The following is a 62672-nucleotide window of genomic DNA, read 5'->3' as shown; positions in this document are numbered from 1 at the left end:
TGGGTAATCATGTAAAATGACATTCTGGAACACCAATCAGGCTAACGTTATTTGACCTCCATTCACATAAATAAAAGCCTAGAAACACCAATCCTCTGACACGCCCTCGAGAAAGTCTGTCATCATATGAAACGCACTGGAGAAACGCCTACCACCACGTAGCGAAATAGGAAGACGACGCATACTTTACACTGTGGATCACTTCTCTCTGTTATTTCAGACTACATCCTGTATACCAGAGTATTACTGGGTACCCAGTTCAGATTAAGAACATTGCTGTGCCCAAACAGCAAGTATTACTGCTCATAGGCTGTGTTAACAGAATCTTGATAACTGATAATTGTTAAGTGCGGAATGTTCATACCCACATAGGAATACTCATTGGAAGGTACGTCTATACGTGAACTGACCACTGTGTGGTTACAACCAAAAAGTTGTGTTCCAGTCGGTTTTGAGTACTCAAATTCAAACTGCTCAAATAGCGTTTTATATACCGTATATCGCCTCTGTTTAATCAGACATTTGCTGCTCATTATATCAGAACTTTTGCTACTATCCATTATAAGACCCCTTGGAATTGTTGGTCATTGTGATTTTATGTCACATACTACTGCCAGATTACTGCATTCAATATTATTTGAATTCATGTGATTTTTAATGTATTGAAGATTTTAGGTTGTAATTGTATCAAGCTGAGAGTTTTCCGGCGGGTTTGAAAAGTGTAGATGTTGCCTATAGCAACCAATCAGATTCTAGCTGTCATTTTGTAGAATGTACTAAATAAATGACAGCTAGAACCTGATTGGTTTTTCAAACCCGCCGAAAAACTCTCAGCTTGATACATTTACCCCCAGGTGGCATATGTAATTAGTTTTAAGTTATTGGTGTGGTTTTACATGAAATGAAGTTTTTAGGTGCTCTGTTATTTAGATTTTGAATAATTTATTATATGTTACTGTGGTGCGATTGCATAATAAAATGTTTATTACTAGTGTTAATACATTGCAATACTGGAACCATTATTGTTATTACAATATGTCACCCATACCTGTGAGGATAACATACTCATGATCCAGTCTAGAATCATTAATCCACTAATAAATTAAACAATTAGGAATAAAACCAAATGGTAACACCCGAATACACTGTAGCTACAGAACAGTTTTCAGTTACATATATCCTGAGTCAATCAGCACATAACTCTCGGTTGTGGTTATAAAACTTTTAAAAAGGGAGGGATACTCTTAGTGAATGCTGCTCTTGCGCCACAGGAAGGCGCGCAACCCCTAACTTCGTTTATTTGATAAAAATGTAACCTCCTGGGAAATGGCCCAAACATTTCGAGATATTTAATAGAATAGTTAGAATATGGACAAAAATTGCAATATAAAAGAATAACAGACAAGTTTTGAAAAAATAAATAAATAATGAAAAGCAAAATATAAGAAGATGGCAAATAATGCTTAAATATTTGTTAAGAACCATGATAACTTCTTTGCGCCTTGGCCGACTTATTACTTACCTCATTGTATGAGTTATCTTGCTGAATCTCTCTTGCGTATATAAGATATGACATGTATTTTAATTTCATATGCACCCCGTCGATATATAAAACTATTTTTATAATATAACGTGAGGGGATAATTAACAACTACATAATATGAATTATAGAAATGAAAGATGGAGAAGTCCGCGCTTCCCTCTAGAATGATTATGTATAGTGCTGCCTATGGGATGAGAGTGGGTAGAAGTGAGCCCCTACCCTCAAGGGTAAATGCAAAAAGGTATTCTCCCTGGCGCAGTAAATATAGTGGTTGCAGAGGTAAGTACAAGGTGTAATCATAAATATGCTAAAAACAATGTTTATTCACAATATAAGATAAAATATTGACAACCTCAATAACAGGTCTGGACCAATTACATCAAAAACAATGGACATATACAATGTAACCTGCTGGATTACAGCTAGGATGTGTCAAGAGCAACAATTGTTGCAAGTAAAAACCATTAGGTATCAGATGACCGCATAATATCTCAAAATAATGTACCAATAAACAAACTGCAGTCTCTCAATTCTGTCACATAGTCCTTTTATGCAAATAATGCAAACGCTGCTTGTGTAAATCACAATGAAAGTTCAAGCAGTGAACAACCAGACAACTATGCATCAGGTTCAGGCATTCAAAGTGTCCTTGTAGAGAAGTGGATGGTGGTATTAGAGCAGAATAGATGAATATGCAAGAGGGGAATCAATACTAAATGGGTATTGTACTCGTGCTGTAAACAGAGTCCAAATAGGATGAGTCTGGCTTTATTCTTTTACAACTACATGTACTTTCTCCATCTATTCAGCATTTCATTTCTGGAATGTCCTATTTGTACTCTCAGTTTACAGCACAAGTGCAAATATAAATTTGCTTATTACATGTAATTGATGTATACCTATAAAGCCATTAGATTACAGGTAGGAACTCTCATCTATAAAGGATATTATTCTCAGTATGGAAACTAATGAAGATATTTAATGGAGGACCCTTATTTTAAATTTGTGGTAGGAGCACAGCGATTAGTGGTTCCTATAATAAATCATAGTGCGATACATGACTTCACTTTGAGAGGCTAGATGAGAATATAGCAGCTTTGAAACTCTCAGTGGAAACATCTATAGGTTAATCTACTATCTGCAAATTTAATCCTACTAATGATATTTTGCTATCTATATATGACACCATGGATAACATGGATGTATACGAGATCATCAATACCTCATATTTAACTATCTAACTAGTGAAAGAGAACAATAAATCTAATAGGACTACTATACTCACTATCTATGACAATAGAATGTAAATCATTTGTATAAACATGGATCTCCCATTTTGACAGACATTGAAGATATGTGATGTCCCTCATTATATTAATGAATGAGTGTGTTCATAAATAAGTGCTCAGTGGAGATCCGATGAGTCACTTATGCTGAATTACTGACAAATCATTGATGTCAGAATTGTTTGTTTTGTGAACACTCATTTTTTCTGTTGCTGTAATGTATATGATAGTGCTTCTGGCTTCACATTAATATAGTGAATAAGTAAACAGAGGCGGTTGAAAAAAGACAAGGAAGTGATACAGGACGATATGCGATGGGATCACAAATATATATGAATTAATTATTTGAGAATTATACCTGTTTTTCCTCCCTTGAGATAGATCTGTCACGTTTCAATGCAGAAAAATCACAGCTAAGAAACCCGCAATATGGTGAAATACACAATATTTAATACAGTTATGTTTCCAGAAAATGTAGTAAGGTACAAACCGGATGGTGTAGATATAGCACAGGGAATGCACAGAGATGCAGAAGGCAGATAACAGGAACACGGCTAATGCAGATGAACAGGTAGTTTGTAGAAATCCCTGAGAGCAGGTGCACCAGGAGCACAACAAGGAACAGCACAGCAACAACAATGACCAGCCTGGTAAATGGGAAGGAACAGACATAAATAATGAGACACAGGTGTACCATCAACGAGGATCAGAGATTAACTCCTACTAGTGAGTGAAAATGTCCATAGTGGAAGAGCAGCACCTCTGGCGGCATGGAGGTACTACGTCCAGAAACACAACCACGGCAAGACTAACAGTTCTAAACAAACAGGAGCTGCATAAGGCAAGCAGCATCCTATAGGGAGATGCTGCAAAGCAGACAAAGGCAGATCGTGTCAATATCGGCTCTTACAATGTTATTTCTTGTAAGACACTTTATTATTTCATTTTCTGTGATTTCTCACTTTATTATTTTTACTACAATCATATTTTTTATATTTCACCATGAATCTGCCTGGTATGGTAATTTTAGAATGAGCAAGTGTAAAATTAATTTCTTCCTCTTCCTATCTTTCTATCATAGCCAGCATTAACTTTTTTAGCAATTTGTGCTACAGTGGCTCTTCTGTGGGATTGGACCAGACTGGCTAGCCTTTGCTCCTCTCGTGCAGCAGTGGTACTTGGGCACCCAAGACCCTGTTGCCGATTGTCTATCCTTGGACTACTTTTAGTAGGTACTAACCACTGCATACTGGGAACACAACACAAGAGCAGCCATTTTGGAGATGCTCTGACCCAGCCATCTAGCCATCACAATTTAGCCATTGACAAAGCCCCCACCCCAATAGTTTCTCGCAGTTTGGGGGTTCTGCTTAATTAATAGAGGAGGCAGTTTTACACACTCTACCATTTGGTATTTCTGCATAGAAGAATTATACATTATTATCCTTCCCATTTTCTATTACACTTCTTTACACCACAAATAATTGGGGATGCCTTATTTACATTTCATTGATTACATATAGCTGAAACAAAGTTTGTTTTATTTTCGGGTGATCATAGCTGCCTTTATAAATCTGTGAATTTCTGAATGAAGCCTAGTTGTTTCTAATTGGTTATACCTCCAGTTTCCAATTGTTTTTTTAGAATCCCATTCATATGGTGGGTTTAGGTCTCGTCTTGCAATTGACGTTTTAGATTTAAAATATTAAAATTAACAACCATGTTGCGGACATAAATACAAAGTATATCTGTGGTTTATTTATATTTGTAACTGTTACAATTGGATATATTCTAAACTTAGATTACAAGCGGGATTGTGACTGTTCGGGATTCAAGTGAACTCCGTATAATAAGATGTTAGGGATTGTATCAATAAGATCATTTTGCATTAAGTTAGTGGAGATAGCATTAGACTATATTGTAAGGACGTTGAACTTTGTTTCATATTATCATGTGATTACTTAGAAAGCTGATTTATTATGTGATAATGATTTCAACCTATATCTATACAGTGTTATGAAATAAATTGAGTTTAGGAAAAAACCTTATGAGTGAAGTATTTTGATTAATTTTAGGTCCCCTCCAACTTTTAGGGCCTAAAAAAATATATTTATATGTATTTAAAAAGTTGTGTTTTTTGGGTTAGAAACATATTATCGACATAAGAATATTTTATTTTTATATATTCTTTTAAAACCTTGTGCAGTAATAATGGGTAATTATTATGGATGATGGCTATTGACATAAGATTCCAGAACAAATGACAGAGGTCCTAAACTATAGCAGCCAACTTTCACATTGAGCTTGTTGCGCTCACAGGTACTTGGATGCCCCCAGGTCTTATCTCTTAGCGCAATGAAAGCTTATATTCAATACCACAGCAGGTAGATAACAGACGGTAGCCAAAACAGAGTGGATGGTCAGGAGCAGTCTGGGGGCAGGGGTCCATAGCAAACAGGCAGCAAGCAGGGATATCCAAATACAAAGCCAAAGGTCAGAGTACAAGCAGGGTCTAGAAGCAAGCCAGGGGTCACAACAGGAATCAATCAGCAAACGGACAGAGTATTCACAGAATAAAGAGCAGGTCAGCAACTGAGAGTCTTAACGCTATAACCGACAGAGAGGCTAAGGACCAATCAGGGACCAGGGCAACAGGACTGCAATTAGCCACAGGAGGCTAATAATTAATTCTTATTGTGCCCGACTGTCCCCTAATGCTGGGATGCGGCATCAATTCAGAGAGCGTCCCAGCCACGATGCCAGCTGGGATGCGGCCGGCAAGTAAACAACGAGCCGTCGCGGCTCAAGACATCACCACGGCTCAGAACAGTAATAGGAGCACTTTTGCTTTACGTACCCACGTTGCTTAAATCCTGCTATGATTTGTCATATGCAGGGTTAAAAGGATATTTATTTCATACCAATATGTAATTATCCTATGGATGTGCTTTTATAGATGTGAAATGGTTACTGTGTAAAAAAAGGCATTGACTATATTTCTAAACTCTGAGTGATGCAAATATAGGATTATATGTGATGTTAAATACTTTTGTGTCAATAAAAACAAAAGTATTATAGGAGTGATACCCTTATTGGCTAACCAAAAAAAAAATATTATATTTGCTAGCTGTCAGAGCACAGAGGCACCTTCATCAGGCAAGTTTACAAATGAGTGACTGAGAAAAAGGGACAAAATTTAATAGCTGTTACATCAATAAATTTGTACAGGGGGGTGGGGAATACATCATTAAGATAAGCTAAAGTAATAAAAAGGTTTTCATTATGGATGGAAGAGTAAAAGTCCTACGAGATCAGAGATCTGCACTCTACTGTGGGGTGTGAAGTGTGTCCATGTAGTGGGTCATAAATCCAGGTGTTAGATTGAGTCCTTTAGTCAATGAATGGAATGTTGTCAGCTTGAATCAGTAGCGGATCCAGGGGGGGGGGGGCGATCGCCCCCCCCCTAGCAGGGGCTTGCTGCTGACAGCTGCACACTGTGCAGGTCCGTTCAGCAGTGACAGTATGCTGCCCGGCTGCTCTGATTGTGTTTTAAACACAATCAGAGCAGCGGGACAGCACACTTCCACTGCTGAACGGACCTGCACATACTGTGCAGCCGCCGGCAGCCTTAGAACACAGAAAGGGGGCGGGGCCTAAATCACCCCGGGTAGGGCAAATTTCTGGTTCCGCCCCTGGCTTGAATTCCCATATTTTTCTCTCCCTGCCATTCTTAAAAAGACCTTTCAGTATTAGGACTTTTAAACCTGTCATACTGTGTCCTGGTCCAGAGAAGTGTTTACCCACTGGGGTGTCCAGAGTCTTCTTTATTGTGTGTCTGTGTAAATTCATCCTGGATTGTAGTTTCTGCTTGGTCTCTCTAATGTAAATTCCCTCTGGGCACCTTGTACACCACATTGGAGGCAGGGCCGGTGCTAGGGTCCTTGGTGCCCTAGGCACACTTTTAAAATCCGCACCCCCGCCCACGTCTTTCCTTACCTTAACGTGCCTCCATAAAGCTGCTTCTCTATGCTCCGTCTCCTCCCCTCCACTCACTGACACTGTCGGGCCGTGATGATGATGTCACGCCCGACAGTGAGTGGAGGGGAGGAGACGGAGCGCCCCATCAGCTGTTGGAGGGGAGGGCGGCGGTGGTGATCCATAGTCCCTCCCCGTGGATTTATCTGAAGCTGTGCGGCGGCCATGGAGGGTATGGTCAGCGGTCGCCGCACAGTATTAAAGTAATTTTAATTCTGTGGCGCCCACCAGAGCCCGGCGCCCTAGGCAACTGCCTAACCTTGCCTAATGGGAGCACCGGGCCTGATTGGAGGATGTACATGACAATGTGTCAGTGATTTTATAGTCCCGTTGTGTGTTGGGTATGTGGACTGTGTTTGTTGGTAGGACATGGGTGCAGGTTTTGCATTTTTTGTTTTTGCAAGGGAAGGTGCCAGTCTCTGATGTTGATGGGAGGGCACTTCTAACGAGGAGATTTCTTAAGTTGGGAGGCTGTTTGTATAAAAGGAGAGGTAAATCTGGGAATATTTCCTTCAGTCTATTGTCTTTCTGAAATATGGGTTGAAGGTCAACAGCAATTTTCCCCAAGATGTTCACGTGGGGATTGTAAGTGACCACTAGGGGCACCCTGCTGTTAACCTCCTTCTGTTTGTAATCCAGGAGGCTACTCCTTGGGATCCTTGTGGCTCTGTGGATCTGTTCATCTATAACTATTGGATGGTATCCTTGTTGTAGGAATGTATTTCTCAGTGATACCAGGGGGTAAATGTATCATACTCCGGTTTCTTCAACTCGCGGGAGTTCGGCGAGATGACAGCTAAAATTTAAGGCAGCGCTGCCTTGTAAAGGCAAGTTTCCCTTTACAAGGCAGTGCCGCTTTAAATTTTAGCTGTCATCTCGCCGAACTCCCGCGAATTGAAGAAGCCGGAATATGATACATTTACCCCCAGGTGTTGTTTTCTATCTTCACTGTCTGAACACTTTTGTCTTTTTTTGACACGAAAGTATTTAACATCACATAGATTTTTCTGGCTAACACGGTACTGCAATAATAATAAAAAAATATATTTTTTGCTACACATTTCAAATATAGGATTGTAAATTATCCTGCACCTATTATTATTATAATTATTATTATTATGATGAGTATCCTTTATTTATAGGGCGCCACATGAGGTCTGCAGTGCCCTTCACAGGGAAAACAATAAAACAGTAAAATACAGTAAACAAATAACACTACAACTCTCAATACAGCTATTGGAGTGCAAGGGGTATGTATATTCAGTGCAAGCTGAAAGCTGCGCCTATCAGCGGGGTGTAACTAACAGGTTTAGAACCACTGAAAGAGGTGGAAAGACAATGGAGAAGTGGAGTCAATGGGCAGAGAGCCCAAGAAGGAGGTGAGTAGTGTAGTTAGTGAGCAAACATTCTAAGTATTGAGAACAGAAGGGAAGAGGGCCCTGCTCACTAGAGCTTACAATCTAAAGGGAAAGGGGCACTCAGGCTGTTGACACAAGGAGGTGAGCCAATGTAAGGGGATCTGAAGGCAAGAAGCAAGAGAGGGGGGATGGAGGATGAAAGAGGGTAAAATATACTACATGGTGAAATGGTTAAGTGGAGGACTGGTAGGCTTTTCAATGACCGTTTGAAGCTATACAGGCTAGGGGATAGTCTGATAGAATGAGGGAGATCGTTCCAGTGGTGGGGGGCAGCAAGGGAGAAATCTTGGATAAGGGAGTGAGATGTGGTTACTAGAGTGGAGGAAAGACAATGGTCCATGGTCGACCGGAGAGGGCGGGAGGGAGTATGTATGGAGATAAGGTGGGAGATGTAGGGAGCAGTGGAGTTGGAGAGGGCCTTGTAAATGAAGATGAGGAGCTTGAAGATGACTTTATAGGGGATGGATCAGTGAGTGGACGAAAGTTGTGGTGGCATTCTGAGAGAGGAAGGATCTGATACAGGCAATGTTGCAGAGGTTGAAGTGACAGGATTAGGCAAGAGATTGAATGTGAGGGGCAAAGGAGAGAGAGGAGTCAAGAACAACACCCAGGCAGCGGAGTTGGGGAACAGATGAGATAGTGATATTGTCAACAGTGGTAGAGAGGTCGGGAAGAGAATAGACTTTTGATAGAAGAAAGACAGTAAGGACATCCAGGAGGAGATTTCGGAGAGTCAACTGGACACCCGATAAAGGAGGGAAGGAGAGAGATCAGGGGTAGAATTGAGGGGTAGAGTTGAGTGTCGTTTCATAGAGGTAGTTCTGGAAGCTGAAGGAACTGATGAGTTCACCCAGGGAGAAGGTGTACAGAAAAAAAAAAAGAGGGCCAAGGACAGAATCCTGTGGAACTCTTATGGGAAGGATGGATGGTGGGAGGAGGAACCAGAGTAAGGAACAGAAAAGGAGCAGTTGACGAGGTAGGAGGTGATATTGAAGTCAAAGAGGAAAAAGAATGTTCTAAATGGGGCACTCTGTGAACAATTGATAATTTCATTAATTACATTAAAACGTAATCCTTTATTAATTTCATTAAAATAAATACCCACTTGATATGGATTAATTTGTAGGAAAATATTTAAAAACCACAGAAGAGAGAAGAGTAAAGAATGTGTTTAAAAATTATGGAAATACCACCAGCTTTGCTATGTGATATTATGTATAATCAATTAAATAATGTACCTGTTGTATATTTTTTTTTATTTTGGTAAATTATGATTTTCATATATCTAATCTAAGTGTATTGTAATATAATAAATGACCATCTCAATCTTATGGTATAAATATACCTTGAAACACTTGGGCTAGTTCATACTGAAAGTCCAGGTAGATTTAGAACACACCTTGTAATATTAGAGTTACAGCCATTACAGTGGTCTGTTATCAATCCAGTATATTTATTCCTAGCAATCTGTGTATGTTTAAAAGAGTGCTAAGATAATCATTACTGCAAATTATGACATCAGAGTTTAATATTTGTCAGTAAAAACTTGTAAGATTGGGGTAGGAGATCTTAGTAACATTCCTTCATCCAAAAAACATTGTTATAATGGAGTCATATTTCCCATCATTCTCTTAGTTACTAAACCATTAGTTAACATGTACCTCCCTAGAAGGCTAAATGATTAATTAGTCAAAAAAAATATGATGGTAATTTATTATGATAATTATATATTCAGCAGCAATAGTAGAAAAATAGCTGTTTATTCTATAATTATTCAGCTTATGTGTATATGTAAGCTGTAATTAATAAATATTGCTGCTGCTAAATGGATAGAGCTGTAAATTCTCCTAGATCATGTCCTTCCTGAGTAACATTACAATGGAGTAACTGACAGGCTCGAGTTAGAGAACCACTATGCTTCTGTGATGCTCATGAGAGTAACAAAGTTTTAGTGCAATTTTAGTACATTGCTAATAAACTCATATTGCCATTCATTATTTCATACCACTGACTGAATAACCCTTGAATTATATTCTGCCTGGTCTAACTAAAAGAATAGGTGCCACATAGCGAGGCGAATGCCAACCCGCGTTTCGCTACTCGCTTTTTCAAGGCTGAAACAGGTAGGTGAACCATGATAGGACGGTATAAGAAGGCCAATGGTGTGAAGTGTGTGGAGTATGAGAGGGTGATCCACGGTGTCAAAAACTGCAGAGGTCCAGGAGGATAAGCAGAGAGAAATGGCCCTTGGATTTGGCTCAGAGAAGATAATTTGTGATGGTCAAGGCAGTTTCTCCCTTACACTACCTCCAGGAAGACCAATCAACACAGATCAACATCAGCTATTTATATAGCACCACTAATTCTGCAGCACTCATATCAGTCTCTGCCCCATTGAAGCTTACAGTCTAAATTCCCTAACATACACACACCGAGAGAGACTAAGGTCAATTTAATAGCAGCCAATTAAACTACTAGTATGTTTTTGGAGTCTGGGAGGAACCCGGAGCACCTGAAGGAAACCCACGCAACCATGGGGAGAACATACAAACTCCACACAGAGAAGGTCGGGAACCGAACTCATGACCCAAGTGCTGTGAGGCAGAAATGCTAACTACTCAGCCACAACATATAAACTCATCAATGGAAACCCTGTGAAATCACAACCATTGGTGACTAAATTGCCCTGATATATGAAGGATTTAACCATTAAAAATATTTAAGAAGATGTGCAGGCTCTATATCAGGGGTTGGCAACCAATGTGCTGGTTAAAATCTAGTCAAGCCCAGGTGTGACAGTTGGGCGTGTGTGTATATGTGTATATACACACACATTTATTATGTCTTATTTTATGATGTTAATATCATATCAATAGTAATGGCATACAGTAGTGTCCCCACTTTGTATTATGCCACATGGTTGAGCCCCAAATTCATATCATGCCTTATTCTTGTGCTCCCAAATCATATCATGACTCATAGTTGCTCCCCCAATTCATAGTATGCCACAGTTGCCCCCCCTATTCATAGTATGCCACTGTTGTTCCCCCTATTCATAGTAGGGGCGAGCTGGTCAGGGGGGCACATGCCCCCCGGCCGGACAGAAAAAAGTAAATTTTGGGCCGGTGCCCAAGTATATATATATATATATATATATATATATATATATATATATATATATATATATATTTATATATATATATATATATATATATATAAATAAATATATATACATACACACAGCAGTTAAAAGCAAAACGCCCTAAATGACCCTAACTGAGGAGGCAATTACTTTTGCCTGATCTAAATGTGAAACATTCTGCATATGAAGTGTCATTTCTTTGTCCTTCCATATTTTTATACTATGTGCAAGTAATTATATTCAAAAAGCCATTAATCATGTGCCAGCCTACAAGTGAGGAAAAAACCCATATACAGATATTAAATATATATACATTTATATTTAAATCCACCACAAATTTAGAGTTGTATTACAACATGAAAAGATTTCACACCGATGTCAATATATATTATATTATATTTTTTAAGCAATGATTTTTTAAAAATACATTCCAGACTACAACTTGGATGTCCTCAAATTATATTTGTGCTTAGTAGTTGTCCAGTTGTCCATCCACGGTACATCTAAAAAATGTAGATATGGTTTTACGATTGGTAAATTTGCTTTATTTTTTAATAGATTATGTCCTTTGAAAGAAACACTTTAAAACTTTCCAAACCATATAGTGCAACATTGGATTATGATTGTAGCACTAAAGGTTACCATTGTTCAGTATTAATATATTTAATATAGTAATGTGGTAAAAGTTAAGTATAACCATTTCTAGGTTTAGTAAAGAAGAAACTAAGATCATGTTTGGATCTTGACTCTTGCACAGACAAGTATAAAAGTAATTTCGCTACGAATACAGAAGGTTTGTAGTAGTAGGTACCTGGGTGGGAAAATATTAATCATGAGATAATTCATTTTTCCTTTTTATTCCTCCATCGCAGCCTTTACGGTAGGTTGTACCCAAGCAAAACACAGGGGTCAACAAGGACCAATTTGACCAGATATCTGTATAAAGAATTTATTTGGTCACTGACTGGAGAAAGTCTGCTAAATTGGGAATCATTGGATGATAGAATATCCAGGTGATAATGGCTTTAGAAGGTGTGGAAGAATGTCCACCCTGCAGTTTTGAACAACTCCAAAAAGCCCAAGATTTCATTGGCCAAGATGTATCTACCACTTATGTTGAATGGGCTTTCAGTACTTTGACACTGGCTGCTCACTCGTCTTGCGTGCCTTTACGATCACTTTTCTGATCCATCTGGATGTGGATTGTTTAGAAGGAGGATATACTTTTCGATGTCCTGCAGGAATCACAAACAATCTTTACATGGGGGCATTTGAAGAATGTCACCTGTGGGGTGGCCCGTTCGGGGCGAACTTGGTGCTCTATGGCCGCTATATTGATGATTTATTTATTATTTGGGAGGGGGGTTATGATTTGGCTTTGCAGTTTGTTAACTATTTAAATTCTAATGATTATAATTTAAAATTTACCCATCAGTTCAGCCCGGTAGAAATGAATTTCTTGGATGTGACCTTCTCTTTGGAAGATGATAGAATTATATCCAATAACTATAGTAAACCGGTGGATTCTAACTCATATTTGCACTACACCAGTGGCCATCACCGCCCTTGGGTGAATAATATCCCCAAAGGACAAATGAGTAGAATCCGTAGAAACTGTACCAGGTTGGAAGATTTTGAAACTCAAGCAAACATATTACAACAAAACTTTACAGATAGAGGGTATCTAATAGCATTGGTTGAAGAAGCGAAGAAATCTGCTTTTAGTAAAAATAGAGAAGATCTTCTAATCCCAAAATCAGAAAAGAAAGATAAGGGGAGAATTTGGGGACAGAATAATTCATTATGTTTTGTCTCAAAATTTAGTAAATCCATGACTATTAAGAAAATCATCGGGGATAATTTCAGGTTTCTAAAACAAGATAATATCCTGCGGGACTTGATAGGAGAGAGACCTAATATTGTATTTAGAAAGAATCGTAATCTAAAGAACTTTTTGGCTCCTAGTTTCTTTAAACCTGAAATTAAGTTAAACATAGAACCATCCTGGATACCATCAAAACCTGGAGGTTGCTTCAGATGTAATAAGAAAGTTTGCCTTACGTGCAAACATATTGTCAATGGGGCAAAAGAAGTTATATCCACCACTAACAAGACAGAATATAAAATCACCCAATTCATTAACTGTGAAACAGTTTATGTGGTTTACGTGTTGAAGTGCCTGTGTGGCCTTCAATACGTGGGAAGGACCACTCGTCCATTAAAAAATAGATTTAGAGAGCATCGTTTAAACATCATGAAAGGAGTTTTGACACATGGGGTTTCTAAACACTTCGCTGAGAAACACAATAGTGATCCATCCCATATCACTCTTATAGGATTAGAGAAAATAGAGTGTACTTTTAGGGGGGGTGATAGATATAGCAAACTGTGCCGGAGTGAGGCTATGTGGATTTTCAGACTACAAACTATGTATCCTGAAGGCCTCAATGAGACGATTGAATTTAATGATTGGCACTGTTAAAAAGAATGTACGAGTATTGGTATTATTTTATTTTAAATTTTATTTTAGTTTATACTATACTATATATGTATATGTATGGTTTCATTGTATTATTGAATGTACTTTTTAGGTATTTATCCTAACATCCAGGGCAATAGATAACGATGCAGAATTCCCTCATGAGGAATTTATGTATTTATATATATTTATTTTATATAATTTTTTTTATGTTTTTTTTTTTTTTATATGTATTATTATTATTATTATTATTTTTATATTATTATTTCTTTGGAGATACATATATGCATGTTGTGTCTATGTATATTGTTTATTATAGAAAGAGATGAGAAGATTAAAACTATATAAATACAAAAGATAAAAAATACAAATAATAAAAAATAAACAACAAAAATGAATAGAGATTACTCCATCATGATATTCACCGAAGGGGAGTGCTATCATTAAGCCTAATTAGGCAATGAATGTGCGGTATCCAATGAGATTGGAATCAGAGATACATTTAAGGAATCAGAGACATGGAAGTTTAAGAGGCTTGAGAAAGTCCACATGTGGTGGACGAAACGCGTTGCCTACAATTCATCTGATTCTACACTTATCTACACTTATTGATTGTCTTCTGAATGAACTAAACGATTTACAACAGGAACTCTTTTCAGCCGTTTTTCTGCTACATGGAATTTATACAGGTGCGCACCTGCAACACCATTAGGAGCTTATTATAGCCAAACGTGAATTGGAGAGCCAGCGTGAGTTTGTGGTCTGCGTGGAGCGACAACAGAGAGACTGTGAGTGCATAATTTGCTAATTTCTCCCGATCCATCTCAATTACTGGCAAATCTCCGTGGCTTCAGTAGTTTTATTTGTCTGGATGGCTACGTGTATATTTCAGTAGACACATAGTGTCAGTTATCTGGAGGAGAGATATCGGAGTTACTGCGGGGAGTTTCTCCTGCTACACTACACACTTGATTGAACCTTTAGAAATATCTCCTAAGCTCCGTTTATTATATTTGCTTCATCTACGGCTATCATACACAATCTACCTGGAACGTTATTTGTCTTGTGGAGGAATTAATATACCAATCCTAAATGTCTACAGTAGAATCATGATATTCTAAACGCTTTTCCCTTGAAATGGGAATTAGCTAAGATCTGTCTATGCTCATAAAATCAAAGAGTTTTACTTTATTCCCACTACCGATTTTCATTAGTGGTCTATTGCTAATGGGATTGATGGTCCTTACAACCTTAATATTTCTATTGGCGTTGCACTTGATGTAACGAATAATGGTTCTCAATTAATACATACATCTCTCTACTGTTCATTTCTGAAGTTTTATACCCCTTTTTATTGAAGAATGTGATTTTTTATTGTGTAATAAAACGTTGTACTGTATTCCATATTGCCCTGGATGGTTATTTACTTATCACTCAGATAAATCATTGAGGGAGATTCACTACTCTGGAATCATTTTTCAGCGCTGTTTTATTTTTTATTTATTAGGAATCACAAACAGCTGTTTTGTTTTTCTGAACTTGCGTGTCCTAGACAAAAATATTAAATTGGCTCTGACCAGATCTAGATAAAGCAGATTCTTTTCTCTCTGAATTTTATTTTCTTTAAAATAGGCTGCTAAGTCGAGTTTTGCTCCCCGAGCTAACATTTGCCAGCCCTCCCCTGATGTGTTTAGACAAAAGGACTCTGTTGTTCATAACCCCATCCATGTTGGTGCATGAAATTTGTCTCCTGGACTGTTCTGCATTTACACACTCTTCTGATTCGCTCATTACAAGGATATCGTCCAGATATGGCCATATCTTGGCTCCTTTGTTTCCTTAGTTCTGCTACCAATGTCACTAACCCTTTGGTAAACTTTCCCGGGGATGTCGCCAGCATGTAAACTGAAAAATAGTGCCCCAGAATCTGAGAAATTTCCTGTGCTACATTGCTACAGGAACATTAAAATATGCACCCGAAAATAGGTCTATGGATGTCATCATCATTATCATCTATTTATATAGCACCAGTAATTCTGCAGCCCTGTGCAGAAAACTCATTCACATAAGTCCCTGCCCCAATGGAGCTTACAGTTTAAGTTCCCTAACAAACACACAGACTAGGGTCAATTTGAAAGCAGCCAATTAACCTACCAGTGTTTTTGGAGTGTGGGAGGAAACTGGAGCAAACCCACACAAACACATGGAGAACATACAAACTCCATGGTTGTGAACTTTGATTTGCTCTGCCACCCTTAGACAATCCAATCAGGCCTAGGTACAGTATAGAAGTTTTGTCTTGCATATGGCCTAAAACTTCTTGCCTACTGAAACTGTTGACAAGACAAGAACATTTCTAGAGATGTTTGATTTTCCTCCAGATAACTTGTGTATAATGGTTCTCCAATTAGAAAAACTCCTTCAAATAGGTGGTCATCCAGGCTGTCCTTTGACTTGGTGACTGCTGCCCAAGAGCACAACCAAAGACCCTCTTACCAGGGCCATCTTAACAACATTATGGGCCCCTGGGCAAAGCAGTGCACAGGGGCCCCTAGATTTAGATATAGATATATAGATGTATACAGATACAGATATAGATATTTAGAGATATATAGATGTACTTGCTCAGTGACCCTTGAAGGTTTTTTTTTCTTTTGAAGGATTATTTATTCTCATTAAGAGCCGTGCCTATGGGGCCCCCTTGCCAGTTGGGCCCCTGGGCAGCTGCCCATCGTGCCCAATGGAAAAGATGGCCCTGCCTCTTACTGCAACCTTGGCAAAGAAACAAAAAAAAAAAAAAAAAAAAAAAAACAAAAAAAAAAAACAACCACTAGTATCAAAGGATGTCTCAGAGGATTTATATACCTTTCTTCCATAAATTCAACACTTTTTACTAGACTTTGTCCCTTAAAGGGCCACTATCTTCCAGTGCAATGGTTGTACTAGCAGACATACCAGCTATATCTGCATCTACTCTTGGAACAAACATCCACTTCTGAGATTCCTCATTTCTGAATGGGTACATTATTTATTTATTATTTATTTAATTATTTCACCACTTGATGTACAGGAAAAAACCCATTTGCCTAATACGTTCTTCAAAGTGACTTCATATACATATTTGAGCAAATTTTCACATTATCCAGAACAAAGAAATGTCTATGTTGTTTAATAGGTCGTGCTTCATCACTAGAAAGATGTTCCACTTCTTCTGGAGAATCCCACTCTAATAAATATAGATATAGAAGACACACCCAGAGATCTAGTACTTTTAATCCCTTGCACTGTATACAAAATTTACAGGGGTGATTCCCCCCCTTTGTTTTGGGAATTGCAGAAAACACTACTTTAGGTTCTGCTATAAAGGTGGTCATAAGCTGCACAAATACTTTTTTATTTTCTTTCCTGCTTTCAACAGGCTCTATAAGAGTGCTGAAAGTGGGAACAGTATTAGTATAAAACTAAAAATATTCATACAAAATAAGTTAAGGGCTTATGTGGTGCAAGTGTTCAGCATTCTAGGATTGGCCACTGTCTCCATCTTGTTTAGTGACATACAGCTGCTGCACTAATTGTGGTAGAACAGTGCCTTTCTCTTAATAGGGAATGCTTTTGCAGCAGTTCATAATTCCCATTGCTGCTTCCTGCTGCCCAGTGATGACATGTGCGCACACATGTTCAGACACCATTCCAGAACGCTAATGCATGCTTTTTCAAATCCTAATACATCTACCAACACTGCTCCCAGAGGTAGTAGTGCAGCAATGTTGCCAACCCTAACTTTAGCTTAACCCAGTGGATCACAAACTTTCAGTTCAAGGTAGAGATGGGCGGGCTCGGTTTCTTTGAAACCAAACCCACCCGAGCTTTGGTGATCCAAGTACCGAGCCGAGTCGGCTTGGTACTTTCGTGCCTATTCGGTTTCCAAAACGAGGCAAAACGTCATTGTGACATCGTCGGATCTCAGGAGTTTTAGAATGAATAAATACCCGCCTCCACGGCGATCTAGCGCCATTTGAGAGGGACAGAGAAGGGTTAGGTCACAGAATAGAGCAGGCATTTTTCAGAATTTGCACTACAAAGTGTTTGGGGTGTCATATCCCCCCTTCTAAAAAAAACTATTTCCTGAGTGCTGAAATTCTAATATAGCACTGTATTGTTTAGGGAGGGCCTAGCAGGGATTAAACTGTATTTTTCTGAATTTGCACTGATAAGTGTAGGGTCTAATATACACTCAAACACGAGTGCTCAATTGCTAACAGTCAAAAATGAAGAGGAAGACAAGCAGGCTTGTAGAATTTGCAGGCAAATTCTACTGCGTTATATAGGCAAGACCCAAAGAGAAGAGCTCCATTCTCCATTGCAAATTGTAATTGCTGAAATAGAAATTATAGGCCTGCCTGGCTTGGGCTAAATCTGCAGTTACATTTTATTGTACCATAGCTCACTCCGAAGTGGCAGGGTTTAGTGCTGAAACAGAAATTGTAATAATAGGGCTGTCAGTGTTCATCAAGTCTCCGTGACATTGTATTGGGCCATAGCTCATACAGAAACAGGTGGGTTGACATTGTTGGTGTCACTCTCCAGTCTCAGTCATGATGATACTAATCCTTCTAACTCATGTGCTAAAGCCTATGTTGAAGTGCATACTGGTTTTAAGTCAGGTAAACAAAAATCTAAATAAAAAGCTTGTATCTTTTTAAAGAAAAAAAACCTCTCTAAAAAAAGGTGAAAGTTTATTGTAGAAAAACATAAAATTGCCAAGATGCCATTCTACCCAAAATATTACCAGGCATACCAGCATCAGGTAGCTCCCTTCTCTTAGTTAGATTTCAGCACCTGCTGCAATCTACACGGTCATCATATTCACCCTCATCATTGTGTACATCTTCCTCAAACAATACTAATTCATCCCCGCTGGAATCCACCATCATAGATTTCTGCGTACTTTGATGTAATTGCCAAAAATGGCCTTCCTCATGGAATTTGTAGTTCATTTTATGGCAGAGCTGTCACGATTTTTGGGCAATTCTTTTAGAGCAGAGCAAATATCAAAATGCTGCGCTGACTCATCTGCATCACCACTGGGTGTCTTGGGAAAGCTACGTTTTTTCCGACAAGCCGTTGCCAGAGAAACTGAAGGAGTAGACGTCGTTTCAAGATGTTGATAGCTCTTGGATTCTGGCGAAGCAAATTAAATACTTAATCTACAATTACAATATAGTTAGCAGATTTACTTTGTTTTATTTCATCTGAAACATTTCTGTAGCTGCTTCTCAAAAAGTATAATTAAGGCAATCACTTGGCTCTGCACTCTCTTCACAGGTGACTACTTTGCTGGACTAAAGTACATTCCCCTCAAATGCTAGTCTTCTTGCAGCTGCTGCATTCTCCTATATGCTGTTGCAGAATCCCAAAAAGGACCCTAAATTTTTTGGGACACAAACAGCATCTCCTGCATGTCATTGTCATTTTTTTTAAAGTTCTATAACGCCAAGTTGATTGTGTGAGCAAAACAGGAAACGTGGTGGAATTCTCTCCCCCCTGTAATGCTCAAACAATATTGCTGTCATTATCAGAAATCACATATCGTCAGGAGAGTCCAAGCAGGATTAGCCATGTTGCAATCATATCCCTTACTTTTTGTAACAGATTGTCAGCTGTATGCCTCTTAGTGAAGCCACTGATACAGAGTAGCCTACTTCTGAAAAATGTGACATACTTGGGTACATGCTGGTGAAGGCAAATCACCAACCCAGTGGGCTGTCAGTCAGATCTTTAGTTTGCCCAGTTCCACTTGTCCCCATATCTGTGGATAAGTGTAGGGTGTAGAAATGCATTTTGTAGCCCAATAATTAGATTTTTATGAACCTTCTGGTAGATGTGAGGCATAGCTTTTCTAGTAAAATGGTGTTGAGATGGAATTTGGTAATAGGGACACAAGACCTCAAGTAACGTTCTAAAACCAGCTGCATTAATAGTAGATATTGTACACAGATCTAATACTAGCATAGTCCCCATGGCGTCCGGTCATCCACTTTGCAACTGGGTGACAGCTTTCTTACTTTCTTCCTCTAGCAAAGGATTGTTTAACAGTCAATTGTTGTAAATTACTACTAGTCTTCATCTGGGTTGAAGATCCACCCCCAAGCAGCAGCAGGACTAACACTCAATAATTCTTCAGAGGAATCATGGTTAGTGGAGGAGTCATCTAGAATTAGGAACTTGGGATGCAGGACTAACTCCCTTCACTTCTAGGGATATTGATGATGGTGTTGGGGATGTAGATTGCAGGTGCTGGGATCTAGATGAGAGAAGGGAGGTAGATGATGCTGGACTGCTTGTTATTTTTTTAAACATAAGTTTCTGATTTTCCCAACAGCTTTCCATGAACTCTCTTCAAATGCCATAACATGGATAAGGATCCTAGATGGTTAAGGTCCCTACCTCCACTGAGTGTGGCTTTAAAAATGCTACAAATGGCTAGACAACTTGTCAGGATTTGTGTAAAAATAATTCCACACAAGGGGTGGCTTTTTGGTCTTATGCCCAGGCATGACAATGGCCTTTCTTATCACTGGCAAGAACTGCTGCAATCTGTTTGAAAGTGTATAAAAATAATTTTGGGACCTGTGAGGTTAGCAAGATTAATAATATAGGTACAAAATACCTAAATTATGTGATTTTAGCCCCCAAAAAAATAAAAAATAAAATTGCAAAACAAAACCAAAACACGCAAGGGCGGTTTTGGCAAAACCAAGAGGTAATCCAGATCCAAAACACAGGGAGCAGGGAGCATCTCTAGTTCAAGGCATCCCTAGGGAGCAGTGAGCATCTCTAGTTCAAGGCATCCCTAAGGCCTCCATAATTTTATTTTCTCCAAGGCACCCCAATCCAATATAATCATCAAGTAGCTCCATACCTCCCACACCCAAAAAAATAAAAAATTCCAGCTATGTATAAAAGTTTGTGGTATACATCAACTACCAAACTTCAATCACAAGAAGAGGGCAGAAACACTCTGAGGGAGGTCATTTGGATGCAAGGCCAGATGCACCATTAGCTACTGTGACTTATCAGTGCCATTTCTTTCCTTTTGCAGTTTGTTGGGATTTGTGTGTAGTTTGCTGTGCCATGCCATGATTGGGCAACAAGTCATTTAAATTGACTATAGTAAAGAAACAGTATTTTAAGAGAATATTGTTTTTACTTGTTTGTTTACTTGCATTTAAAAAAAAAAAACAACGATTTTTTCCCACTCTGTATTAAAGGGACATTGCAAAATTTGATTATATATTTTTTTCATTGACTAAACTTTTCAAATTGTTCTGTACAACACAATACTAAATTGTAGCGTATATACAATATTGCATTACTCAGAATTGTCATTTTACGGTGATCCTACTATATCAAATACTTGATATTGAAGGCTAGTTTTACTACAAAATAAAGTAATCTACCAATATTACAAAGCATCTGTTTCTGCAAGCCGCCGATATGTGCCGACTTTGCAGGGGAAATTTTTTAGCGGCAGTAGCTTTTAAGGCAGGTTTTGCCTTGAAAACATTGGCGATTAAAATTTCCCCTGCAAAGTCGGAAAATATCAGCGGCTTGCAGAAACCGATGCTTGATACATTTACCTATAAGACTACTAGTGCAATTCCGTTGAAATAAGCATCTTTAAACGTAAACACCTCAGAACAGTAAATGTATACTTTATGTAATCAATCCTAGGTGGTGATTGAAGCAATTGCCTCTTTCAAAACATCAATATCTATTTTGAAATGCTCAATCTAACCAAATATTGTGTTCTGTTTATTGTACAAGATTACTTTGATTGCTCAACCATTTACAGAACATGGATTCACACTTACTCATTGTGACACTAAAAGTTTTACTAGTAGCCACCCATTTACATTCAAATGCATGATTTTAAAGCTGGCTGAGCGCTTGTTAGTACTAATCAACATTTATTTATATAGTGCCAGCAAATTCGTAGTGCTTTACAATTGGGAACAAACAGTAATAAAACAATACTGTGTCATACATACAGAGAAGTGAGGAGGTCCTGCTTGCAATCTATGGGATTTGCATGCCCCCACAGACTGAAATCTTAAGATATAACCCTCAGTCACTTACACTTCTTAATTAGAAAGTTCGTATTCTAAATTAACATTTCAGAAGACATCACACAGAAACAGGTCTGCACATTGAGAATTTAATATTTCAAAACCTGCAGTTTTTGCAATGGCATACAAAGCTTATACTTGACAATGAAGTAGGGAAAGCCGCAATGCTTGATCATATCTACAATAATCTACAAGTATTTATATCAAATAGTATGTCAGCACTAAACCTCATACAATAATTTTATGCACCCGTTATCTTCACAACCTGGAAAATAAATTGGTGAAACATTGTTTTAGATCCAATATAAACTCATCTACTGGAGATTACAACTACAATACAGAGCAGATATTATATCACTCCTCTACAAAACATGAAAGTACAGTAGCATCAAACAAAACAAATTGTTTTGTACAGACTTGGGCACTTCTCTCCCCACAATCTTGAACTTTTTCAAACAACGCCATTAGAAGATGCAGAACAGGACTGGAAAAAGATATTTAACTCAGAGCAGGAAAGTCTTCAGGATCATCTGGGTTCAGAAGAAATTCTTGCACCTAGAGAAACAACCATTCATTATACAGATTAATTTGTTTTTTTACCTTACCCTGGAATATAAATATATACAATACTGTGTAAGAGTTTTCGGGACGTGTGGGGGAAAGCTGCAAAGTTAGAATGTGTTAAAAAATGGATGTTATTTTATTTTTATCAATAAAATGCAAAGTGAATGAACAGAAGAGAAAACTAAATCAATATTTGGTAGGTCCACCCTTTGCAAGTATACCTAGAATTGATGCTGTTTTGAAGGCAAAGTCAGGGATTTTGTAGGATTATAGTCAGATGTATGATTAACCAATCATACCAAACAGATGCTAATGATCATCATTTTCATATGTAGGTTGAAACAGTCATTAACTGAAGCTATTGTTTCAAAGCATTCTTACCCCCACACCTACTTAAAACTTTTCTACAATATTGTGTGAATTTTTATATTATATTAATACACAATTTCAAAGTGGTATTCTGGAAGCTTTAATAGAATAGCTAGGGATTGCTTAACTCCCCATATGCTGTGGTAAAATATATTAAATTACCAACATACTATTAAGGGAAAAAACCAAAACATCTTTGCATTTTACATAAATATTGCCATCAACTGTGTAATTACTGTTATGTTCGTAATCTTTGCCAATTTAGACAGTTAACAAATCTTCTATAAGGTGTATATCTACAGACAGGTCTTATTTTTAAATTATAACATTTAAAAATATGTGCCTTTACAATAGGAACCTCCCTCTAGACCACAGAAGAGCTGTGCTCCAATAAGAGGTTGACATGTGATTTGACTTGCAGCTGCTTTTTTTGCATAAGTTGTCCTGGACATAAAGCAGTGTAGTAAGAGAACAAGCCTTCCTCTCCCAAATGCACAATCCAACAGGGATAAAGAGGGGTAGAATGTCTGAGCGCACACACTGGTCAGACTGTAGTGGTGACCGGGCCTGCAGTTTACCCAGAAGGGACAAGTTGGTTAGTTTATCTGTAGAAGGTCAACATAGGATTACATGAGTTGACAGCCGCTGATCAGAACATTTGAAACAATTGTAACCAACAACTATTTCACTCAAACATGCACAACTCTGCCAATAAGTATGTAGTGCAGATGTGTGCTTGTGTGAATAAAAACACAAGAGCAGCTCTCATGTTGCAGCTGCTGCCCCTTATCTGTGAAGGGCTGGTGGTATACTACCCTACTTAGATGTATACACACACACAACTGTAAACCTCTGGCTTTCAGACAGAATTATGAAGCCTGGCCAGAGGGGGAATGACAGGGCTGGAAATGATAGCAGATCCATCATTATCCAAATCAACAGGCAGCCATCATTGCTGGCTATGCATCTATTCCCCTATGCTCAGAGAGGTAATCAGAAGACCCCCTCCCCTAGTAAGTATTAGGACACTGCCGAACTCACAGTAGGTGTTTCAGAAGAGGAAGTCAAAGTGCTAGTTGAGGGAAGGGTTAAGATATCTTTAAAAGTGGAAATACACTTCTCAAGTTACAGCTAAAAAGGCAAGACCACCACTAGACGTAGACTTTACACATTCATCAGTCTACAACTGAAAGGACAAACTCATACTGACATCAGTTGTACAGCCTCAGGTTTTTCTGACAGGCTTTCACGAGGTCAGCAAATATGTGGCATGATGCCAAATGTACTCATGACTAATAATGTAAACCATTGACAGTTTTATCCCCACCTTTAATTTGCCATTGAAATGTCCATCTAATGTGAGACAGGGATAGGCTTCATTTAAAAAGGGTTAGGATGAGCTCACAGAGTTGAAGCAAGACTATCGAGACCAGTGCATATATCCATTTTCAACAGAACCTAGGGGATGTTTCTGACACTGTATAATATATTAACTCTATGTATGCTAGTTAGCTCTTGTGTTTATTATTTTTATTCTGCTGATTTGTAATATTCGATATACTGCAATCTTTATTTCTGTTAGTCAAGAACTACTTCTGGGTTCATACCCAGTATATAGATTCCTTACGTATGTACATCATACCCTTCAATATCTGGGTTTTTATATTGTCCATATATTTATACCATTTAATAAATGATTTGGTGACTGCACAACTCTCCATCTCTGTTTGCTACATCTTACTATATGCCTATATTAAGAACACACAATCTACAACAACCATGAAGTTTCTACACGTACATCAGTCATGTCATGCAGATAAGTCTCTTCTCTTCTTCCTCGTCCACGTCCTCCACCCCTACCCCCACGGCCTGGGCGAGGTAGGCTTCCAAAGTTAATATCCAACTGAAAGGTTATATCATTGACAGGTTTGCGCAACCCACATTGTTGGTCGTCTTCAAAACCCTCTAAATTCTATGAAGAAATGAATGACAAAGTTTGCAGTACAAGGTACTTCCCATATCAATAAAGTCGATCAATAGTAGCAGACTTAAAATACCAAAACAGACCTGTTCAAAAAGCATAACTAGTTCTGCATTTATATTAAAATTATGATTTTAGGCCAAATACTGTAAAGAGATAGCAGATTAGCCAACTGAAGTTGTTGGGGGAAGGGGGGGCATGAGAGCCAATTCTGTCCTGCAAACCAATTTGGATGATCTTGTAGAATATCCATAAAAAAATAAATAAAAAAACAAAAAAAAAAGGTAGTAAGGTGGTACTGAATAAAGACATTGCTTGGCATTGAATAGTACGCCACCTCCCCACAAATGACAATTCAACCACTGAGAAAATTGTAGTTTAGGTTAAAAGGATACACGATCATTTATTTTGTTCAGGAAAATCAGGAGTTGACATCCTTTGGCTACAACCTTTTCATACTCACTTGAAGAGCTTTGTACTACCATGAACTAGACAAGAAATTTCCATTTTAAAATCAGTCCTTACAAGGCGTCATCAACCTCAATGCCATGGAACCATGTTTGCTTCAGGTGGAAAGCCTAAGCTTCTTATCCATGCTTACATTTTTAAATTTAGATTTATGTATCACCACTGCTTTGGAAGGCATTGAAGTTTCTGGTTTGCGAAGGTTTAATTCAATTTTCGGCCTGTTTTGGACCTGCATAGATTTCCATTCATCCAGTGACATTTCTCTATGATCTTCAGCACTGTCTTCGGATAGTCTATAGAAACAGATACAGGAACATGTGCTACGTGTTTTAAGGAAAACTACTCGTTTTCGGCAATTGGCATGACCAGTATTTACATATACTTACTTGATATCTTGTTCTTCCTCAGTCACATCAATAATTTCGTTGACTTCCACACTCTCCATATGTGCTGCCTCTACCTCACTAATGAAAAATAAGAGCCTACTAAACATACAGCAATGTATAATATTGAGCACGTTTTTTTTGTTCCAGCTACAGTAACAGTTGCATATTATCTGTACAGTCAAGCTTTAAACATCTCATGCGCACATCCTGTTTTTAAAGACTCCATTTAATGTTGTACCCGTGTAACTCACCCTTGCCAGCACCACCAACAGCCCACTCTCCAGGACTCAACACACAGGGGAATTGTTACACGAATAAAACACAGTGCTGGTGACCATCTCCAGGGTATAAAGTCCTGCAGTATAGAACATGGGTACCAGTATGGGCGATTTACTCTGGCACTGCATGGATCTTAACATGGTCCCCACAGTGCTGTCATTTGAAAGGTAAAAGGTCTTACATACAGTAGCTTAATCTGGAGTTCAACAGGCATTAATAGATCAGACAATTTCTAGACAAAACATACATTGGCACATGGTAAAGCTGGGCCCTGTTAGCAAGTACTTTCAACACAGGTTTTACTAAAATGCAACATAAAGCATACAACTTCCAAATGTTTTTAATATAAATGACCATTCGAATGCTTATCTTCCCAAATGGTAACACTTTTTGGTCAGATTCAGGTTTGAAGATTATCAGCCATGTTTAATGTATACAAGGAAAGATCTACATTAGCCCCACATAAAACAGGTCAAATCCAGTTTATAAAAACTTAATACCCCAAAGTATATAGTAAAAAGGATGAACAAGGAGCCAACACTTCATAACAGAACAAGCAGAGCTTAAGAGCAGGACTGCAGTGTCCTCCAAAACAAAATAAGAGATTTAATCAAAGTACCAAAGAAAAAAATCCCACATTTCTTCCCACTGTGAAAATGCTAAGATCCAACTCTTCCCCTAGGAGAAGGTACATTTAGACATGATTTTGCAAAAAAACCCTTTCATCCAAAGTTGGCATCTTTTGATTCAAAAATGTGCATACGAATACAAGATCCTACAAGCCAAGGCACTATACCATGCTGCCCATAAAGCTCTTACTGATCTAGTAGTGTTCCAAAGTATTTATTTTTGGGAACTGGTTTACCTGAGCAGATGTAGGCCTGACAATCTTTTGTTGCTAGACCACCTTTTGTTCCAGAAGAGAATCCATCTTGATCACTGAAGATCTATTTGATTAGAGCCTATACTATTAGCGCAGGTAGAACCCTGAAACCACTTTGGACTGGAACAATGGTCTTGTACATAGGAGAGCCCTGTCATGACATGCTAGAAAGGGTGTCTTGCAGGACAAGGCACTCATATCAGACTCTCCCTGCAGAGGATATGGTGTAGAGGAACACGGTTTTCCATGCAAGAAACTTAAGGTCAATGTTGTCCAAAGGCTTAAATGGTGAGCACTTTAAAGCAGATGGGACCAAATTCAGATCCCAAGGCACTGTTGGTGGTAATCCTTGAAAGAACTGGGATCAGAGACTTTCTGAAATAAAATGGACAGTGCCACTACAGAGACCATCCTGTGAGAAACAGGACATTGTAACCTGAAGGTCTCTTGTGAAAGAAAAGGGCTCCATGGTTCAATGTACAACTTCCACCCTATGTTAGTTCATATAGGTTGGTTTCCTGGCTGCAAGTATAATAGGGATAACTTTTTTTATCCCTTCTTTAATACCTGTGGCAACATGGCCAAACCTGCTATATTTGACAACTGTTCAATGGAATGTTGTCCACCAAAGCTGCCTGCAGATCTCTGGTCTTCAAGCAGAACTGGTCTACTTTGTGGTTCAGCCTAGTGGTCACCATGTTCACCTTTAGCTACCCAAACTTTCCATCTGCTGGAATTCATTTGGATGAAGTGACCATTCTGTGTAGAATGGACTGTCTGCTCAGAAAATCTGCCTCCCAGTTCTCCACTCTGACACTATGCTGCAGTGAGGTGTCCATACATATCCAAAGACAACACAAATGAAAGAAAGGAGCTGGGCTCATAAATTTATAATTTATCCATGGAACATCTGAGTATTTAATGCAGAGGTGGTCCTGAAGAGGAATAAATTCTACTTTGAGGAGTAAAATTATCCAAGTAGAGTACCACAGTGATTCCCCTGGTCCTCAGCAGAACAGCCATGACCTTGCTGAACACTCTGGGGGCAGTGGAGAGTCCAAAGGGAAGAGCTCTAAATTCAAAAATGCAGGTCCTGACCAGTGAATCTGTGGAGGCTCTGATATATTCCCATCCCACAACAGGCATAAGTGCCTAAGGGGCAAGACATTTCTTGAGCTTCATGCCACAGATTACTGATCTTGGGGTCTCCATCTTGCAACTGTCCATCCAAAGACTGGTGTTTAGGGATTTTAGGTTCAAGATGATTCATAGATCTTCTGTTTTTTTTAAGCTGAAAAGGGGAAAGAGAAACAAAAAACCCAACCCCTGGCCCTTTTGTGACATCACTCCTGACAGCAGGGACCAAATGGCCTCATTGTGCACTAATCTTACAAACCTTGCCACAGAAAGACTGGTGAAAAAGAACAGACTGGGTAGGGGCCCAGATTATAACCCCACTATAATACCTCTTATCCACATACACAGAGAAGGCTCTGCATAGGTCCCAGAACAGAAGGCAGACTCCCATTGCAGATGAAGCTGGGTGTGATAGAACCCAGTCATGTACTTTGCCAGACGGCTTTGAGGCTGGCTACTTAGATACCCGTCTGCTTTCACCTCTGCAGTCTACCACGTGGAACAGTGACCTCTAGGGTTGGCTTAAGTTGGAAGTTTTGGTTTTTGTCTGGGTACATTCATAGGAAGTAAAGCATGTTTTCCTCATGTGGCTTGACAGGTAATGTCAAAATGCAGATTAAAAAAAAACACCACACATTTTCCTCAAAGAGTATGGATTAAAGAGTAGTCTTGATTCCACATCAGCATTCCAAGATCGAAGCCAGCTTGGATTCAATCAGATCTACAACCAAAGGCATCTTGCCAAAGTACTCTGATGCCTCCCTGACTTGCTCCAATGAAAGAAGCAATTCTGACCTATGAGATTGTAGAAAAAAAACAAAAACAAAACCTCAGTCTTCAGTTGGAAGTCCATCTATAAGGGGAGCAAGGAGTCCCATGTAAAACTGGTATGCAACAGTCCTATCCAGATGGGTGCCATCTGACCTTAAACCCCCAGACCTGCAGTGTGGAACCCAGGGCAGACACTAAAAACATCCTGTCAGAACTCCTGTAAGGAGCAGGGAACATTGGAACCTGCCCTGTGGCTCAGGAGCAAGGCCACCATTTAAAACAGTTGTAATTTAATGCTAATGTAGTCTGGGACCCTGTTTTACATCAGCGAGTAGAAATACCCACAAAAGTACAGGGTTTAGGGGAGCTTCACCATTTTTCAGTGCAAGAGACACAGACAATGGGAGTTAGTACAAACTGCCATAGAGGCTTTAAACTTGTAAAATAAAAACCATCTATGATGTCTGCTGTAGGCAGCCCAAAGATTTAGCACCCAACTCCTGGGGAAGTTGCTGAAAAACTGTCTATGAACAGTGTGTGGAGCTACAAACTGTAGTGTTAACCCTTAAGTACCCAGCCTCAATACCCTATGGTGAGCAGTGTCTCCAACAAGTACATTAGATAAATACAAACAGCATTTAGAGATGAATAAGAATTTGTCTGCCCAACCACCAAGTACAGCGCCACCGTTACCCCTTCTCTGCTCCAAAATGCTTTATAGCCTTTCAGAACTAACAATCAGTATTATTTTGATGTAATCGTCCTTATAAAATTCAATATAGCTTCTGGGCATGGAAAGTGATGTGGGACATCAAAAATGAAAGAACAGGTAGAAGACAACCCTCTAGTGAAGGATAAGACCATCACATTTATGCCCCTGTGATAAGTACAACAAAACAAAATGTAAGTGTTAGTCCACCTTAAAAAGTCAGCTTTATATATTTTGGGCTAATGGACACTAGGCAAAATATGAGCTGAAGGAATATTTTAATCAATAAGGGAACAGCACCAGGGGATTTATGAAGGCCTGGATGGACAGTGAATTATGCACAGCATAAAGTAGCATTAAAAATGAAACTGGTATTCTGTTGTAGTGCACAGAGCTTTGTCTTCTAGTTGTTGTGATAATTACACTCATTAAAGCTATATTGGATTTTTCCCATTGGTGGTGCAAAAGCTAACAGTGGGGTGATGCGTCAGGAAAAACCCAGATACTAGTCCATATATATTGTTCTACGAGCATATGTATGCTTTTATTTGGTTTTACAGTTTTGTACCTGAAAGCATCTTTAATTGAGCCCCAGTTGCGAGGTCCACTTCCACCCCTCTTGTCTTCTGCTCTTATTCTACTATAGACAGAACATTGGACAGAGAAAAGGTGGAATGTTACACAAACCAATAACTAATTCCACTTAGCAATTTAGTCTTATCAAAGTGAGTAGTAACAATACTGAAGAACTTTAAGTATATATAAGTGTGCACTCCCTTGAAAGTCAGCACACACCTTAACTCAAATATAGAACATATTTGGGAGATAAAGCCACTCAAGAAAATTGGTTCTCAAAACAAATCCTCACCTATAACACAATGTTTTCCTGATCAGAAACAGATGAATTAGTGACCAGTTCATTCTAAGATGAACATACATATACTTTTGGAAGACATGCACTTGTTTGAATACACTGGATGATCAGTTTCTCGTTTGTTCATAGTTTGTAATAGTTATGGTTTATTAATTCACTCAGCAACATTTATATAAAATGTCCCCCCCCCCCCCCCCCCCAAACATTTGCACACACCAAACACATCAACCTTCACACTTTAAATCCTGTCAGTGCCCTGGTAACCACATTCTCTGCTGCTTTTAATTATAAGGATAGCATGTGCATTAATATTGTTTCAATACCATATCAGTGTGACATGCTAGCCTGTATTAGATTTTACAAAACATCCAACAAAGCTTGAATGATTTCGGTTTTCCACTTCAAACCCAAATAGATAAGGTTTTTAAGCGTTAGTTAAAAGATGTTTTAGTAATGAAGGTTGGAGAATTAATAGTCACCAATGATATCCAAGATCCAGTGACATCACTGTATAATGCTATTTTGCTGCAGAGTACTAGAGTGGTTAGCTGCTCCTTCCACTTGAAATTATTTCAAAGCATTGCCTATGAGTTTCTCTCACATAGCCAATGTGTATTAAAGATCAACCTGAAACTAATTGGATGCAATACTTTAGAGCACACTTACGTACGGTCGTTACCACTGTGTCTGTCAAACTCTCGTTTTCCTCTCTGGTTGTCATAATCTGTGTTTCGTGAAAAGCCACCTCTTCCTCCTCTCTGGTTTGCAATCCAATTTCTGACCAGTTTCTCCTTCTCAAAACTAACAAAACAAAATTCAAACCTGTCAAGTCTTTCCATCAATGTAGGTTAAGATACAAGTTTTAGGGTTTATATTTGGCAAACAGATCAGCAAGCTTTATTGATAAGGTATTTTGAAGCACACCATTTTAAAGAGTCCCTTTTATTATGAAATGTTATTCCTTAATAGTAATGAAGGGGGGAGACCGCTTACATTAGCACAATGTGACAGTAACCCCCTTTTACATGGGATGTTTGAGCAGTATTACATTAGCTGCTAGTTTTCTGGGACATACTAGCTAGAAATTTTAACAGGTTTGTCTGGTACAGATGATACTTTTCTTCTAACTCCAAAAGTATAGTCATATTGTGGGAAGTTGACAGTTATTGCTGAACTTGTATTCAAATGACCTCCACAAACGTTGATATATTGAGAAAAATCTGCAATTTCTAATCTAGCAGCACTATACAAAGCTAAAAGTTGATTACAGTGAATTCCTTTTCAGTCGAGAGACCCCATGACAGCCATAACTACGGGTGGCTTCTTTTTCCAGGTAAGCGACACGTAAAAAAAAATTAAAAAATGAATTACTCCCCAGGTGGCATTTAGGGCAGCCCCTCTTGTGTGATGAGTGAACCAAGCTTACATCTGAAAAATATAAAGATGACATAATACAAGCATCGGTAGCAATTTGGGCTGCCATGAAGTCTTGAAAACAAAAGCTATTAACTATAAATAATCTGTTCTTTTCTCCTTTGGACTCAATGGTACTCATAACTATGGTATGTACCAAAGCGATACAAGAAGGGTCACACAATGAACAAAGCCAGCCAAAATTAAAGATTTGGTTGCTGAACTGAGCCTTCAATGTGGATAGAATATCCAGATAATGGCTAGTGAAAGTAGGTATATCAGACCACCCAGCTGCATTGCAGAAGACCACCCAGCTGCATTGCAGAGCTGTGCTGCCAAAACCAAAGTCTTGCTTTCAAGATGTTACCACCAGTCGTAAGGACAAGAAACTTTTCCCACAGTCCTACTGTTCTAGAAGATATATGGAGATTGCTCTCACTAGACCCAGTTTCAGTTCACTTTCATCTTTTGGCTGTGAAGGATATCAGCACTACAAATTCCACATTAACCAGGAAGACAGCAACTTAGGTAGGAATTCTCAATTAGGTCTGAGTACTATATTCAAGTAAATATTGAGCAAAGGCTCCTTGCACCATAATGCTTGCAACTCCCCCACTCTGAGCAGATTTAATTCCAAGCAAGAAAACCACTTTCAATATCATCCTTCTTAAGGAGACTCTGTAGAGGATCAAAGTTGTCAAACATCATTCCATTCAGAACCACAAACAAGGTCCATGCAGCCACGAGAGTCCTTTTCACCGTTTGGAAGAATCATATAGCCAAATCTTGGGAGGTTAACGTGTTGTCTAACAATATGCTCAATGCAGACACTTGTACTTTGTGTAGATGCAAGGCCTTTGCTGAAACCACCCTAGAGGAAGTCACCAGGCTATACATTTCTCCCAAATCCTGTAAGATATCAAAAAAATACTTCCCTGCATGTAATAAAGTACTGGCTACCTGTTCAGATTCCCCTTTAATGTCAAGTAGTTTCCACTCAATCACCATGCCTTCAAAACCAGCCTCTCTTGGTTTGGATATACAATTGGACCTTGGAATAGTAGAGTGGAACCTTGGCAGAGGTCAAGGTTGTTTTCAGAGTGTTTTCCAGGCTACTGCAAACCACAGATGGAGAGGAAAGAATGGAAGAATTGCCAATACTTCTGCATTATATACTTTTGGCTCTGGTAGGAAAGAGCAGTGGATATGGAAGACAGACATATCCCAGCTGGAAGGCCCAAGGAATTGTTAGCACATCTGTCACTTGATTCTGGGTCAGTTTTGAGTGGAAAAATCCTCAGACCTTTTGTATTTCTTCTTGTAGCCAAGATGTCCATACTCACCAGTAAATAGACCACTACCTGATTGAGGCACCACTCTCCTGGGCAAATTTGCTTTTGGCTGAGGTAGTCTGCTACTTCGTTGTTTTCTCCCGTTATAGAGCCTCCAAATTTTCTGCCCATTACATGATCTTTGCTACACCCACCATCGATGTTTAACTTTCTGCATATTTATGAAGGCTACCACTGTTCTGTAGTCTGAAAAAAATTCTGAGATACTTCCGATTTACATAAGCATGTGCAAAATTGTTCTCCAGAAGAGACATTCCTTGTGTTCTTATCTTTAGGCTCAGCCAAAACATGAGCAACTGTCACATGCATACAGACATGTTTAACTGAAGGACTACCTGAACCAGGTTGTCCTTCAGTTAAATTGATAAAGAATTAGCATTGCAAAATATCATGAGTTGCTAGTGAAAGTAGGTATAGCAGACCACCCAGCTGCGTTGCAAAGCTGTGCTGCCGAAACCAAAGTCTTGCTTTCAAGATGTTACCACTGCTCTAGTTAGTGAGCAATGAGGATTAATGGCACCTTGCAATCATTACTCTTGTAGGCCCGTTTAAGATTTTGATAATCTTGCCCACAGGATTACTCCTATGGTGGATGAAAAAATCCCCATCAGTCTGCAGTTGACATGCTAGAGATTGGCTCTTGATACACCTTTCCTGTGATAACATCACCTTGTTATGGTATAGTACATTAGGACTCCCAGAAATGGAATCTGTATTGCAGCAGAACAGGTCTTGAAAGCAGCAATCTGATGCACCCAGACCCATCCACGACTTACAGCAATGTCTAGTGCAGTGTTGGCTAACCTGTGACACTCCAGGTGTTGTGAAACGACAAGTCCCAGCATACCCTTCCTATAGGCTGCTATATATTGGCAAAGCATGCTGGGACTTGTAGATTCACAACACCTGGAGTGTCACAGGTTAGCCAACACTGGTCTAGTGCATCAACAGAATTCTTAGAAGGTACACCCATACCTACAGAAAAAAAAACCACTACCTGCCCCTAGATCAAAAACAGACAGAGAAGAGCCTTATTTACATAATCAGGGGTGTGTTTAGTTATGTCTCTACCCATAGTTACGTCTGTCAAGGAGTCCAAATGAGAAAGATAGGTACTGAAACAGATGCATTCAGCAAGTTCTATTTTCTTAAGATAAGGCAACATTGCTCAATTGTACTTATCTAGCCTGCCACAGGTTCATTTTACTTGATTATGCCAAACAGTGTGCCTAGTAAATAATTACACATAACGAATAAATCCCATCAGATTCAAAATGGGTGGGAGGAATCATCGTTCAACCAAGTGAATGAACTTGCACTATTTTACTCTCATTGTCCAGCCTTGCAACAGAACTGGATAATTACAAACTGGCCATCCATGTGTAGAACCAAATGGCTCACTGATCCTATTGCCAAGTCTGTCCATCTGCACAATGAATTGATTTACCAATCTGTACTGGGTGGGGTGGGAAGAGTCAACTGCAAGACTTCACTGGCACATTTAAGGACTGAAGTGAGGGAGAGCATTGTTTCACCATGTTCTGTCTTGAGACAGAATATAGTTCGTTTTTATTTATTGGTTAGATAAACTATGCCGAACAGCACATATATTTAACACAAATGATATACTTGTCCATGCTGTACTCCAAAGGTCTTTCTATGTTCGAACGGAACTCTCTGAAAGCTGGTCTGCGCTCTGCTCTATCAGCTTTCACTTGTGCACCACTGTTCTCATTCTGAATCCCTTTGTACAGAGACTGCTTTGGAGCATGCTTCTGGTCTAAAGAAAAATATATAGTAAAGAGAACACACAATCACCAACTGGATTAAATTGTCTTTTTTTCAATTGTTAATGTTAGCCTACAGTTAAGGTTTTGTTGTACTTGTTTCACCACAAAAAAAACAAAACAGGCTTTCATTAAGAGTAATGTGCAATGTACTGTAGCAGCACATGCATAAGTAAAATATTGAATCTACCACCTTATTTGTTATGAGTAAATAAAATAAAGTACTAGTGTTAAGTTAGCCACATTAATTTGGATACAAGCATTACATATGCCACATTACTGCACTCAGTTGACAAGCATATCTAGTTTACTATACAGACAAGCAGAGAACAAGTGAACTAATTGCAGTGCAGATATACAGCATTTATAATATACAACATACCAATCATAACTTCTAGTACTTGCTCACTACATCCACACCTTTCTTGCATCATTCCCACAAAATGCCAGGACAGCTTCAAAACAGAGGGAAGAGCCATCACAACTAATAATTAAGTTATTTACCTCTGTAGATCCATACTAACCTGGGGCCTCTGTGCTAGTCTCAATAACAAACGCCTTTCTGTCCTTCTGAGATTCTCTCTTGTTACCAGTTTTTTTGGCAGCTGCCGCTTCCCCTTTCTTCTTGCGTCGACTAATCTCAACCGATGCTTGATGCAAGATGTCTAAGGGATCAGACTCATCATCCAGAAGATGGAAAAAGCGATTTTTCACAGCACAGCCGAAAGCGTCCTGCATAGTGGCAGGAATTGTGCTACCTTATGCCAGCTTCACCCCTCCTACAAAAGACATGCCAACATTACCCAAATCTATACCCTAAATAGACAGCATAGTCTAAATTTTTGCCACCAATTTTATCCATCTAAATAAGTTGCTAAACTATAGTGCTCAGACACAGAAAATGCAAACGTACATATCACTTTATCATGAAAAAAAGATCCAATACTTTTAAGAGTTGAAAGCCATGTGCATTGCCACAATCATAAAGATAACCAAGAGGAAAATTTTAAACAGAGACCCAGAATTTTAATATATATGTATTCTGAACAGTTATAAACACCCCTCAGGTCACATTTGCCCACTTTCTCTGCTATTGATCAATGTAGCTCTGTAAGTGCTCAGAGTTACATCAGTTACACCAGTGGTTACCAAACTGTTCACCTAGGCTACCTGGGGTGCCTCAGATCTCACAGGGGCACCTCGGCCAGGGCCAGTGGTAAGTAAGGGGTGGGGGAGAACTACTTGGTAATTATTTTGGCTTAGGGGTGGCCTTGAAAAAATTATGTAGACCTTAAGGGTGCCTTGAACTGAAAAGGTTTGGTATCCACTAAGTTACATAGTATGCACATCCAGTGTTCAGATCAGACAAGCTTTGAGCACTGTGCAGGATATTCAATTGCAAACCACAGCTGCACATATAAAGCATTATGGTACCACAACATTGTAGATTTCCATGTGCACCCAAAATCCACAATGTTGCAGTACAGTGATCCATGCAGCCACACAATCACAGCCAAAAACTCTAATTGAATATGCCCCTGTATGTTTTTCATTGCCTGCAAGACATGTCTCCTTCATGGATTACCTGTGTAAGAGTCCCGAGTATAGTAAACCAATGCACTACAGGGGGAATTCAATCCCCCCAAAGTATCACCACATTAAACATATTACAGTAATATTAACCCAGTCTTCTGCTCACAGCTCAGGGAACTGCAAGCAAAAAAACAGCATTAAAACTACCATAACGGTATTTACACACACTATTACCATAATAACAGTAATAGTGCACAGGCTACATTACTTTTTCAAGTAGCAGTCAATTGAATTTCCCCTACAGTCATAAATCCAGAAGCTAACCAATAAAGTTGTATACAATTGCTGCAATGGTGGGTACATCAGATTTGCCATGACATGAGCAGTGATAGACTCTGAATAGCGTTTCTGACCCAGAGTAACAAAAGCACATATGCTGGCCACAGTGAAAGGAATACCTTAAAGTTCGCATATGATACCTACACCTTATGGCACCTACAGCTCCGCACATTTTGCATGTCTCATAAATAGTTTATTAACACCACATCCTACCAATCTTACAAACAACCACACGTAGAAGACCAAGAAATGAATTGCACAATGCTCAGCCATGGACCGTGGAGACGGGCAGCACCCCCACAGCCAGCATCTAACCCGTACTAGAAAGGTAAATACATAGGCGTCATCTGTGACCTATACGACACAGCCCACGAGCTGCACAGTATAGTACAACACCACACGTTACGCACAGTCAGACCTCCAGGAACACACGCAGAAGACTCATCCTCAGCCTAAACCCGCCAAGTACCGCGACCCATTAAATGCTTCTTTACCAACCCTGTCAATCACACGTTGACCCCGCCCAACAGACAGGCTCCTCCCACCCATACGCAGACGCTTTGCCAGGTGTGATCTTCTCTCACCGAATCAGATTTGTGCCGAGCACTGGGCGCCTTTAACTGTCCAATTAGGAGAATTGCCGCCTAGGTGTCTGTGTGTTTGTAACGTTAAAAGCATGTATTACCTGTATCACCGCCACGCCTCCACAGTCACTTGCTGTCCAATCAACTGCCGGATTCAAGCTAATGAATTATTAATGAGGTATGCGCGCACGTGGTTGAGAGTTGTGTTTGTTGCAGGTGCACTCAGTGTCAGAGGAGGTCGTGTTATGAACCTGTCAGATGAATCCTATCACAATACAATAGTCATATACGTAAATTGCTTTACCCAAATCCTACAATCAGAGTACAAAGTAAGATAAAACAATGTCATGTACTGTATAAGGTATATATTTCGGATTGCCTAGACTTAATAATGTTGATCAGGCTCAGGGATGGATTGGGAACTTAAAGTGGCTCTTGAAAAATTCTTGAAGTGGCCTCATGTAGGCAGGACCAAATCAAATGTAGGTGGGATTTAGAACTACTGGAATTTGAACATACTTGCCAACTTTTGAAAATTCATTTCAGGGAGAAATGAAAAACCATTGTGGGCGTGCCCTGCCCCGCCCACTGGGCGTGCCCCAGCTCAATCATGGTTGCAAATTCTCCCGGGACGTCTGTGGGACTCCCATAATACTGGGAAATCTCCTGGACGGGAGAGTACTGTAAAATCCTGAACTTACCTTTAGAGTTCGCGGAGGAGTCCTCTTTTCAAACTGCGTATGCGCCGGTGACATCATCGGCGTGATGACGCGACGCACCCAATATTCCAGAAGACCCCGGCCATTGTAGAGCACGGAGCTCCAACGCCTAGCAGCTGAACTGGTAATGTTATTTACTTTAACTGTTAAAGTTTAACAGTTAAAGTAAATAACAGTTATAACAGAAATTTCAATTGGGGCAGAATGTCTGCATAATTCAGCTTTCAATTCACCATAATGTATAATGCCCATGTCATGCTTTCTTATATTTCTTTTACACCACAACCTGGTACAATAGTTAATTTAACTATTGTACCAGGTTGTGGTGTAAAAGAAATTTAACAAAACATGACATGGGCATTATACATTATGGTGAATTGAAAGCTGAATTATGCAGACATTCTGCCCCAATTGAAATTTCTGTTATAATGTCATTTACTTTTAAACTTTAACAGTTAAAGTAAATACTGGGATCCCCCTGGTTGTTCCCCAGATGAATCGGCCTATTGAGGATGTGCTCACTCCCCCAGTCCTCCAGCATGATTCCCCGGCTCCCTCCTGACTCCATCCTGCCTCATCGCCCCTCTATGTGGCCGGCAGGATGTCCCCCGAATTCCCCACGCCCTCCCCTGACAGTTTTCTCCAGTTCCCCCTGCCCAGGTTACCAGCCGCCTCACACAGACAACAAGCTGCTGTACCCCGGCGTCTGGGTGCCCGTGTCACTGGACAACATCCCTCCACTCCCGGTTACCTTTGCCCGTGGACTGCGCAGGCGTTGGAGCTCCGTGCTCCGCAATGGCCGGGGTCTTCTGGGATATTAGGCGCACCGCGTCATCACGCCGATGACATCACCGGCGCATGCGCAGTTTGGAAAGAAGACTCCGCCGGTAAATTCGGGATTTTACAGTACTCTCCCGGGAGTCCGGGAGATTTCCCAGTGTTCCGGGAGTCTCCCGGACGTTCCGGGAGAGTTGGCAACCATGAATTTGAACATTTAGGAAAACCTAGATGTGATAATTTAATAAACAGAGGGTCATTTCTAAAACAATGCAGCGGAAAAACTGACAGTCTTGTGCTATAAAAAAAACAACAATAAATTATTTTGCCTAATCTGTGACTGGTTTATACCTCTGTGCTCAAACTTGTTTAGTTGCCTACTAACACATCCTTCCAATATTCCCTTAATAGAAACATATCTGACTTTGCTTAATAAGTTTAACTATTACAAAACATGTTGGCACAATCGTATCTGATCAGTCTGCCAGAGCAGCATATGGGCACCTCACCGCACTGTTGCATCTTTCCCCTGACGTCATGAGATGTAAACTACTACTGTGTGTTTCAAAAAATGCATGAAAAATAATCCTTATAATAAATGGATATCCAGCGCAATCACCACAAAGGTGTAATGCTTCAAGCATCTGCAAGAAAACACGTCTTTTGTACCAATTGTGTATGAGCCCTAAATGTGAGATGTGATTGGGGGTGTTTGAATTAATAACGGTACAGGGAGGGTTGGCAAACAATGGCATAAGTGAAGGAGAGAGCTATTCAATGGGTTTGCTGGGGATATACTAAAAACAAAGTAGGAACGATTAATAATATTGTCAGTGCAACGTGGGCTGGCCATATGTTCTACAAAGTGATCTGAGAATGGGACTAGTGCAAGGTAGAAGACAGGAAATGGAATCAATGCAAGAACCACTAAAGTATCAGCAGAGCTGGATTAGGGCTCTGGGGGAACCGTGGCAATTAAAAGAGGGGGTTGTCATTTTAGTTACATTTTAGACAAATACACAGGCAAAACTGTGCACTACTGTTGCACGCAGCTCTGCCTTCAGGAGCAGTACAGTGTGAAGCGGGAATATACCGCCCAACTGTCCTTGCCGTCGGACCAAATCCTGAGTCAGTCACCCAAATTCGGGCTGTCCCATCAGATTCAGGACAGTTGGCATACTGTTCTGCTTTCTCTTACCTGTTCTTGTCACTTTCACCACGTGTGGCTTCTGGTTTCTTTAGATCAGTTGCTGCTTCTCTGGATCCTGGAATGTTTGAGGCCCTGTTTGGGAAAAAAAAATGGTACATGAAATTCAGAAAACTCTAACCATCCCCGGCATTAAATCAATAGCACCCACATTTAATAATTAGGCCTACCTTAAAATAATAGTACTCACATTTTATAAATAGATTTATTTTCCTCCAACCAGCCGTGACATTAAATTAATAGTATTCCCATTTAATAAATAAACCAATTTTCCTCCCTCCAAACAGCCCCAGCAATAAATTAATAGCATTTACGTTTAATATAACCATTTCCCACAACTATCACTGGCATTAAATAATTAATATTCACATTTAATAGCCCCACATTAAAATAATAGCCCTGAACCACCCCAACATTCAATTAAAGGTCCCATCAACCCATATTAATTTAATAGGCCCCAGTATTACATTAAATAGCCCCACCAATAAATTAAATTGCTCCACCATCACCCCACAAATAAAATAGCACCCATTAAATAATTAGCCCCCAGCTAAACACCATTACATTAATAGCCTACCTCCCACCTATGTACTATTGAGACAGCCCCCCTCCCTTCCCTCATATTACACAATGTATTAAGACTCCCCATTCCCTCACACATTATAGCAATATACACCCCCCCTTTCCTAACACATTATAGCAGGTTCCTCCCCTTCTTTACACCTAATAGCAGCCCCCTCCTTCACACATATTTAGCAGCCCCCCTCACACATATTTAGCAGCCCCCATCTCACATATATTTAGCAGCCCCCTCTCCATCTCTCACACATATTTAGCATCCCCCTCTCCATCCCTCACTGTAATGCTTCGGTCCCAAATATAGTACCTGTCTCGTTACCCGCATTTCATTCATCTGGAAACTGCCATGTTCCAGCATCAGACAAACTTCATTCATTCAGCTACATTCAGTTTTGCACAGGTGCAAGTCTATTGCACTTCTGGACCTCCCTCCTCTTGTCATTGGCTGAGCATTCCTTGAGCACTATTTAAACCTCCTGGATTCACCTGTCTGATGCCTGTTTTTCAAGCTCACTTACTGTAGCCTGTGGTTCTGGTTCATGGTCTCCTCGTGGTTTGCCTGTGTTCCAGTCTGCTCTCAGTTCGTGGCCTGCTGTGTTGAACTATTGCTGCTCCAGCACTGCTACTACCATTTCTTCAGTTCTCTCATCGCTACCACTCAGAGCCGCTGCTACTATTGTGACTCATCAGCTGTTACTACGAGTTACCCCCGCTACTTCAGTCTGCTGTCAGTCTCCGGCTGTATTGAACTATCGCTGCTCCAGTACTGATATTACCATCTCAACTGTACTTCATCGTGACAGCTCCAGTTCTCTCACCGCCACCACTCAGAGCCGCTACTACTATTGTGACTCATCAGCTGTTACTACAAGTTACCTTCACCACGTCAGTTTACTCTCAGTCTCCTGCTGTACTGAACTATTGCTGCTCCAGTACTTCTATACCATCTCTGATGTACTTCATCTTGACAGCTCCAGTTCTCTAACCATTATCACTGTGAGCCGCAACTGCCTTGGTGACTCATCGGCTGTTCTCCCTAAGCTACCTCTGCTTTCCCGTGTGTGCTCAGCATAACTCCAGTGCTGTACTCCCGCTGTTCCAGTATCTCTACCAATAACTCCTGGATACACCATTTTGACAGCTTCTGCTCTTTCCCTGTTATACCACAGGACACCCGTTCTCCTAGTGCCTTGTTTGTTGCTGCCCATCAGTCTTATTTCTAGTGTTCCTGTTCCCATGCCATATAACTGTGGGTTCTAGTCTCTACCCGCTTCGCCTGGCTCCTCCACACCGTTCTGCTGTTCACCCACTCACAGGACCACGACCTGCAGGTTTTGGGCCGCAAAGACCATACCTCCTTAAGGGTGGACCCGAACACCATATAAGGCTTATGTGGAAATTTCCTATGGAAGCTTTTTAAAAGATCAGGAGCATGAAGATCACTAGCGGGAATCCAGGAACGTTCCTCAGGTCCATAACCTTTCCAATCGACCAAGAATTGCAACGAACCTCTGGAAATACATTTAGAATTTCGTTAATCTCATACTCTTGGTTTTGTATACAGAGCGCTGTAGGCAGCTTCTTAGAAGAAGAAAACTTGTTAATAACAAGTGGTTTCAAAAGGGACACATGAAAAACATTAGGAATTTTCAAAGTGGGAGGTAGTTCTAATCTGAATGCCACCATGTTGACTACCTCTGAAATTTTGAAGGGACCAATGAAGCGAGGAGCAAATTCCCTGGAAGGAACTTGAAGGCAAAGGTTTTGAGTGGACAACCACACTTTTTATCACCAGGAGAGAGTAGAGGAGCTGGAAGTTTCTTTTTATCATAAGACTTTTCACTTAAAGTGGAAGCTTGAAACAATCTGCGTTTGATTTGGGCCCATCTGTAAGAAAAATTTTGCAAAAGAGAATCCACAGCAGGACCTCCGGACGGAGGTAATTCATGAAATGAGAGAAGCTTAGGATAAAATCCCTGAAGAGCAAAGAAAGGAGAGACCGAAGTAGAATCACGACAATGGTTATTATGGGAGAATTCCGCCCAAGGTAATAAATCAACAAACTCGTCATGCTTGACTGAAATATAGCATCTGAGGAATTTCTCGAGCTCTTGATTGGTTCTTTCAGTCAGCCTATTAGTTTGAGGATGATAAGCGGACGAAAAGTTTAACTTACTCCCACAAACACGACAGAAAGCTCTCCAAAATTTTGCCACAAACTGAGTTCCACGGTCGGAAACAATCACGTCTGGACAACCGTGAAGGCGGAAGAATTCTTTTATAAATAGCTGAGCCAGAATAGAGGCAGATGGTAGACCCTTCAAAGGAACAAAATGGGCTGCACGGGAAAGGCGGTCAGAAATAACCCATACCACGGTGAATCCTTTGGAATTAGGCAAATCAGTAATGAAATCCATGAAGAGATGACTCCAAGGAAGAGTGGAATCAGGCAGTCGTAGGATAGGAGCAGAAGTGAAGGTTTCTTAAGTGAAATAAAGGTCTCTACAGCCTCAGGAGGCAAAGTTTAGAATTGGCGGATTTCTTTGTTAATGTGGTAATGGGTGCCACCAAGCAAGAGAACCCCTTAATGAACTGTCTGTAGTATTAGCAAACCCCAAAAACCATTGAACCAACTTAAGACCCACAGGCAGGGGCCACTCCAATATTGCCTTAAGCTTCTCATGGCCCATTTGAAGACAAGAGCCTGAAATCACATATCCTAGAAAGGGACGTTGATCTTCTTCAAAAATAAATTTTTCCGGCTTGCAGTATAATCGGTGTTGTTGGAGCCGGTCAAGAGCTATAAAAACATGTTTCCACTGTGAAGTGATATCTGAAGAGAATATGAGGATATCATTCATGTATATTACCACAAATTGATAAAGAATATCTTGAAAACTTTAGTTGATAATATTTTGGGACAATGCAGGGGCTTTGCATAGCCCAAAGGAAATAACCAAATACTCAAAGTGTCCATTGTGAGTATTAAATGCCGTCTTCCATTCATCTCCACGCTTGATATGAATTAAATTATATGTGCCCCTGAGATCCAGCTTGGAGAATATTGAGGCTCCTTTAATTCTATAGCACAACTCACTAACTAAAGGCAAAGGATATTTATTCTTCATGGCGATGGAGTTTAAGTCCCCTGTAGTCGATACAAGGACGGAGACCACCGCCCTTCTTTTTAGCAAAAAAGAAGCCAGCCCTGGCGGTAGAAGAAGATATCCTAATAAAACACAGCTTGAGATTATCCTCAATATAAGCGGACATGGCCTGCGATTCAGGCAGTGGCAGCAGGTAGAATCATCCACGAGGTGGCATTTTGTCCGGCAAGAGTTCAATACTGCAGTTCCAAGGTCTGTGAGGAGGTAACTTGGAAGCTTCCTTTTTCGCAGTATACATCAGAAAAGGAGCTGTATTGTGGGGGAACATCGGAGGATACCTTGAATACAGAAGAGGTAGCCACCAAGGGCAGCTCTACTCTTAGAAGACATCGAGAGTTACAAGAAGGTCCCCAAGCGAGTACTTCAGCTTTATGCCAGTCAAAAATGAAGTCTTAGCCAAGGAGGACTTGGCTCCAAAGGATTTATGGCTTCAGGAATATCCAGAAATGAGATGAGCTCCCTATGAAAGGCTCCAATCTGAAGAGACAAGTTGATCATACATCTCCTAATGGATCCTCCTACAATCCTGCTTCCATCTATGGCAGTAATAACGATGGGAGAATCCAGGGGAAGAGTAGATAACGATAATTTAGTGACAGTGGCAGCACTTATGAAGTTCCCTGCCGCTCAATGAGAGCAGGAAGATAAAGCTGCATGTTGAAGGAGAGCCTTGATGAAAAAATTGGAATTTGATGGAGAAAAAGCAAAGACACCTAACCTGACCTCTCCGGAGTTGGTTAGACCCTGTTGTTTTCTGTCCGTTTAGGACAATTGCCCAGAATATGACCTGGTTCTCCGCAGTATAGACATAAGTGGCTCTTGAATCATCTCTCTCTCTCTCCTCCTGAGAGACAAGCTCTCCCCAATTGCATGGGTTCCTCAATAGGTACCACTGGACTCTGGAACTGAGGAGCCAAACGAAACCCTGATCGACAGGATATCTCCTTCTCTTGAGTATGTTCCCGGAAACGTATATCAATCTGGTTACACACAGAAAGTAACGCGTCCAAAGAGAAAAGGAGTTCACGACCCGCTAATTCATCTTTGATCCGCTCTGAAAGAGCTTGTCAAAATGTGTCCGCAAGAGCTTCGTTGTTCCAGCGAAGTTCGGCTGCCAAGGTATGGAACTGGTATTAAAGTAATTCTATCGTTTTCAAATAAGCATTGCCCAATCAATTGTATGTGTTTCCAAAGCACAAAGTGATTTATTTTTAGCAGATGTAAATAGTCAACAATTCAATACATTATTATATTATGATACAGTACAGTACAGCCAATACCAAAAGATAAATACATACCGATGCTATCGCATGAGCTCGCTGCGCATCCACGGGACCCAGTGGACAGTATATCTGTTAGAATACTGTGTCAGAGTTGACTGAGGCTGGGTGTGCAGCTATGATCATATATACACATTCAGTGTTACAGAGAACAATAGAGATGACGTAGTTTGTTTCTATAGGTCCAGACGTTGGGTGGCTCCAGGGTAAACAGGTCATAGGCTGATTCAATCTAAGGAATCCAAAGGTGGGGGTCGTCTCTCCAGGGGGTCTGCTCCTTTCATAGCCAGCATCATACAAAGGTTTATTCTCTAATATCAATAACTAAAGTATGCAATGTGCGATCTCTTCGCCGACTGCATCGGACAGCTGCTGATGATTAGGGGATCAATATGATATCAGGCATGACACCTTTCCTATAACCTAAACCTTTAATAACACTAAAATGTACATATAATCATATTATATATATATATATATATAGACTAATAATAAACCACATACTATCTGCTCATAAATTACAGTGTGACGGAACCAATATGAATTACATAAATAACTAAATGTTGTCATGCGAGTGTGTGTGTGCATATTTTACCGAGCGATCGCAATATGCCACGTGTAGCGTGGCATACTGAGTGCAATCGCCCAATAAGACAATATCAACCAATATACTTTCGTTCATCCAATTATACGACTTCGACACTGGACAGCGTATTGGGCTAGAGATTGAGTGCATTGACCAAGGCGCAGAATACTGGATGCCGCGCTGGAGACCCGTCCAGGTTCATCAAAAATGCGCCTGAAGGTTACCAGGATAGTGGTACAGTTATGTAAAACGGTATCATCACGTTCCCACAAGGAGGATGCCCAAGCTAGAGCTTGTCCAGATAATAAAGAAATTATATATGCCACCTTAGTTTTCTCCATAGGAAAATTTCCTGGTTGTAATTCAAAATGGATGGCACATAGATTTAAAAACCCACGGCACACTTTAGGATCTCTGTCAAATTTAGGAGGATTTGGAATCCAAAGCTGAGATGTTGACTGTGCAGAAGCTGCCGAGGTTGGCACAGGAGAAGAAAGAAGTGGTAGAGGATAAGGAGGAGAATGTGGCATAACCGCCTGTGAGGCGAGGGTATTCTGAAGTGTAGCAGAAAGACCCTGTCGAAATTGTAGTAGCTGGGCCTGATTCTTTTCTTGTTCCTCCACACGCGTGACAAAATGCTCCAACAGATCCCCGGCTGAGGGGTTACCGGATCTGTCCATCATAGTGGGGGTCAGAGCAAACTGTCACGTCTCATGGGAGATTGCTATCAGTCAGTGTTTCTGCAGACCTTCCCAAGGAGTGGAGTCTAATGACCCCCCAGTCTTCAACAAGAACCGCCGCAAGGCAGGATGGATTTTGGTGCTGGAGGTTCGCGGCTCTTAGGTTAGTCCACTGAAATGATAGGTGATAAACGGTAGGTAAGAGACCTGGCAGGATAAAGGAGAATAGACTCTGTAGTGGTAGTGTAGTACGGCACAAAGGAGCTGGATCGGTTAGCTGAAGAAGCACACTTCGAACAATCAAAGCTGCATTCAGTGGAACTCTGGGTTGGATACATTGAGGATACACCACACTCAGGAGAGTCGCCAGGTCGGATATACTGGTGCTCAGACAGCGAATAAGTCAGAAAGGATAGCAGGGTCAGGTACACAGGAGCACAGGCAGTACGTGGTCAATGAGGATAGCTGGGTTGGATACACAGGTACACAGGCAGCAGCATAATCAATAAGGATTGCCGGGTCAGATAGACAAGAGCACAGACAGCACATAATCACTGAGGATAGCTGGATACACAGGTACACAGGCAGCAGCGGATCCAGAAGCAGAGGTCTAACAACCCAAAAGGTCATACACAGGGAAAACACCAGAAGCAGCACAGGATACACAGGGAGAGCCAGACGCCAAGTGGTAACTTGTTTCTCTGATACAGGCAGTGTGTTAGAGCGTGCTAGATATAGGAGCAGGAAATTCAAATTCCCCGCCCGAGTCACATGACGGCAGTAGCGCTGCCCGTCCGGAAGACAGAGCGGCGGCCGAAATTGGGGAACAGGAACGCGGAGAGGTACGTTTCTTACACATCTGTATTGAGCTTCTGCCTCAAAACGTCTCTTCAGAAAAAGCGAAGGTAGCATTTGTTATTTTGTTACTTTCATGCCTTAGCCAGAGCCTCACTCTCTTCACAACTGCTCTGCATTCCTGGAAGCCTTTCAGATCTTTGATGTCCCCTGTCAGGTGTCTTCTGCTACCTCTAGTATCCTGAGGCTATGCCAAGGCTTTAAAATTGTTGGTTAATATGCTGTCCATTTTGAACCTAGGCTTCAGAGCTTCAGTAGAACAACGAGGCCTTGGTAGCAAAATGCTGGCATAGTATCTCCAATAAAATTTAAGATGGACTGGCTTCACAAGAGATTCCATCTTCCTTGGACAATCTTCCCTCCCTGTGCAATAAGGTAGATGTCCATTACAGGGAGTGGGCTCAGGAGAAGGAACAGTCTTGCTGTTCCACTATTAGGCTACCACCTAGTTTCCAAACAACTGTACTTCCTACTGAAGCGCACTGCAGCTTGGCCAATCTCCATTATCTCCTGAGGAGTGAGAGAGGAAGAGTAAAAATAACCTCTGTTTATTCTGTGCAGTGCCACGCCATTTTATTGGAGCTTGCCCCCAAAAGAGTGGGAAACATGAAAGACTAACTGGTACCGGAGAGGTTATGCCAGACTTATCTGACTACTTTCCCTCTAGTTATCTCAACCAGAGTTTTACCATTTTAGTAACTTTCCATGCCCTGGCGGATTTGATCATCTGCCTGCTTTCCTAGATTCTGAAGCAGCTGAGAATCTCATTACTTCTTCTCTGGTTTTCACAATGGGTATTCCTACCCAGGATCTACTTTAGCCAATTTCACTCATGGCTATTGAGGGATATTCTCTTCTGAAGACTGTACCTATTATTTTAGAAGTAGCAGCCTCACATAAAAAGTCTGTATCTTTTCTTGTAATTCCCAAGGCTATAATTCTTGTTGTTTTGGGGTTACCTCGGTTGCGTCTGCACTCTCTAGTTCTTGATTGGCTCTCTGCCCAGGTTGCATTCTGGGGTCTTCCATCGAATCCTACTTTGGCTTCTCTTTTCAGCAAAGACATTTTTTTGCATTAACGGAAATTGTGTTCGTGTCAGGCGCCGTCCGCACGGCCGCCTGACTGCCTGACCGCGCGTCTGGTTGCTATGCAACCAGACGCATCACTTCCGGATTCCCCTTGCTGTATGACGCGCCCCGTTGCTAGGCAACGGGACGCTATGTAGGATTCCCGGCGGCAGGTATGACAGCGCTGCAGCGCTGATGCTGATTGGATCACCACACTATTTAAACCTCTTCCTGCCCTCTAATCAGTGCCAGAGTATCAGGTCTTCCTGTCTCCAGCGTTGTGTGTACCAGTTACTGTATTTGTTCCTGACATTCCTCGTGCTGCTTGTGACCCTTTTGACCCGGACCGTTTGACCACCCCTATCTGGATTCTGCCTTTGTACTGCACTCCCTGAAAGTTACCGACCCGGCTTGCCTCACCATTCTTCTGGATTTCCCTTTGTACCTCCTCTACCTGAACGTTGCTGAACCGGCCTGTCTGACACCCCCTTGTATCTCGCTGTGGACTCTAGGAAGGACCGCGACCTGCGTGTCCCTGCGGCGGAGTCCATACTTCCTTGCGGGGGTTCCTGGTGAATACCAGGGGCACGTTAGACTCCGCGCCTTCCTCTGAGTTGCGCCAACAACAGCAGGTACCCACTACCAGTCATACACCCACTATCAGTCGTGACAGTATACTCTGGCCATGACAACGGAGGGGTCTGGTGAACCGTCTGCTCGTGACCTACTCCTGCATTTGGCTCAACGAGTGGAGCAACAAGAAGCAGCCCAAGCGCATCTTCTACAATGTGTCCAAGGGATTGCTTCCCGCTTCGATACATTTCAGAATGCTGCACCCGCTACACCAGCCATAACCTCTGCGGCATCCACAGCATCCAGTGTGGTTACGGTCTCTACAGCGGCCTCCGGTGTACGCATCCCGACACCCGAAAAGTTTGACGGTGATCCCAAGAAGTGCAGGGGCTTTCTGAACCAATGTGCCATTCAATTTGAGTGCAACCCAGGGGCCTTTTCTTCAGAACGCACCAAAGTAGCCTTCCTCATCTCCCTCCTCAGTGGTCAAGCCCTTGCCTGGGCCTCACCTTTATGGGAACAAGGGGGTCCACTTCTTAATAACTCCAACTCTTTCATTGAAGCTTTCAGGAAAGTCTTCGATGATCCCGGAAGAGTTGCTTCTGCAGCTACCAGCTTGTTAAACCTCCGCCAAGGTGACCTGTCCGTGGGGCAATACGCAGTTCAATTTCGAACCCTGGCTTCCGAGTTAAAATGGAATAACGAAGCACTGGTGGCAACCTTTTGGCAAGGTCTGGTGGACCGGATTAAGGATGAGCTAATTTCCAGAGAACTCCCGGCTGAGTTAGATTCTCTCATCTCCATGTGCATCAAGGTGGATTTGCGCTACCAAGAGCGCACGCAAGAACGCCCTCCTGGCAAACGGTTCATACCACGGCTAGCACCCCAGTTCCAAAACCCCATCCTGCCAGTGGACAAGCCAATGCAAGTAGGACGCTCTAAATTATCCCTTGAAGAGAGGGAGAGACGCTTCAAACAACGCCTGTGTCTGTATTGTGGAGATCCGGGACACCTGCTAAGAGTTTGTCCCAAGAAACCGGGAAACTCTTCCTCCTAAACGGTGGCGGGGAGGCCGTTTTAGGAGAATCCACAGTTGCTCCCTATTCTAAAGAAAATTCCCCAGAATTTCAGATGGCTGTCATCCTGAGCACCCCCAAGGGTACCTTTTCCACCACGGCCTTTGTGGACTCCGGCTCCTCCGGGAACTTCATTTCGGCAGATCTAGCTTCGCAGCTCCAAATACCTCTAAACCCATTGCCCCAACCGTTATCTCTGACGGCAGTCGACGGAAGTCGTGTCACTCACGGCTCCATCTCCTCCGTGACGTCTCCTGTTCGGTTGATGGTAGGAGTACTTCATAGCGAAATGATCCAACTTTTGGTGTTGCCGAGGTCCATTAATCCCCTCATCTTGGGGCTACCGTGGCTGAGAAAACATTCTCCTCAGATGGATTGGGACCACGCTCAAGTTATGTCGTGGGGTTCAGGATGTCGCTTTGAATGTCTGTCTAGAGTCTTGCCTCCAAAATGTCAAGTAATGGCTCATTCCGAGCTAACCCACCTTCCTGAGGCCTATATAGAATTCCAAGACGTATTCAGTAAAGTGGAAGCGGAGATCTTGCCTCCTCATCGTCCCTGGGATTGTGCTATTGTTTTATCTCCTGACCAACCCATCCCCAAAGGGAGGACCTACCCTTTATCTCGTCCAGAGACGTCAGCCATGTCTCAATATATTTCAGAAAACCTGAAACGGGGATTTATCCGCAAATCCACTTCCCCAGCGGGTGCAGGTTTTTTTTTTGTTAAGAAGAAGGATGGGTCTCTTCGGCCTTGTATTGATTATCGTCCTCTCAACCGCATCACTGTCAAAAATCGATATCCACTACCCCTCATCTCCGACCTCTTTGACAAACTCAGTGGATCTCAAATCTTTTCCAAACTAGATCTCCGTGGGGCCTATAATTTGATTCGCATCAAAGAAGGAGACGAATGGAAAACGGCCTTTAACACCAGAGATGGACATTTCGAGTACCTGGTGATGCCCTTCGGCCTCTGCAACGCCCCAGCCATCTTCCAAACCTTTGTTAACGATATCTTCCATGACTTGTTGTACACTTCTGTGGTAGTGTATTTAGACGATATATTAATATTTTCTAAAGATCTGAAGACTCATCGGGAACAAGTAAAGGAGGTCTTACGTAGACTCCGGAAACATCACCTCTACTGCAAGCTGGAGAAATGTGTGTTTGAGATTAGCCAGGTACCTTTTCTTGGTTTCATTGTGTCGGGTCAAGGTCTTTGTATGGATCCCACCAAGGTGTCAGCTATTCTGGACTGGCCTCAGCCACAAGGCCTTAAAGCTATTCAAAGGTTCATCGGCTTTGCAAACTATTATCGCCAATTTATTCAGGGATTCTCCACCATTATAGCCCCCATTACAGCTTTAACCAGGAAGACTGCCAACCCCAGGGTTTGGTCCTCGGAAACCATGTCTGCCTTCATAACGTTAAAGAAAGCATTTTCTTCAGCCCCAGTTCTGTCCCAGCCAGATCAAGAACGACCTTTCTTCTTAGAGGTAGATGCATCCTCTGTAGGCATCGGGGCGGTGCTTTTTCAAGAGTCTCCGGCTGGCTCACACAACCCGTGTGGGTTTTTCTCCAGACGATTTCTTCCAGGTGAATGTAATTATGGAATAGGGGACAAGGAGTTACTGGCCATCAAGGCGGCTCTGGAGGAATGGCGACATCTGTTGGAGGGGGCTATATTTCCTGTTACTGTGTTTACTGACCATCGGAACCTAGTGTTCATTCAAGAGGCTCGTTGCCTTAATCCTCGACAAGCCCGCTGGGCATCCTTCTTCGCTCGATTTAACATGAAGCTCACATTCTGCCCGGGAGCCAAGAACGGACGTGCCGATGCATTATCTCGCTCATTTGACGATTCCGATCGTTTAAGACCGTTGGTTCCTCAGCATATTATTGACCCTTCTAATATCGTAGCCCTTACTAGGACCAAAACGTCCTCTCCTCCTCCAGGCCGGTCATTCGTGGAACCCCATCTCCGGCTCAAGACTCTGCAGTGGGCTCATTCATCCCGCATTGCCGGCCATGCTGGAATAAAGAAGACAACATCGCTGCTTTGCCGACGCTTCTGGTGGCCTAATGTACGTGCCGATGTTGGTAAATTTATTGCTTCCTGTACCACTTGTGCTCAACACAAAACTTGTAGAAGAGTTCCGGCAGGCCTTCTTCGTCCACTCCCTATCCCCGATGCTCCTTGGGAAAGTGTGGCCATGGATTTTATCACGGACCTACCCCTCAGTGCAGGGCTTACCACTATCTGGGTGGTTATTGATCGATTTTCGAAGATGGCACATTTTATTCCTCTAACTGGACTGCCCACGGCCAGTCGTCTGGCAGATATCTTCATCAAAGAGATATTCAGACTACATGGTTGCCCGAAGGAGATCATTTCGGACCGTGGAGTCCAATTCACATCCCATTTCTGGAGAACCTTTTGTAAGAGATTGAACATAGAATTGAAATTCTCTTCGGGATACCATCCGCAAACCAACGGACAGACGGAGCGAATCAATCAAGATCTCGAGACATTCCTCCGCTGTTTTACCTCCGACAACCAGAATAAATGGTCTCAATTCCTTCCTTGGGCGGAGTTCTCCCATAATCAACACATTCATGAGTCTACCGGATTCTCCCCTTTCTTTATTGTATATGGAAGTCATCCTGTGTTTCCGGATCCTTTTCCAGTGTCCTCTTCACCGGTTCCAGCCGTAGATACTCTTTATCGGGAGTTTTCTCTCATTTGGGCTAAGACTAAGATGGCTTTACTCAAGGCTACTCAGCATCACAAAATCTTTGCAGATCGTCATCGGAGGGCCACTCCTCTCTTAAAGGTAGGAGACCAAGTATGGCTATCCACCCGGGACCTAAGACTAAAGGTTCCTTCTATGAAGATGGCTCCTCGATTTATTGGCCCGTACACCATCATGCAAGTCATTAATCCTGTATGCTTTAAATTGAAACTTCCTCCTTCTCTGAGATGTCATAATACTTTTCATGTCTCATTACTACGACCAGTGGTACTCAATAAATTCTATCGACCTCCCTGTCATCCCCCACCAATACAAACCTCTTCTGGAACTGAATTCGAAGTCAATCGGATCTTGGCCTCTCGCATTCTTCGTGGCAAACAGCAATTTCTTGTCCATTGGAAAGGATTTGGCCCAGAGGAGAGATCATGGGTGGACAAGCAGGACCTTCACGCTCCTAGAATTCTCAAAAAGTTCCTTCAAACAGGAGGAAGAAGAGGAGGGTATACTGTCAGGCACAGTCCGCACCGCCGCCTGACTGCCTGACCGCGCGTCTGGTTGCTATGCAACCAGACGCATCACTTCCGGATTCCCCTTGCTGTATGACGCGCCCCGTTGCTAGGCAACGGGACGCTATGTAGGATTCCCGGCGGCAGGTATGACAGCGCTGCAGCGCTGATGCTGATTGGATCACCACACTATTTAAACCTCTTCCTGCCCTCTAATCAGTGCCAGAGTATCAGGTCTTCCTGTCTCCAGCGTTGTGTGTACCAGTTACTGTATTTGTTCCTGACATTCCTCGTGCTGCTTGTGACCCTTTTGACCCGGACCGTTTGACCACCCCTATCTGGATTCTGCCTTTGTACTGCACTCCCTGAAAGTTACCGACCCGGCTTGCCTCACCATTCTTCTGGATTTCCCTTTGTACCTCCTCTACCTGAACGTTGCTGAACCGGCCTGTCTGACACCCCCTTGTATCTCGCTGTGGACTCTAGGAAGGACCGCGACCTGCGTGTCCCTGCGGCGGAGTCCATACTTCCTTGCGGGGGTTCCTGGTGAATACCGGGGGCACGTTAGACTCCGCGCCTTCCTCTGAGTTGCGCCAACAACAGCAGGTACCCACTACCAGTCATACACCCACTATCAGTCGTGACAGTTCGATTTGGGGACCAAATTTATTTTTTACATTTTGGCCTGCGTGCTGCAAGAACATTGGAATTAAAAGAAATTATCTAACATCTGCTCCCAGGTTAAGTGTAATCTAAATAAGACTACTCTTCACTATAAATCTGTCACACATTACGACAGCGTGGGAAAATCCCATGTGATAAATAGACCTTGCGCAAGAGCTCATTGCGTATCGGAGCTTCTACAGTTGTGGCATCTGTCATCTTTGTTTATTTTTTGTAAACAAGTATGTTCCGGATTGGATATTACAAATATTGGGCCCTTGTGGCCGAAGATAAGAAGACTTCAGTCAACGAGGGGGTCCTCCTGGCCAGAAGAAATTAAGAATTTTCTAAGCATGGACTACTGGAATTACAAATTAATTTGGGACATTTACAAGCAGGACTTTTGAATACAAAATTATTTTGGACATGGTCAAGCCGGACTTTGGATACAAAGTTAATTGGGACTTGGTTTAAACTCATTTTAGGAATAAAGGCTGCTGACGACAGATGAAAACATCACTGGTGAGTATTTTGGGGATTTATTATTTTTTAATAAAATTATGTGGTATAAATGAGGGTGTCTAGTGTCTTTATTGGGGTTTTATTATTTTTATTAAATGTATGTGATTTGAACGAGGGAGGTCTGGTTTATTTAACATTTTGTATTATGGAACTACAGGTCCCAGTTAGCCGTGGGTGTCAGAGTATGTTGGCACTTGAGGTTCTCCAAGTTCCAATATGCACTAGCTGCCATGGGTATGCTGGTGCTTATAGTTATACAAGCATCAGCATGCCTAGACTGTTTATGGCACCCCGGCTGGCTGGGATTTGTAGTTCCACAAAACACAATGGCGTCCATCTGTTGTTTTAGCACAATAATTGCCGTTATTACCCTATACCCACCGCTCAGGGGTGTAGGAAGAGCCCTAGTGCTTTCAGCACTAGACTGGTTGTCCCTAGAGGGGGGCCCGCTCATTTTTTTCTGTGGACCCCACTCCCTGGGGAATCCAGCTCAGGGATGAACAGCCTGGGGTTGGTTGTCATTATGGCAGGGGGACCCCTGCCACGTGTCCCCTTGCTATAGTGCTGGTATACCTAGTGCTGGTTAAGTGAAAATCAGGGGGACCCCACGCAAATTAATTTTTCCCGATTTTCACGTAGCCAGCAGTAGGCTGGAAGCACTAGGGTTGGCAGTGGTAGGGCGTGGGGACAGCACGCTTTTTTTTAAAAAAAACTTTTATCTATTTTTAAACATTTGACAGCTGTCGGAGCTTCGGCTGTATAGACAGAACAGTGTAGCAGTGTTGTGTTTAGTAAATAAGCAGGAAACACCGGAGAGTTAGCTAAACATGGGAGTTTTTGACATCGCAGCAAAGCGCCAGAGATGACCGTCGATTTGGAAGATCAGGGTAAAAATCGCAGGTTAATACATTTGATGACTTTTGGACTAAAATTTGCCGTGATTTTAACACACTGAAAAAATCGTACCTTGATATTTTTACCCCCTGGTCTGCTCAATACTTCCTGCATTCTCTTGATTGGCTAACTGCCTGTCAGCTCTGTCTATTTAAAGCACCTGCTTCTCTACCAAGTTGCCAGATCTTTAGTTCTCTCCTCTTGGTTAGACGTGTCCCAGTACTGGCTCTTGAATACCTGCTTATCTACTTGTGTTCCTGATTCAACCAGCTCCACAGGATTTCATCAGCTACAGCCGCTGCTCTGGATTCTAGGTGCTACCTAGCCTCAAGATTTCATCAGTAGTCTTTGCTTCTGGACTCCTCCTGCTCCCAGTTTCTCTGTTCTCCCTCTGGTTTCGCCCGTTACCCTATCAGAGGACCGCAAAGTTTGACAGTGATCCAAAAAACTGTTGAGGGTTCCTGAACCAGTGCTCCATCCAGTTTGAGCTGCTTCCATATAACTTCCCATCAGGGCGCTCTAAAGTTGCCAATATCATCTCTCTTCTCTCCGGACAAGCATTGGCTTGGGCATTCTCTCTCTGGAAACGGGATGACCCCCTTCTTCATGACTCTGCAGCCTTCATCTCATCCTTTCGGAAAATATTCAATGAGCCGCGCCATGTCTCCTCTGCATCCTCTAGTATACTCAGACTTCGTCAGGGCTCTCAATCTGTTTCCCAATATGTTATCCCGTTTCGCACCCTCTCCTCTGAACTTTATTGGAACAACGATGCTCTTATTGCATTCTTCTGGCAGGGATTGTCAGACCGGATGTCAGGCGCCGTCCGCACGGCCGCCTGACTGTCTGACCGCGCGTCTGGTTGCTAGGCAACCAGACGCATCACTTCCGGATCCCCCCTGCCATCCATCTCCTAGCAGTATGACGCGCCCCGTTGCTAGGCAACGGGACGCTATGTGATTCCCGGCGGCAGGCATGACAGCGCTGCAGCGCTGATGCTGATTGGATCCCCACATTATTTAAACCTCTTCCTGTCCTCTAATCAGTGCCAGAGTATCAGGTCTTCCTGCCTCCAGCGTTTGTGTGTACCAGTTGCTATATTGTTCCTGACATTCCTCGTGCTGCTTGTGACCCTTTTGACCCGGACCGTTTGACCACCCCTATCTGGATTCTGCCTTTGTACTGCGCTCCCTGAAGGTTACCGACTCGGCTTGCCTCACCATTCTTCTGGATTTCCCTTTGTACCTCCTCTACCTGAACGTTGCTGAACCGGCCTGTCTGACACCCCCTTGTATCTCGCTGTGGACTCTAGGAAGGACCGCGACCTGCGTGTCCCTGCAGCGGAGTCCATACTTCCTTGCGGGGGTTCCTGGTGAATACCAGGGGCACGTTAGACTCCGCGCCTTCCTCTGAGTTGCGCCAACAACAGCAGGTACCTTCTACCAGTCATACACCCACTATCAGTCGTGACAGTATACTCTGGCCATGACAACGGAGGGGTCTGGTGAACCGTCTGCTCGTGACCTACTCCTGCATTTGGCTCAACGAGTGGAGCAACAAGAAGCAGCCCAAGCGCATCTTCTACAATGTGTCCAAGGGATTGCTACCCGCTTCGATACATTTCAGAATGCTGCACCCGCTACACCAGCCATAACCTCTGCGGCATCCACAGCATCCAGTGTGGTTACGGTCTCTACAGCGGCCTCCGGTGTACGCATCCCGACACCCGAAAAGTTTGACGGTGATCCCAAGAAGTGCAGGGGCTTTCTGAACCAATGTGCCATCCAATTTGAGTGCAACCCAGGGGCCTTTTCTTCAGAACGCACCAAAGTAGCTTTTCTCATCTCCCTCCTCAGTGGTCAAGCCCTTGCCTGGGCCTCACCTTTATGGGAACAAGGGGGTCCACTTCTTAATAACTCCAACTCTTTCATTGAAGCTTTCAGGAAAGTCTTCGATGATCCCGGAAGAGTTGCTTCTGCAGCTACCAGCTTGTTAAACCTCCGCCAAGGTGACCTGTCCGTGGGGCAATACGCAGTTCAATTTCGAACCCTGGCTTCCGAGTTAAAATGGAATAACGAAGCACTGGTGGCAACCTTTTGGCAAGGTCTGGTGGACTGGATTAAGGATGAGTTAATTTCCAGAGAACTCCCGGCTGAGTTAGATTCTCTCATCTCCATGTGCATCAAGGTGGATTTGCGCTACCAAGAGCGCACGCAGGAACGCTCTCCTGGCAAACGGTTCATACCACGGCTAGCACCCCAGTTCCAAAATCCCATCGTGCCAGTGGACGAACCAATGCAAGTAGGACGCTCTAAATTATCCCTTGAAGAGAGGGAGAGACGCTTCAAACAACGCCTGTGTCTGTATTGTGGAGATCCGGGACACCTGCTAAGAGTTTGTCCCAAGAAACCGGGAAACTCGACCTCCTAAACGGTGGCGGGGAGGCCGTTTTAGGAGAATCCACAGTTGCTCCCTATTCTAAAGAAAATTCCCCAGAATTTCAGATGGCTGTCATCCTGAGCACCCCCAAGGGTACCTTTTCCACCACGGCCTTTGTGGACTCCGGCTCCTCCGGGAACTTCATTTCGGCGGATCTAGCTTCGCAGCTCCAAATACCTCTAAACCCATTGCCCCAACCGTTATCTCTGACGGCAGTCGACGGAAGTCGTGTCACTCACGGCTCCATCTCCTCCGTGACTTCTCCTGTTCGGTTGAGGGTAGGAGTACTTCATAGCGAAATGATCCCACTTTTGGTGTTGCCGAGGTCCATTAATCCCCTGATCTTGGGGCTACCATGGCTGAGAAAACATTCTCCTCAGATGGATTGGGACCACGCTCAAGTTATGTCGTGGGGTGTAGGATGTCGCTTTGAATGTCTGTCTAGAGTCTTGCCTCCAAAATGTCAAGTAATGGCTCATTCCGAGCTAACCCACCTTCCTGAGGCCTATATGGAATTCCAAGATGTATTCAGTAAAGTGGAAGCGGAGATCTTGCCTCCTCATCGTCCCTGGGATTGCGCTATTGTTTTATCTCCTGACCAACCCATCCCCAAAGGGAGGACCTACCCTTTATCTCGTCCAGAGACGTCAGCCATGTCTCAATATATTTCAGAAAACCTGAAACGGGGATTTATCCGCAAATCCACTTCCCCAGCGGGTGCAGGTTTTTTTTTTGTTAAGAAGAAGGATGGGTCTCTTCGGCCTTGTATTGATTATCGTCCTCTCAACCGCATCACTGTCAAAAATCGATATCCACTACCCCTCATCTCCGACCTCTTTGACAAACTCAGTGGATCTCAAATCTTTTCCAAACTAGATCTCCGTGGGGCCTATAATTTAATTCGCATCAAAGAAGGAGACGAATGGAAAACGGCCTTTAACACCAGAGATGGACATTTCGAGTACCTGGTGATGCCCTTCGGCCTCTGCAACGCCCCAGCCATCTTCCAAACCTTTGTTAACGATATCTTTCATGACCTGTTATACACTTCTGTGGTAGTGTATTTAGACGATATATTAATATTTTCTAAAGATCTGAAGACTCATCGGGAACAAGTAAAGGAGGTCTTACGTAGACTTCGGAAACATCACCTCTACTGCAAGCTGGAAAAATGTGTGTTTGAGATTAGCCAGGTACCTTTTCTTGGTTTCATCGTGTCGGGTCAAGGTCTTTGTATGGATCCCACCAAGGTGTCAGCTATTCTGGACTGGCCTCAGCCACAAGGCCTTAAAGCTATTCAAAGGTTCATCGGCTTTGCAAACTATTATCGCCAATTTATTCAGGGATTCTCCACCATTATAGCCCCCATTACAGCTTTAACCAGGAAGACTGCCAACCCCAGGGTTTGGTCTTCGGAGGCCATGTCTGCCTTCATAACGTTAAAGAAAGCATTTTCTTCAGCCCCAGTTCTGTCCCAGCCAGATCAAGAACGACCTTTTTTCTTAGAGGTAGATGCATCCTCAGTAGGCATTGGGGCGGTGCTTTTTCAAGAGTCTCCGGCTGGCTCACACAACCCGTGTGGGTTTTTCTCCAGACGATTTCTTCCAAGCGAATGTAATTATGGAATAGGGGACAAGGAGTTACTGGCCATCAAGGCGGCTCTGGAGGAGTGGCGACATCTGTTGGAGGGGGCTATATTTCCTGTTACTGTGTTTACCGACCATCGGAACCTAGTGTTCATTCAAGAGGCTCGTTGCCTTAATCCTCGGCAAGCCCGCTGGGCATCCTTCTTTGCTCGATTTAACATGAAGCTCACATTCTGCCCGGGAGCCAAGAATGGACGTGCCGATGCATTATCTCGCTCATTTGACGATTCCGATCGTTTAAGACCGTTGGTTCCTCAGCATATTATTGATCCTTCTAATATCGTAGCCCTTACTAGGACCAAAACGTCCTCTCCTCCTCCAGGCCGGTCATTCGTGGAACCCCATCTCCGGTTCAAGACCCTGCAGTGGGCTCATTCATCCCGCATTGCCGGCCATGCTGGAATAAAGAAGACAACATCGCTGCTTTGCCGACGCTTCTGGTGGCCTAATGTACGTGCCGATGTTGAGAGATTTATTGCTTCCTGCACTACTTGTGCTCAACACAAAACTTGTAGAAGAGTCCCGGCAGGCCTTCTTCGTCCACTCCCTATCCCCGATGCTCCTTGGGAAAGTGTGGCCATGGATTTTATCACAGACCTACCCCTCAGTGCAGGGTTTACCACTATCTGGGTGGTTATTGATCGATTTTCGAAGATGGCACATTTTATTCCTCTAACTGGACTGCCCACGGCCAGTCGTCTGGCAGATATCTTTATCAAGGAGATATTCAGACTACATGGTTGCCCGAAGGAGATCATTTCGGACCGCGGAGTCCAATTCACATCCCAGTTTTGGAGAACCTTTTGTAAGAGATTAAACATAGAATTGAAATTCTCTTCGGGATACCATCCGCAAACCAACGGACAGACGGAGCGAATCAATCAGGATCTCGAGACATTCCTCCGCTGTTTTACCTCCGACAACCAGAATAAATGGTCTCAATTCCTTCCTTGGGCGGAGTTCTCCCATAATCAACACATTCATGAGTCTACCGGATTCTCTCCGTTCTTTATTGTATACGGAAGTCACCCTGTGTTTCCGGATCCTTTTCCAGTGTCCTCTTCACCGGTTCCAGCCGTAGATACTCTTTATCGGGAATTTTCTCTCATTTGGGCTAAGACTAAGACGGCTTTACTCAAGGCTACTCAGCATCACAAAATCTTTGCAGATCGTCATCGGAGGGCCACTCCTCTCTTAAAGGTGGGAGACCAAGTATGGCTATCCACCCGGGACCTAAGACTAAAAGTTCCTTCTATGAAGATGGCTCCTCGATTTATTGGCCCGTACACCATCATGCAAGTCATTAATCCTGTATGCTTCAAATTGAAACTTCCTCCTTCTCTGAGATGTCATAATACTTTTCATGTCTCATTACTACGACCACTGGTACTCAATAAATTCTATCGACCTCCCGGTCGTCCCCCACCAATACAAACCTCTTCTGGAACTGAATTCGAAGTCAGTCGGATCTTGGCCTCTCGCATTCTTCGTGGCAAACAGCAATTTCTGGTCCATTGGAAAGGATTTGGCCCAGAGGAGAGATCATGGGTGGACAAGCAGGACCTTCAGGCTCCTGGAATTCTCAAAAAGTTCCTTCAAACAGGAGGAGGAAGAGGAGGGTATACTGTCAGGCGCCGTCCGCACGGCCGCCTGACTGTCTGACCGCGCGTCTGGTTGCTAGGCAACCAGACGCATCACTTCCGGATCCCCCCTGCCATCCATCTCCTAGCAGTATGACGCGCCCCGTTGCTAGGCAACGGGACGCTATGTGATTCCCGGCGGCAGGCATGACAGCGCTGCAGCGCTGATGCTGATTGGATCCCCACATTATTTAAACCTCTTCCTGTCCTCTAATCAGTGCCAGAGTATCAGGTCTTCCTGCCTCCAGCATTTGTGTGTACCAGTTGCTATATTGTTCCTGACATTCCTCGTGCTGCTTGTGACCCTTTTGACCCGGACCGTTTGACCACCCCTATCTGGATTCTGCCTTTGTACTGCGCTCCCTGAAGGTTACCGACTCGGCTTGCCTCACCATTCTTCTGGATTTCCCTTTGTACCTCCTCTACCTGAACGTTGCTGAACCGGCCTGTCTGACACCCCCTTGTATCTCGCTGTGGACTCTAGGAAGGACCGCGACCTGCGTGTCCCTGCAGCGGAGTCCATACTTCCTTGCGGGGGTTCCTGGTGAATACCAGGGGCACGTTAGACTCCGCGCCTTCCTCTGAGTTGCGCCAACAACAGCAGGTACCTTCTACCAGTCATACACCCACTATCAGTCGTGACACCGGATAAAGGATGTCTTAGCTTCTCAAGAACACCCGACAACATTGGATGCATTAATCTCACTTTGTCACAGAGTAGATACTTGCTTCAAAGAGAGGTCTTCCGAGAAGGACGCTCCTAGTAGCACTCCCGTCAGATTGACTCCCCGATTTCTTCCACCAACTCCCACTGAGTAGCCAATGCAAATTGGTCGGTTGAAACTCTCATCCGAGGAGAGGCAACAAAGGATTTCTAACAATTTGTGTATCTATTGTGCAGAGCCAGGTCACCTCATCGCCTCCTGTCCCAAGCGTCAGGGAAATGTCAACCCCTAACCTGTTCCGGGGCGGTCAGGCTGGGGACCTCAAAACCTTCTCCAAATCTGAACAAATATTCAATTTGCCTGACCCCCATTACAATTCTGGGGCCCTCAGGACCAGTCCGTTCTTCGGCCCTTCTGGACTCTGGAGCAGCCGGCAATTTCATATCCACTATCCTGGTGAGGTGTCTGTCCTTACCCACCGAATCTCTTTCTCAGCCAATCGTCATCACAGCTATTGACGGAAGCAAAATCATCATTGGAACCATCTACTCCCAAACCAAGCCATTAACTCTTCAGGTTGGGGTCTTGCATTCCGAGACACTTTCGTTCTTCATCCTTCCTCAAGTCACCAATCCGGTCATCATGGGCCTTCCCTGGCTCTGACAACATTCCCCTCATGTGGACTGGTCTTCCTCCCAGATATAAGCCTGGGGTCGTCTCTGCCACTCCCGTTGTCTCACTCAAGTGAAAACTCTACAAGTTGTATCTTCCTCTTCTGAACCTCCTAAGACGCTGCTGCCTCCTCACTATGCCTCCTCCACAGATGTCTTTGATAAGGCCAGCTCTGAAACTTTACTGCCCCACCGGGCTTGGGATTGTCCTATTGAGCTCCAGCCTGGCAATATCCACCCCAAG

General features: G+C 42.3%; 1 protein-coding gene across 5 annotated transcripts; it reads right to left on the bottom strand.

Moving 5' to 3' along the window:
* Nucleotides 1–22107: 22107 nt before the first annotated feature.
* On the bottom strand, nt 22108–37416 carry HABP4 (hyaluronan binding protein 4). Of its 5 annotated transcripts, none has more exons than XM_075211095.1 (9): nt 37376–37416; nt 35530–35784; nt 34848–34998; nt 31120–31254; nt 30148–30219; nt 25801–25878; nt 25548–25707; nt 24764–24937; nt 22108–22587 (listed from the first exon to the last, which is right to left on the bottom strand). In XM_075211095.1, the coding sequence occupies exons 2-9, from the start codon at nt 35741–35743 to the stop codon at nt 22531–22533; spliced, it is 1041 nt and encodes a 346-aa protein (XP_075067196.1). In that variant the 5' UTR covers nt 35744–35784; nt 37376–37416; the 3' UTR covers nt 22108–22530. The 5 variants fall into 5 exon arrangements, with proteins under 5 accessions (XP_075067196.1, XP_075067193.1, XP_075067195.1 ...); XM_075211092.1 differs by having other exon boundaries at nt 37288–37389; XM_075211094.1 differs by lacking the exon at nt 37376–37416 and adding an exon at nt 37296–37360.
* Nucleotides 37417–62672: the final 25256 nt, after the last annotated feature.

The sequence above is a fragment of the Mixophyes fleayi genome, chromosome 1, assembly GCF_038048845.1.
Source record: "Mixophyes fleayi isolate aMixFle1 chromosome 1, aMixFle1.hap1, whole genome shotgun sequence".
Lineage (NCBI taxonomy): Eukaryota > Metazoa > Chordata > Amphibia > Anura > Limnodynastidae > Mixophyes > Mixophyes fleayi.
The sequence above is the reverse complement of the archived record's forward strand: the minus strand, read 5'-3'. Positions and strand labels throughout refer to the sequence as shown.

Bases quoted from the DNA above. Each gene is read 5' to 3' on its own strand.
- HABP4 (XM_075211095.1), bottom strand. From the start codon at position 35,743: ATGCAGGACGCTTTCGGCTGTGCTGTGAAAAATCGCTTTTTCCATCTT. The intron at 30,220-31,119 runs GTAAGTGTGCTC...TTCTGTCTATAG, and splicing joins CACAGTGGTAACGACCGTAC to TAGAATAAGAGCAGAAGACA. The intron at 24,938-25,547 runs GTAAGCATGGAT...ATTTCTTCATAG, and splicing joins ATAAATCTAAATTTAAAAAT to AATTTAGAGGGTTTTGAAGA.